Source organism: Juglans regia, chromosome 4 (assembly GCF_001411555.2).
Source record: "Juglans regia cultivar Chandler chromosome 4, Walnut 2.0, whole genome shotgun sequence".
Lineage (NCBI taxonomy): Eukaryota > Viridiplantae > Streptophyta > Magnoliopsida > Fagales > Juglandaceae > Juglans > Juglans regia.
In genome coordinates, this window is record NC_049904.1 from 3,277,394 (window position 1) to 3,349,482 (window position 72,089).

The 72,089-nt window shown below is 35.4% G+C and overlaps 2 protein-coding genes and 1 pseudogene across 2 annotated transcripts; 1 reads left to right on the forward strand and 2 right to left on the reverse strand.

The window, feature by feature from the left end:
* Positions 1 to 607: 607 nt before the first annotated feature.
* LOC109006805 (uncharacterized protein At5g02240-like) lies at positions 608 to 3,628 on the forward strand. The gene is made up of 6 exons (XM_018986200.2): positions 608 to 1,025; positions 1,137 to 1,408; positions 1,662 to 1,698; positions 1,969 to 2,128; positions 3,051 to 3,174; positions 3,329 to 3,628. The coding sequence occupies exons 1-6, from the start codon at positions 728 to 730 to the stop codon at positions 3,446 to 3,448; spliced, it is 1,011 nt and encodes a 336-aa protein (XP_018841745.1). The 5' UTR covers positions 608 to 727; the 3' UTR covers positions 3,449 to 3,628.
* A 440-nt stretch (positions 3,629 to 4,068) lies between these two features.
* Positions 4,069 to 24,804, reverse strand: LOC109006746 (annotated as a pseudogene).
* Positions 24,805 to 34,479: 9,675 nt separating this feature from the next.
* Positions 34,480 to 41,419, reverse strand: LOC109006804 (oxysterol-binding protein-related protein 3A). Its single transcript, XM_018986199.2, has 10 exons — positions 41,082 to 41,419; positions 40,219 to 40,312; positions 39,804 to 39,920; positions 39,635 to 39,707; positions 39,423 to 39,541; positions 39,127 to 39,248; positions 38,497 to 38,673; positions 37,854 to 37,998; positions 36,035 to 36,213; positions 34,480 to 34,945 (listed from the first exon to the last, which is right to left on the reverse strand). The coding sequence occupies exons 1-10, from the start codon at positions 41,177 to 41,179 to the stop codon at positions 34,696 to 34,698; spliced, it is 1,374 nt and encodes a 457-aa protein (XP_018841744.2). The 5' UTR covers positions 41,180 to 41,419; the 3' UTR covers positions 34,480 to 34,695.
* Between the last annotated feature and the right edge of the window lie 30,670 nt (positions 41,420 to 72,089).

Consider the following 72,089-nt stretch of genomic DNA (forward strand, 5'->3'; position numbering starts at 1 on the left):
ACGCAATGTTTTATGCTTACACAAAACATACCGTTTTATTACTTTCATACATATCATCTAACACACTAAACGCACCGTATTATTAAAACTAAACACCACATTTTGACTCCACAGTCAACTAAGTCGACCGTTGGCCTGAATCTACAGTTGTTTTTTCGACGTTCATGACACAATTGAGACTTATACATAAAACTACTTCAAATTCCAAAATTGTCGGTTTACCTTAGAACCAAAGAACTAAATAACATTTATTTGAGTTTTGATTATGATTCATGAATCGTACGCGGAAGGAGACAGATCGACTGACGGAGTTCAGCATCGGTCCTAGCTAGCAAAATCTTCCAACAGATCCAATCTCCTACTGGGCCATTAATAAATTTAGCAGAATACAGCCCACATCGTCAAGCCCACCATGAGAGGCCTATCTTCCAATAGATCCTTGCCCAAATTACCCAACTTGCAAATCCAGATACAAGCCCAACTGATCAAAGCCAACTCGGAATGTTGGTCAGCCCATAAGGAAGAAGAGCAACACTTTGTTCAGTGGGACAGAGCGTGACGTCACGTACCTTTTTCATGAACAGTAAATACTGAACACAGCGTAGATAAGGTAGTAGACCAGTAGTAGGATAAGATACTTCGAACAGAAGGAACCCCGTTTACACACAAAGCTCGGTGAGGGAAGTACACTTTAAAGCCTCCGACTATCTCACCGTCGGCCGCATGGATGGCAGTCAATCCTACTAGTCTTTTCTCAATGGCCATCGCTACACGGGTCCCACTGGGCTTCCCCACAACCACCGCAACTCCATTCTCGTTAAGGTCCCGTTCATGTCATAATAAACACAGTTCACTATCACTGCGGGTTCCAGAAACTTCGAGGCCGCTCTCCCTTCTTAATTTCAATGCTTCTGGTTACCCATTTCTTCAGAGAAGAGGAACTAGAGGAGTTGGAGTGGTATCGGCAGCAATGGCGGATTCGGTTCCAAGCACGGTCCTGGTCACCGGGGCTGGTGGCAGAACAGGTGCCCCTTCCATTTATTTCTCTATTCTTCTATGGTTTTCTGTTTGCTTTTCTGAAGGAAGAGTATCGAAGTGAAATGGTTTTTCTTTTATTGGTAATTTGGCTCTTGCAGGACAAATAGTTTATAAGAAATTGAAGGAGAGGTCGGGGCAGTATGTTGCCAGAGGTCTAGTTCGAACAGAGGAGAGCAAGGGAAAAATAGGTGGAGCAGATGATGTTTTTGTTGGGGATATAAGGGATGGCAGCACCATAGTTCCTGCAATCCAAGGTATTTATGCACTCGTAATCCTCACAAGCGCTGTGCCCAAGATGAAACCTGGGTTTGATCCAACCAAAGGTGAACGTCCTGAATTCTATTTTGAAGATGGAGCTTATCCTGAACAGGTAATTACTTCTGCATTTTATTTCCTGATCTTTGGACAGCTTTATGTTTTTATACAACTTTCCTTCTGCTTAGAATATCCATTTTCTGATTAAATAAAACAAAAGTGGCAATCTTGGACCATATCAGACAGTCTACATACTCTCTAACCCTTTATTTAAAAAAAAATTAAAGTTATATGTAAGTCATGTTAGGAGATTATATGACTAAACTTCACCATTTACATGAAGCTTTTTTTGGAATTTTGCTTCTTAGGTTGATTGGATTGGGCAGAAAAATCAAATAGATGCTGGTGAGCATTTCTTTTCAAGTAATGCTAGGTATAGTCGTGGAGTTTTCAAGCATCGTACAGTTGTTTTGAAAAAGAGTGTGATCCATTATTAAAAATTAAATTTTTTTTCATGTGAGTTTCTTATTTATTCACTTTGTTCAAAGTGATTGCGCGGCGCTTGTACACTCACAACTGTAATTATCATTTCTCTTTATTTTTCCCCTTTTCGCTTAGATAAATTATGTTTGGTGCACTTTTTGTTTCACTTGAGTTATATGATCCATGTGACAGCTAAGGCTGCGGGAGTGAAGCAAATTGTGTTGGTTGGGTCCATGGGTGGAACAGATTTAAATAATCCATTGAACAGCTTGGGTAACGGCAATATATTGGTATGGAAGAGGAAGGCTGAGCAGTATTTGGCCGACTCTGGTATTCCATACACTATTATAAGGTAGGACCATTTCCTATGGCATATATGAGAAAAGTACCCTTGATCCCTTTCAACCAACAGACATTTTAGACTTTACATATCAAACTATCAAAGTTGATACATTACATTCTTCACTTACCGTTGACTATCGAATAAGATCTTCTATTGATATCTGATAATCAAGATTGTGTCATGTCACCTATTTTGCTCTGCCTTAACGGTTAAACTTGGGTGGGGAAACGGTTCCCCCTCCTATCCAACCTTACAGAGAGTAGGGAAGGGTGGAGAGGTCCTCCATTCCATGCAATGGTGTTAGTTAGTTTATTTATTTTCTGGCTTTTTATATATTTTTATTTTTTTGTAGTTTCATTTTTTTTAATTTTTATTTATGTTCTTGTTTTTTATTTTTATTTTTTGAACTTTTATAGTTCCATCCCATACAATGTTTTGTTTTATATGTAAATATTTTGGCTTTAATTTTTCTTTTACTTATTTGTTGTTTGATTTGTTTTTCTGTTTTTCTATTTTTCCTTGTTTCTTTTTGTTTTCCTAGTATTTTTGGCCTTTTTAAAACTAAACTATTTTTATCTTTTTATCCACATGTCAGCATGTCTTGGTAATTTCTTGAGCTGCTAGTGATTCGACTCGAATTGGGACAGTTGACAGAGAGAGAATTTTTGTTTATTTAAACCTGAAACCAAGGAATCAAAAGAAACTTTTAAAAATCGAATGTCTATTTTTAAATCGAGGACTGGTTATTATTAATTTTTTTAAATGTATTTAAGTTTTAAGCTTCAAACTTGATCTTTGAACTTTACTTGAATAAACAAGATAGTCTTCCACGATATATTTAACAGAGTAATTCTGAAAGATTTGTCACTATGTAACTGTGCTCTTGTCTCTTGTGAATTAACATTGACAACCTTTTATATGGTTGGGTTAGGGCTGGAGGCCTGCAAGATAAAGAAGGGGGTATCCGAGAATTACTTATTGGAAAGGATGATGAACTTCTTAAGACTGAAACTAGAACCATTTCCAGGGCAGATGTGGCAGAAGTGTGCATTCAGGTATTCTGTTTTACTTGAGTTGTGCTTCTGCAAATTTGTGGGTTCTTTGATTCTTCCCAGTCTTTGTTACCTGCAAAGCTGCATTTGATTCTTCCTACTCTTTATTACCTTAGTATTTAGTAGATTTCTGTGTTTGTTTCTTTGTTTCCAACAGGCATTACAGTTTGAGGAAGCCAAATTTAAGGCTTTTGATTTGTCCTCAAAGCCTGAGGGTGTTGGGACACCGACCAAAGATTTTAAGGCTCTCTTTTCCCAAATCGCTACTCGTTTCTGAGTTTCTACGGCCATTGTGTTTGGTCTATGAGAATATTTCCCACATTCGGAGTTTTATTTCAAAACATAGTTATGTAATTCAAAAATAATTCAAATTGCCCCAGTTGGCGTCCTTGTTACTACTCTTTTCTTCCACTACACATCATTTGTTCACCAATTAAATAAAATAATTTAAAAGTAATATCCTTTTCAGCTATTTGACAAGATTTATGAGAAACATACGTGTCTGTGTTCAAGTTGTAGAAGGAAGGTAGGTTAGGGACAACAAACCTCTCCTGGGTACAGTTGCCAGGCCTCACGGCGCATGGTGTACGTATAGTTGGCTCCACACCCCCAGCCCCTTCCTCGGTCCGTGTGGCTTTCCTCCCCCTGTGTGGCATCTCTGTCAATGCCTCCACGCGGCGTTCCTCACCACTAAGTGGTGTTGTTCTCCTCGCCAGCCCCATCTCGTGTGGTGTCGCATGTACCACGCCTTTCTCCACCCTCAAGGGAGAAGCTCCTCGCCATCTTCACATAGGAGGCTCCTCACCACCCTATTCCTCGGCCATCAGCACATGGCATGAGGCATGCAACCCCACCTTGCTCGGCTATGGTCCATTCCTCGGCCACCCATGACATGCATTACCTTGCCCGCCCAGTGCACTGCACCCCCTCGGTGATCAAGCTCCTTGCCCACCCAGTAGACTTCATCACCATGGAAGGCAAGTTCATTGCCCACCTAGTGGACTCCACGGCCACGCAAAGCAGAGCATCCTTGCGCATTGGTCGGTGGTCCCATCCACTGCACTGCACCAAGGCAATAGCCCTCACACTCACATCATGACAATACATGGTGGGTGCACCGCCATGCACCTGAGGCTCACAAAGAGCAAGTCTTGACTCCACCACATATTGCATAGGACATGCAACGTGCACCTGGCCACAACCAGCGGCCCACAAGCTCTCAAAACCTCACGAAGATTACAGTCAACCATGTAACGTGCACCACTGGCCATCAACGCGCACCACCAACTACCAAGCTCAGTCTCTCGCCGCCCTACATAGTGCATACGGAGGATGCATGTTGCATGTTGTCGTGCATCCTGGAAGGCCACCTATACTCACTTGTTTGGTTTTTTGTGGAAACCCCCAGTGTCGCAGCAGTGCGATCGAGCTTTGCCTCCTACCGCAACAGCACGGTCGAGCTTCGTCTCCTGCCAAAGCAGCTAAGTTGATAATTCGCGCTCACACTGGCAAACAGTAGAGGAACACCTCTCCTAAGTGTCCACTCTCTCCTCACCTCAATGCAATCGAGCACATCTCCTGCCAAAGCAACTTAAGTCGATGCTCCGCGCTCGCATTGGTGAACAATGGAGGAAACGGCTCTCCTAAGTGTCCCATATCTCCTCGCCTCAATGTGGTCGAGCACATCTCCTGCCAAAGCAGCTAAGTCGATGCTCCGTGCTCGCTCGATGAACAAAAGAGAGGACATCTCTTCTAAATGTCTCATCTCTCCTTGCAACGCAGTGCAGTCGAGCACATCTCCCGCTTGTTTAGTTAAGTCAATGCTCTACGCTCGCACTTGTAGAACAAATGAAAGAACACCTCTCCTAAGTGTCTCATCTCTCCTCGCCACCCAATGCGGTCGAGCATATCTCCTACCTGGATCTCCGCGCTTGCATTGACGAACAAAGGAGGGAACACATCTTCTATGTGTCCCATCGATCCTCACCATCTCTCCAGGGTCGAGTCATCTTCCGTGTAGTGTCTTCTCAAGCAAACGCCTTACACTTATGCCACAAGTGCCGCCAGTGGGTTACCTCTGGTAATGAGCCTCCAAGCTCCACAACAGCCTTGAGTGAGTTTTCTTTAGGATCGAGTCGACAGGTTCGGCATCTGCCTGAGATGGACTCAGGGAGACAACGGGCTCTCTGACCACTTGGTGCAGGTACTACAAACAAACTTTAACATCAAAACCAAAACGATTTAAAAACTCACTCTTTGCTAACGATAAACGTTCAGATGGTTGCATCCTCAAAGGCCTTTACTACAAAATTCACAAGTCTTCTCAAGCTCCATGCTCACACTTAGCGCGGTCGAGTATATTTGTTGTCTAGCTCTCTAAGCCAAGCTCTGCTCTCGCACCTAGCGCAGTCAAGTACATCTCCCGCCTAACTCTCTAAGCTAAACTCCACATTCACACCTAGTGCGATCGAGTACATCTCCCGCCTATCTCTCTAAGTCAAGCTCCACGCTCGCACTTTGTGCAGTGGAATACATCTCTCGTCTAGCTCTCTAAGCTAAGCTCCGCGCTCACACCCTGCCCAATCGAGTACATCTCCTGTCTAACTCTCTAAGCTGAGCTCCATGATTAATCGCACCTAGCGCGGTCGAGTACATATCATGTCTATCTCTCTAAGCTGAGCTCCACGATTGCACCTAGCATGGTTGAGTACATCTCTGGCCTAGCTTTCTATGCCGAGCTCCATGCTCGCACCTAGTACGGTCGAGTACATCTCCCACCTATTTCTCAAAACTGAGCTTTGCGCTGGCACTTAGTGCGGTCGAATACATCTCCCACCTATCCGATCTCCATAACATAGCTATTAGCCAGAGGTTGGTGTTGCTTTCTGAAACTAGGAGAACGAATCTGTGAGAAAATAATTATGATCGTTAGAATGCCACAACAAAATCTTCATTTTTCTCCATTTCCTTGCAAGTTAAAAACTAAGCCGAAAAGCTTCGTTTCACCCTATTCAGTATTCCCTCTAAGAACCTAGCGCGGTCGAGTACATCTCTCGCCTAAGTCGAGTTCCACGCTCAGAATTCTTCACTGCTTAACGCAAACAAACAGAAATCTGTGAGACTAGTTCTCAACACTTATTTTTCTATATTGTTTCACAGACTCTCTCTATTGCTGCTTGACTTGAAGATTCTCACGACCTTGTTGAAAAAATCAACCTTAAAAATTGTGGGCATATTGGAAGGGATAAACGTAGCGGGCCTAGATATACAAGACCCAACCCACCAAAGGGTCATCATTAGGAGACAAGTGGGAAATGGAGGAAGGGGACAAGACAAGAAGAAAAGCAGTGTGTCAGAGAAAAAGAGAGAATAGACAAGAAGATAAAAAAATGGACAAAGTGACATAAAGTCGGATTCTTCACCTACCACTGACAGAGTTTCAATAAAAGGAATCAAATGGACTAAATAAAGGGGGGACTTTGTGTTAAGACAAAGGGAGCTTCTTCTTCAACCTCATCCATGGCGAGACACCCTTTTTTATCTTCTCTATTAGAGGGGTTCTAATCCCATTTGTATGCTGATATACAAGAAACAATGAAAGACTATAAAATATTCTCATTATAGTGGATTTGCACCCCGAATGATCCATGGATGTAATTTCTGTGCCAAATCACGTAAATTTGTGTCTCATTCTCTATTTATATTTATTGCATTTATGTTCTATTCAATGTTATGGATGTGCATATGGACAACGTACCGCCACTCCAAACCACCATCGCGAGTTTCAAACCACTTCGTCGAGACCTAGAACTTCGTGGATCGAGAATGACTCTTTTTTACAATCTAATATGTGGAAAGATTTACATCCTTAATAGAATAGTATAATAGGTGTTGGAAATAAAAATGAGAGAAATACATATTTATGTAATTTGGCACTTGGACCCTCATGCTCTCGAGTACCATGTATTATAGAGAAGAAGAGGAAGAAAGTAGAAGATGTCCTTCTACACTATCAAGTGAACTCTCCAAATGTGTAAAAAAAAATGCCCTCCTTTTGTTGTATCACCTGCCTTTTGTCCACTTGCTATTTTTACTTTATGCCCATGCCTTTGTCAACTTTGGTCAATTCTCGTATTTGTGTCGGATCAAATTTATGTCTTCTCCGTGAAAAGTATTGTCTCTTTATCTCTTCTCTCTTTGTATAGGTGGCTTTTTATTCTCTTGTGGACTATATTTATAGCCTATTAATATGAATATTTTTATATTCAAGAATTATCTTGAGATTCTCATGGTCAACTTGTCATACAAGATGGTCTTGATAATCTTAAAAAAAGTTAAATTATGATTGTTGTCTTTGCTCTCGGTTGTTGTACGATGCCAGGGAGGTCTCCGAGGATGCGCCTCGAGGAGAATCACCCTCCATGGATGTGGAGATACATAACTCATGGTAGATGAGGGTATCTGTGGAATGCAAAAATGTATAGACCATGGATTTTTTTTTTTTTTTTTTGGAATGCAAAAATGTTTAACCAATGTTGCCGAGGAGCCGGGGGTCTTGATTGGTGATAATTTCGCACAAGTCTTATTTTATTTTTGTTTTTGTTAAAGCGACTCTTCTCCTTATGGTGATGAGATTCTTGGTGACTCAAGTGTAAGAGCATCCACATTTCATTTCTTATAAATTTTCGTAAATTTTGGTTAAAAGACATCATTTCTAAAATTCTCCTAAATTTTACTCATTTTTCAAAAAATTTATAAATCTCATTCCCTATCATTCCAGTATTCTATCAAAATAATATTTCTCAATTTTTTCTTTATTATTTGTTTCTCTCACTTTCATTTACAATCTTAACTACTCATTATTTTGTCTATTTCCTTATGTTTTGAACTATCACCTTCTAGCTAATATTTTAAACATAAATCTGATTTTTCTTTGCAGGTTTTGAAATTATTACGATTTTAAAAATAATACATTTTCTTTATAAAAATTTGTCTTTTCCAACAATATCTTATTTGTAACGGATAAATAAAATCAAGATTATGATTTTGTCCGAAATCTAATGATAATATTTGCTTTCTCTGCTTTCCTTCTCATTAGTTTTTCCAAGTCAACAACATCATTATCAACAATATGCTTTGTCTCGGTGTCATTTACTGAATCTACAAACATGTTAGCAGAGGTACGAGTCGAGGTCGAAGGAGTCATCGACCTTCACTTTAGACCTTCCTTTGAGAAACTTGCAATCCATTTTCATTGGTTTTTCAACATGTGCCAATAATGCTCAAACAAAAAGCTGTTTTTCTCTAGTGATTGGTACATAATCTTCGCTTCATCTAACTTGAAAAAATAGAACCAAACAGTAAATAATTAGCAAAGTCGAGCAAAAAATTAAATAAAATAGTAAGTACAAGAGATTGAAACTATTAGAACTTATACCTTGTCTTGTTCAATCATGCCATCTTGATTCAACCCTTCGACTTAGGTTTCGCACAATATTTATTTGTCATTTTTTGAATCGCCGATCACCGATATATTAAGGATCCAACGCTCAGGTCCGTTGTACTTTGTTTATACTAATTGACGTATAAACTAATTTTCTCCCAAATTTGGGCATGTTTTTTTATTGGTTCTTAAGATGACATCTACGCTAGTATTCAACCATGTGAAGACGAGTAATTTGTCTTCTTCTTGGATGAAGCTCGCACCCCTTGATAATTTTTTTTACGAAAATAACCTATAATTAGGGTGGAGGTGGAGACTCTTCCACCATCACTGGGGAGTGTTTAGTTTGACTCAAGTAGGGTCAGTGTTAGGGTCCTCATTGAAGGGGCTCATGAAGAACATATGTTCATGATCTTGTGAGTCTATCTCTAACAAATTATAAATACACAACAGTTGGTAGAAATATTAGAAACTCAAAAGCAATAGGGATAACATTTTGCAAACCAGCTCAGGAAAGGAATGGTAACTTATAGGAAGTGACAACATCCTCAATGGTTGCAACAATCTGTTGCAGTATTGATTGGTTATCCAGGTTACCTTGCCATGGAGGATGTGCCAATGTTCCATTGGCCTCACTCAACTTTGTTATCATCACAACTGAGGAGGATACAGAAGGAAAATGAACCAACAATAATAAACAAATCAAATAAACAAACAAATACAGCATGGATAAATCATAGAATAATAGCAAAAAAACCAAACAAATCCAACCAAAAAACCTAAACAGCCTGCCTAAATCATAGTAGAACAACAAAAATGTTAAACGAGATGAAATATCACAACAAAACATGTAAAATAACAAACTAATCCAACCAACAAAGAAAAACAACATGAAATTAGTACAAGAACAAGTTATGCTATTAAGGAAGGGGGGCTTTTAAAAATAATCAAGATTTGAGGATGAACCAGCATGGATAAATCACTGCATAACAACAAAAATAACAAACAAATCCAACCAACAAAACTGAACAACAAGCCTAAGTACAAGAACAAGTTATACCATTCAGCAATAAGGGCTTTTATGTATACAAGATTTGAGGATGTTATGCATGAATATATCATAGCACAAGAAGTAAGATAACAAACTAATGCACCCTAGAATGGTTTTTTTGCACATAACAACGACATCTATTAATATTTTTCCATGGGACTCATAATGGTTTTTTTGAGACATAGGAAAGGAGCATAAGCTCGAATGGCTACAAAACATTTAACCTCGATTGCCTTTGTGAAACTTTCACAATAAAGATAGCCAACCAGGTTACCTTGCCATATCAATCAAGCCCATTCACAACACTTGTACAAATTACACTTCCAAGATTCAATGAAAACCATCATCATAGCCTAATTACATTACACATACAGCCCCAACAACAACCCGTGCATATCAATACCAATCGCTACAAAGGACAAAGCTATAAGTCAACAACAAAGCAAATAAACCAATGAACAACAAGAACCATAGATCCAACAGCACTAAACATTAATTAACAAATCCCAAAAGAACGTAGCACAAACCCAAGGCAGAGAACACAACTGTCACTAAATCTATAAAGAAAATGAAAATAATGCAAATTTACCCATTCTATAAATCAAAGAAGTTGTCGAATAAAAAACCAACTGAGCTGATGGAACAAGGATGTTCGAAATGTCTAACAAAATCTCAGTTGTAGAAACCCTAGGGAAGCACAGACAGAGAACAGGCACGAGAATCATGTTGGTTTTTTTTTTTTTTTTTTTAAGCACAAGAACCAACAATGGAACACTAAGATGCTCAAGATGGTGAGCCCAAGGACAAATTTGAGATAGCATTTATCTCAAATCATTTCCATGAGATGCTCGAGAGTGTCGGTGTGAGTGTGACTTTGTGCGTGTCAATGGCACTACTTACCTATCGTAGTGAAATTAGAGGGGTTTTCGTCGATAGCAAGTATGGCACGAGAGAGTCAATAGCTACTACGGCGTAGTAGAGGGTTGAACGCGGGAATTACAAAGCACCAAGAACCACAAACAATGACTTTGGGGATGTACAGTAGCTCCCCCTATTTGGGGATCCAATGGAAGGGTGGAATGGACGTCTTCCTTACATGTTTTCTTATAATTTGGAGAAAAGTGAGGTATACAGATCGGATGCGAGTGCTCAAAACCCCCACCTAACGGAGTAATGGGTGATTTTCCCCCAATTTGATACCAAGAATGACAAAACGGAAGAAATTGAAAAATTTTGTAGCAGTCAAAAGTTTGGGTGCATTTCCTCCTGCTCAAATCTATGATTCCTTCGTTCCGATACCAATTGTAATATTATGAGCTATTAATCCACTTAAAACTAATTGGTGTTTGAAGACATGCTCAAGCTTTTTTAAGACATTCCACATTGCATCCTGTAAACTTGTCTTTAAAACAATCGAATGAAGTTGTATTGTGACCTTAGGTTCAGGGTTAAATCCTGGTCTGTATGCGCAACAAAACAAGCTAGACTTCAGGAAATATTGATTTGTAAAAATACAGCTCCTTTCAGATAGACATGGACGCAAACAGTATACCATTCCTGCTGATCAACAATTCTACATACAATAGAGAATGACAACATTTAAAAAACCTACGACACAATTGCAGCAAGATGTCACCAACTTTCAACATCCTAGAGAGCGAGAGTGGATTTGGTGACTTCTCTTCAGCACGCTGCCATTTTTTTAACAAATCATGTACAGATCACCAATCCCTTTGCAAGAAGACATAATCAATCATTTACATGGCAATGAAGAATAACAAGAGATCTAACTCAAACCCTTTTCTGCCTAATCCTTGTGTTTCCCAAGAAGGCAAGCCCTCGGACAGCTGTTTTAACCTGTTGCCTTGTCTAATGCTGCGGACCAGTAGGCATGGGCAGCTAGGACCCTGTCTAAAAGCTCCTACGGAACAGGTTCTCCCCTCCTCTACTGAGGGGAGATTCTTGCTGTGCGCACCAATGTCTTCCATTTATCCTGCATTGTTATACCCTCATATTGTAAAGACAACAATATGCAATAAATCCGCTGATGTACAACATATAGTCAATCTAGACCAACCTAACTCTAAGCCATTTCAATCCTAAACTATATCCAGAGGGTACAATGATATAATTAAAACCTTGTAGGTAGCTCAGCAACAGTGCAACTGCTCAACTCAATGAAGCCTTGACTATAGCAGAGAATTTGACAAAAACTAAATAGATTGTGGGAAACAACCCGAAAATAAATAGGAAGTAGCAGGTGGGCAACAGGGGGTGGGTTGGGGAAGTTCAGGGGATAGCACCATCAAATATTTAGACACGGTCACACTCTTTAAACATCTACAAAAAAGAAATACCAGACAACAAGAAGTGGTGCAACGATCAATCGAGGCACTCATCTGCAAGTCTAGGAACCTCAAATCACTGACCTTCAAATCAACATAAGTGCGATGCTTTTCACTGTCAAAAGCACGCAATTTAACATCACGCCACCTGCAACCCAAGTCAACTGGTTATACTCCATACAAAGGCATTCAAATTCTGGACTAAAGCAACTAGGTAATCATCAAACGTACCTTCCAATTCCAAGTTTTTCAACTGCCTGAACCAGTGCTTCTACTTCTGAAGCAGAGAACGGTCTCCTGATTCACCTCTGTACAAATTCAGGATTTGATTTCCTACAAAAGGGAACCACAGCCAATGCCTCCATACCGATCGATGGAACTGCAACCATTGACTGGGTCTCTGGCATGTCAGTGGCAGTTGAATTATCAGCAAGAGAGGGAACTATTTTCAGGATATCTACCCAAATTCAACAACAGAGGATTTTGGGAGACAAGATATACCAGGTTGTAGTGACAACAGTGCAGAATGCCTGAGAATAGAATTTACTAATACAATTAGACAAGATAAATTTGTTAATTCACAAACTTGGAACACATAAAAGATAGCTCAAGAGCACAGAAACTAAAAGTTGGTACATACCTGGATAAGTCCTGAGGTGTGCAACCAGGTAGCCAAGATTGGTCTTCCGTGCATGCAGGTGGGGTGATTTGTGCATGCTTGGGCTCCAATATAAAACCCAAACTATGACACTTTCGATCTTGAGATATCCCAGTCTGAAGTAGGGTTTTGTTGTCATCTTTGACCTTCTTTCCCTGAAGCAGGATGCCAACATGCAGTCCGTTTCCAAGTATAGTAGTCACTGCCTCCATAACTGTCCTCTAAGAAAGAAAAAACAAATACCAGATACCACAGACAATCAAATAGGTGATGAGACTTAATTGGAACTTTTTCTCCTTCCCAAGTGTTACACAAAATGCCACTTGCAATAAAGTACGATAAAAATGTAAAAGAAATCAAAGCACCAGTTGTTCAACTATTGGAAGTTATTATTGTTATTTAGATGATGCAAGTATCATCTGATCTTCATCCCGGTATGCGACATTGTTAATACACGAGCAACCTGAGCTCAACAAAACATCCATAGCCAGCTTGTTTACCACAATCAGGCACTAAAAAAAAAAAGAGCAACATGTCTATCCACAACTACAAGGTAATAATCCTCCAATGCTGACTACAAAATTTATAAAAAACATATCCTGAATCTACCATTCCCCAAATGAGTACCTTGACACCTAGCGAAGTGTAAGCACTTATTAAATGTGTGACCATATCCTGAAGTTTGCATGCATCTTTGAAATAATAATAACAATAATAACAATAATAATGATAATAACGATAGTATAGAAGTACTGAGGCATATAAGTAATCACAAAGAAATCAGGCAACATTCCAAACCTTCAGTGAACCAACGGTTGCAGTTGCAGGAATCTCAATGAAGAGTTCTAGGACCTTGAAAGATTTTATGCTAAGCTTCACTGAATAACAAAAATAAATGCATAAGAGCCTCTCAACTGGAAGCAGATCTTCCAGTTCATTACATGACAGGCTTTCCTACCATTACTGCATGTAAGAGCTAGGACCATTCAGCCAAAACTGAATATAACCCGAAAGCCTAAAGCATAAATACAAACAGAAAATCACAAAAAGGAAAATTTGCATGGATGCTTTGTTTCACCTGTGGAGTGATTATCTCCTCCATCAGATGTGCATGGTGTGAAGAATTTCCTCTTCTTGAAAGGATAGATATTCTGTGATCTTTCATCCATATGAAGATTTGTCCCATTGCAGTACATTGGCTTCATTTGCCCATCTGAAGAAATCAACCCAGAAGTGAAAGGTACCACTAACTAGACATGAAACTACAAGTCAGTTCACTGTACTAAGACATGCACAAAAATGGAATGCGTCTTCAACCTTGCATACAACGAAAAAAAAACCTATTATTAATTGTATCATACGTGGGACAAACTGTATAATAAGACCTAATTTACATTCATAATAACGATGCACAATCCACTAGGCTAAAACATAATGCAAATAACAAATTCTAAAATTACCCCCTATCTTTCAATTTTTTAGCTTCTATCCAGTGTCTAGAAGCAGAGAGTTTCTTTGTTCTTCTCTCTCAAATACCTGTTGTTGGCGTATAGGACTTCGATATGGTGCTGTGTTGAGTGCACAGAACTGCGTTTTCGTCATCATCTCTACTAATTACTTTCACATTATCATAATGCTTAGGACAAGGAACATGATTTTGCAGTCCAACAAAGACGTCTTTACATCACTTTCTGAACCAAGCAGGGCATGAGGTTCCCTGTCCAGTTCGATCAAATCCTCTGAACTGCCTGTAATGGGAATAATTCCATCTTTTTCGCTTATACTTGTATATGATTTATCTCCTAATTTCCCTTCAAGCACACCTCCAACGTTATCTTTGAAGAATTCCCCAAAACAAGGTGAGTCACCAATTACACTGTTTGAGCAAGATCCACAATTATTTCTGCTGTTAACAGTAGCCAGCTTCTCAGCAAAAACTATCATCTCTGATTGGTCATAGGCACCTGATGTAGAACCAACCTCAAGAATAAGTTCGTTCCGACAATGGCAAAATTCATTCAATTTGTAGCTTTTATGGTGTCCCTGCAAACCAGGCAAGAAGGCAAAGAATTTCTCTTCACAATTTCCCCGCTGACAGGAGTCTTCCTTCAATGATCTACCTTCAGCCTCTCTCTCTCTCTATTACAGTTAGCATAAACAATGTGATGCAAATCCTGTACACAAGTAGCATTGGTTGGGACCGAGCTTTCACTCCCCTGCGATAAATTGCCGACTACACTAGATAAAATTCCAAATCCTCGTATCTGATTATCCTCACATTTCTTTCTGATTCGTCCCCTTCCCTAAAACCAGGGATTAAAAAGGTTTATACAATCAGGAACCAAGCAAAAATAGGCCAATAGAGAACCTTGGAATGGTAGCATTTGTTTACCCTAGATGATCTTGAAGCTCGAGGAACCACAGGAATCTGGTAGCCAGTGAAACCATAGTCTAACCTCCTCATTAAATAAAAATGGCCAGCTTTCTAAGGTTGCAGAAAGCCAGAATAAGATCCTGTCAAACCATCAGAGCAATGATATGATTTCTTTTACCGTATTAAAGATGATCAAGTTTTTTATATCGAATATGTCTTGCGAGCCAGATAACTCATGAGGTTCAAAACATACTACTTGAGAAAGGGCATTACGAACCATTAAAGTTAAAAAAATCACAATAAAATGCCACAATCTTGGGCACGATACATAATGCAAAATCATCTTGCCCGTGTGAAAGTTGTTCTACATCCAGATTTCATTTGAAATCCTCACTAGCCAATGGATTAGAAAAAATCATTTAAACTTCGCACATCCGAGTCCCAGAATAAATTAACATTTGCAACAAAAAAAAAAAGTAGTAGATTTTAAAATTTGTCTAAACTATCACCATCTATGGATGACGATCCAAGCAAGGTCGAAACAAATAGCCAGAGACATTGCATCATAGAATAGGAGGGAGGACCCAACAAAAACTTAATATCGCACTTGAATATCAAACAAAAGAAAAAAGATCTCTTAAGCTAAAAAAGAGTAACCGTCCATTTGAAGCAGACAAAAAAACTTACATTTAAATGGGTATTTAAGTAACCCTCATTTCATTCACCCCCTGGTTGGGGACAATTTACGCTCACCTGAGCCTAAGATATATACACCCTTCAGTCTCTGTAAATCCGAATAGAAATAAAAATCATAATAAATATTTTAAAAATGAAGAAGAAGAAGAAGAAGAAGAAACAGAAAAGCAAAAAGCAAAACAAAACAAAAAAACTTGAACTTTGAAGTTCGAACCCTGACAGAATCCTTAGAACCTTCAATGACACAAAAAACTACCGGAAATGAACAATCTCAGAGAAGCATTTAAAGCATGATTCTTTCATTAAAAAATGCCCAAAAATACAAGGATTTTAACAATTTCAGAAAACAAACCAGAGGGAACTAAAACAGTAACAAAAACTAATACCAAGTGACAAGTCCCCAAAGAAAATGGAAAATTGGTAAAATTTAAAGAAGAAATTGTAAGAATAACAAGAAAACGATCTGGGTCCTATCTTGATGAAGGAATTCAAGACAGATCATAAAAGTTTTCCATGTGAACGAAACTTCTATGCCTGAAAAACAGAACTACATTTCCACCAACAGGAAAAGCAATAATTTTTTTCCTGTCTGAAACACCGTTCGGTGATACTATAATATCATTCTCACCGATTAGTCTGGGTTATGTCTGATCATCCAAAAAAAACCCTAGAAAACCAACGAACCTCTGTGCTTAAGCCTTAAACACCCCCCCAGCGATTTATAAACTTTGACTCTCGTAACTGCAAGTAACTGTACTAACCGGTAACTTGGTGTACATTTTACCGGCCACACTTTGGATCTGTTCGTTCGTGTAATGGGTGATCCACTACTGTTCATTTGAGTTGCCATGTCCACCACGTGGAAGCCTTTCCACTCATGTGGGTCCATTTTATCTCGTTAACATAAATACTAGCAACTGGGTAGAATTTAAAGTTTCAAATTGGGAAGACTTTTTGGGCAATGAGAATAGCACAATCAATTATTAGTGTGAAACTTTATTACGAATTTGACTGGCTGAAAATAAAAGAATCTAGGATTTACCAATTTGAAGGTTTTAAAGGAAGCAAGAAGCATTTTTCCTATTGTATTGTTTCCATTTTTTTAATTAGAAAAATGTAAGAATTTTGCATTGATCTTGAATCTCTTGGGGGTAGTTACTGGTGTACAATTAAAATTATATATATTTATGAAAAAAAAAAAAAGTTAGGATGCGTAGAATCCGGGGAGACAAACATCATTAGAATGCTTAGTCATTAAAAGTAACATCAAGTAATGCAAGCTAACTTTTATGTAATATTCTCCTCCAACTTTTCACTAGGAATTACTGAATTAGGTTGGTGAATTTGAAAATCCTTATGGCTCGCCCTTTTCAAGTCATTTTCATTTGTTTGAAAATTGAAAGCAATTGTACAAAGAAAAATGATTTACACACAATATATTTTACAACACTTTACACAATTATCACTATAAAAAATACAGATTTTGAGGATTTTTGTGACAAAAAGCAGACATTTTGTGGGAAAAGCTCTATTCCCACAAAATTTTGTCGTGGGAAGCTCGTGGGATAAAATTCGCCGGAAAAAGTGTTATATCCCACGAAAGGTTTAAGTCGTGGCCAATAAATACATTTTCCCACGATACATCTCGAGGCAAAATCCAAATGGCTCACCGCAATTAGCATGTTCAAATTCAATCCATTCCATGGAAAAATGGGTTTTTTTCGTGGGTATTAGTATTACCCACGAGATTATGTGGTGGGAAAAACCAATCTCCCACCAGCTTGGTTGGTCAGTAAAAGTATGACCAAACTTATCCCCACAGAGGCTTCCGTAGGAAATACCGTATTTTCCATGATTACATCCTGTAGGGAATAGTTTTTCATAAAATTGAAATAGTTTTTCCCACAAACTAGTTGATCCGTCGGTAATAATTAATTACCATGAATTTATTAGGAAATAATTTACTGCATTTCCTACCTATTTATCCTTTTACCATAGACACTTTCGTGGGTATGACACTTTCGTGGGTTGAATTTAGCTACAATTTTTTTACGTACAAACAATAGCTTGTGAGAATTTTTTTTTTTTTTTTTTTACTATTATTGTGCATAAACAATAGCCTAGATTTGTGACATTTCTCACAAATTTTTAGCCAATCAATATTTTTTTCATATTCTTATATCAATGCAATCAAGCTTTGCATTTTCACTGAAGATCACCTATATATATATATATATATATACACACACACGATAAAATCTATTTTGCAAACAATATTCTAGACAATAATAATCTATGCAAATACTCAAATTATGCGATCACCTAAGTATCAAATTCACCTAGTTATGTAACATACTGCAATAAACACTCACAGGACTAACATAATTAGATATCAATATGTATTAACAAATTCCAATAAGGACCATTGTTCAGTTAAGGCCTTGTAAATACATGATTAAGTTTGTCATGGGTGGGAATGACATGAGGGTCATCAGTATGCATATATGATACTACAACTTTACTCCAAATTAAACACAACTGAAGATTGAATTTGTGATGTACTTCAGCAACTTTTGATTTGTCTAAATGACCACCAAATATCCTATTCATCCACACATAAGAGGGCTGATAAAGTCCTGAAAATAAAGCATAAAGATGTTAGCCCATGAAAGCAAGGTGTGCCTCAGTAATAATAGGCTTACATACTGTTATTGTTGCTTAAAATGTTTGTATCCACATATTTCATGGCATAAATCTATAACTTATACTACTGGTCATTTACAGCCATAGACAAACTCACGATGAGGGGGTCAAGATCTTCCAGCAAACTTAAAATAAAATAACAAGTATATGGCTGAAAGGTTTTGAAGTAATATTTAATACTATGTCAACCGAATCTGCATGGTGTTGAAGAAAAATTATCTTTTAGGCCCTGAAAAGTGTTGGGTAGCTCAAGCCCTATATAAAATAATGAGAAATATCTTTGTACAATAGAGTCCACTACCAAAAAATATCGCTCAATATCAATATTCTCATTTGTAGCTTTTCAGACCATGTGTTTAAACAAGATAATATACTATCAAGTCAAAGTTCTCATAAGTCCAACCATCACTCCATTATGTTTTAAGGCATAAATAAACATGGACCACAATGTGCACCTTAACAGATCCTTTAGATTTGATGCAAAACCAATCCTTAACAAACACTTGGTTGTTTACACTTTATATATAGTATGTGGCATCAAAGTTAGAGGATAGCTATGCCAGTTACATAACCAACATCAATCTGTTTTATTAATTTCTCAGTTCAAGTGGTGGTATACATCAGTCATTACTCACCTATTTATATTATAAACAAACTATTTTTACAATCACTTATATGCATTACCGCCCAACTATATGAACTATAAACCGCAACTGGGGAAAGTTTAGCTCAAAGTAACATTGAGAATACCGATAACTTACTCCTATCCAATTATATTTTTCACTTCTGTTGGTGGTTGCCAATTTTCTCCATCTGGTACGACATTGTGTAGTTCTATCAAGTTATTTTTATCCATGTTGGAACCCTTGTTGAAAACAGCTACCTACATGCATCCTAGTATATCCCTGCACCAAAAAAATCTGTAAGTTTGACCCAACTGGACTCAGCTAAAGAATTAAATCAACTTTCACAAATCAGGTGAGGAATTGTATAGGAGAAGATAACTCACATCATTACAAACACCATTACCTGCACTATACCAGCACCAAAGTATTGTAAAAGACTTCCATGGTGATACCAAGTTATATATTCCCAACACAAAATATATGCTATACAACCACCTGCCACTTTTCCCTCAATATAACACCCCCTACACTTCCCACAGGGAACATCAAAATTTATGTACATTTGACACACTGTCATGTGCATGGGGGGAATACAAAACACAGAAGCCCCACACTCCAAAAAGCTTTCCAAGTCTAGAGATGCCTAAGCATCTCCCTGAGTCTCTTCTTGAGACTCCCTACTTGACTCCAACTGTGATGCTATCATGTTCAGTTGTTTGTCATGCGCAAAAAATTATTCTTTCAAAGCAGTCATATCAGCCAAAAGTGATTCTAGTTTAGTCTTATAAATGTCTGAATAAGTCTTGTTTCTTTCATTTTCCTCCGCCAATTGCACAAATGCCTTATTTTTTTATTTTTATTTTTTTGTAGCGAAGGAGATGGCTCTGGAATCATAGAGTGTCTCATCCCTTGTGCATATCTAGATTTGAATCCTAAGACCTCTTTGAAAACTGACGCAGTAGCAACATCGACATCAACATCCTCCTCAGACTCCATCTCATTCAACCTCTCTACCATAAGATTCTGAATATCATCAAGCCAAAAATTGAACATCTTTTGTTAGTCATGCATAGTCCATTAAAATTTGGGCTGAAACTAAAAAAGATAAATTTTTTTAAAACAAACACACATAATTATGTTTACTTCCTGCATTTATGAATTTTCCCTTCTGCCTAAACCAATGTGTTTCTTTATAAAAAGCAATCATATTCGGTGCCTCCTCACTCTTCACAGAAATATGTGTAAAATGTAACTATCAAACTCCACTTTGATTAAAACCAACCATATAATATTGCACACTACATGTCTTACCTTCTCTTCCATAATTCTAACAAATGATTTTCTCTCATCGGTATGTTTCACATTTTGTCTTTTCCTATTAGTAGTATTTCTTTGAGACTGCTCCTGAAACATTGGGAAACAAGATAAATAGAGTCATGCACCAACACTTTTGGGCATAGAACACTTATACAGCAAATAATGATTGGATATGGGATGCTATAACAGTAAAAAAATCTGGTTCAGAAAATCTGGATAGCAGCTTTGAAGCATAGTCTAACACGCCAACCAAATCATAACTTCCAAAGATTAAAACAAAGAGAAGTGGTAATTAGTAATACTAATTACGTGTCTCTTACTTCAGGGAGGTTGATGACAACCCCTTTTGTCATCTCGTTAGACTCAAGTCAAATGGTCATGTAAACTGACATAGTAATCATTTTGGTATACTTGAATAATCCAAGTCAAACTACAAAACACTCCAAGTACCTTGTGGGGCCTTATGCCTTGTTGCTTATTAGCTTCTACAAACATTTGGGAACAAATATACCATGTAAACATAACCATGTCTTGGTTCTTATGTACTATGAGGCGGTATTAAATCAACTTACATATTTAAACAACAAGGAGTTGATATTTTTTATTAACTCAATATGCTCCTGTGCATGGTTGTTCCACGCCATTAATAGAACATCAAAGTTATCATCAAAGACATATCAATTAAATAAAAGCCCTCACCATGGCATGACCATGATAATTCCAAAATCAATACTAGTCACAAGTACCATGAATGGCCCGTTGGCCCACCTTTCACATAACCATTCCCAAACAGGTTTCTCTACCAAGGGAATCCCACCGAATAGTGCCTCCTCATGCGATGCATATTTGAGGTAGTACTTGTGTAGTTCGTAGTGGTATGCATTGTATTTATCGGCGAGAGCCATTATCACAGCTTCACGGTGGCTTTCTTTCGTCCAGTCTAACACAAAATCTGCCTGCAAAACCAAAATCTGAATCACATATGGTTTATCACAATAAAAAATAAAATTATGTAGTGAATAAAGTTCAAAATATGGGTATATTCCCCTACTCTAACACGATTGATGAGCTTGTGCTTCTCCTTGTCTACATCACTCCAATTTGCATGCCACATTTCTGCAGGTACTTTCATTATCTAGCTCACTCGACTACTGAAGATAGCGGCATTATCGCACGATGGACCCCTTTGCCCATCATTTATAATTAAAGGAATCTTACCCAACTTACGTAACTTTTCAAATGTTGTCCCCTTCGCAAGCCCTTGGCCTCTTTTTTTATAGGTGTAACTATAATAAGAAGTTAGTAATTAAGTTATGGATATGCACAAGAAGAATACTATCCCCTAACCATTAAATTGACAAGCTGAAAACAATATAACATCATGTATTTAATTACCACACCTGTGATAATATCTCCCTGATTTCCATCATTTTGTACATCGTTCGACTCTTGTTGGCCCACTTCAGGTACTGCTTGAGGTGACTCATCAACTTGGGGATCCTCGGCCTCATCTATTAGGCTCCTTGTTGGAGGTAGTGCAGCTGGAGCTTCATCAATAGGGCTTGATATTATCAGTGGACATCGAGGTCAGAGTGGATGTCGGGGTCGGAGTAGTCCTCTCCGTCCTCGAGTTATAGATGTCACCATTGCTGTAATATCAAAAACTTATCAAGTTAATAATCAAACAAAACAACCTTAGTACAAATAAACCATAGTATGCCTTACACAACAACTTATTGATCAAGTGGCTGGAACGTCACACGATGCAACTTATTGATCTATGTAATGAAACGGTAAGAGGAATATGATATGATACTCCCTTAGGTTAGATTTTTAAGATGAATATGATTCAACACTTTATATGAAATGTACAAATATTAAAATAACAAGGGAATAACAGCACATATATTTGAAAAAATCAGAATCCAAACAAAAGTATTAGAAAATCTGGTATAATCAAATTTAATGATATAATAAAATAAAACCCTTGCATTGGGAGTAAAGTTAGCTGGTGAACATTGTTATGAAAGTGAGATAGCTGAGATATTTATTCCAAACAAGGTACAAATTATGGTTTTGACGTTGAACATCACATGAGCCTTCTTCAAGCTGAAGCAAACAAACAAGCTGAAAATATCTGGGCTACTACTGTCTCCAACAACAACAATATTCTAAATATGTCGCTGACTGTCAAACCCACAACAATAGTCCCTAAGTTTTTGTTACCCAGAGGTAAACATTCACATGTTTTCACACTCATCACATTCCTCATGAAAGTATTGATTTTTATGAGGTTAAAACACACATAAATACCATGGATTAAACGCTCTAAAATATGCAAGGAAATAAGATGAGACTGAGTAAAAAAAAAAACCTACCTTTTCCTTCCTTTGAAACTGCCTCTGCTCACAGTGGATGAAGAACAAATTAGATGCTCCACTTCAACTCCAGAAAGGGTTGGGTTGAGTGTACAATCCCCTGTTGTTCTCTAACACTTTCATCAACCCTCTGGAATATCTAAAGTAAGTTGCTACTGATGTAACAACTGTACCATCAGAGATCCAGCCACTTTACAATTCCCCATTCTTGAAATCCCGCATTTTACTTCTATGGGGACTTATACGTGTGACTTGTAGATTCATGTGGAGATGTTTCTAAGATTGTTTGGAGATATTTGGTTCTAGTGGTTCATGGATTTATAATTGCAGCGATTTTTTATAAAACTTTTTTAGTTCTAAAACCTGTTATAAATGCACGAAAATTGTTATTCTTATATTTTAAACTTTTTCTTGTGAGTGTTGTACCATATAATATTGTTGGCCCACTAAATAAAAGTATGTTGCTATATATATATATATATAATAGATTGCATGTGAATAGATTTGGTCTTTATAATTGTGGGAGTTTTTCGTTCAGAGATGTACAAGCTGAAGGGGACCCACTTTGACTACTTACTGCTTATAATATTGCCAGTGCATATCATGATTGTTTGGGCATAATTACAAGGCAAAAGAGGAAGAATACTAGTAAATTCAACACTGTAACCAAGAGCTACTAATGTAACCATCGTACAATCAGATATCCTGCCAGTTCACATTTCCCTATTCTTAAAATCCCGCCTTTTATTTATATGGGGACTTGTCCGTGTGGCTTGTGGATTCATGTGGAGATATTTCTAAGATTATTTGGATAGATTTGGTTCTAGTGGTTTTATGGACTTATAATTGCACCAAATTTTTTTTGAAACTTTTTATCTTCTAAAACCTTATGGTCATGGATTTTTTTGGACATATATTTAAGTTATAAATGCACAGAAATTATTATTCTTATATTTTAAACTTTTTCTGATTCATGTTGTACCATATAATATTTGCACTAAAAAAAAGCATGTATATATATATATATAATAGATTCCATGTGAATAGATTTAGTCTTTATAATTGTAGGAGTTTTTCATTCAGAGATATACAAGTTGAGGAGGATCCACTTTGATTACTGCTTATGATATTATCAGTGCATATCATCATTGTTTGGGCATGATAATAAGGCAAAAGAAGAACAAAACTAGTAGATTCAACACTTTGAGGTTGTCACAAGTAATTTTATCATAACTCAATCATCACTTTAATTTTGGCAGATTTCTCACATTCATAGAGGCTGTAAAATGCAATTTTATCACGACCCAATCATCACTTTAATTTTGGCAGATTTCTCACATCCATTGAAAAATCACAAGTAATTTTATCATGACCCAATCATCACTATATACTCCCCCAGCTAGCCAAATCTACTCACCAATTGTGATCTTTTTTCTAATGTTATATATTGGATAAATCATTAGAAATTCTAAGCATGCTGGACAACATGAACAAAAATATAATCCACAGGCGCATGTAAAAAAATATATGCGGGTGAATGCAGTTTTGGTGTCAGTTTTATGAAGCTTGTGGAAACACTAATATCTATGCCACATGATTGTAATATTACACCATAATGGGGAAGCACTAGACATGACAATAGTCAACATTGATGCAGTGGCTCATTCAGATTCGTCCAATCCGTCAAAGCAACTAACACGAGCTTTCTGCAAATATAATTAATTTGCACCAAGTCAGAGAGCTATATAAACCATGACTAAACATTAATTAATGGAAATGCATGTAGGAATATACATTTCTATTAAGAAAATAGTATGTCTATTTGTCAAATCCACATTTCCAGTTTGCATGTATGGTCGATGCAAGATGGCAGCTATATTTTTTTAACTAAATAGCTTTGTGGATGAGATAAACATTATATATAATTAGAGAACTCATAATGAACATATATGAACAGATATACCATCGTCATCATCTGCATAATCATCAAAATGACGTGTTGCTTCACTATCATCGTCCTCCCCATCATCTACGTTCTCCATCCTCAAATCTTCGTTATACTCTAGGTCATCACCTCATCGTCACTTTCTCTGGACGGCACCTCCCATGCAATGGTTGACATATCAACAGTCGAGTGCTCTTCATCGACTCGGGTCAGTGGATTGACCATGGCTGGGTTAGTTTCATCAACTAAACCATAGTTGCTAAGATAAGTGTCATCATCGTCTTCTACAGCAACATCAGAGAATTCATCATCATCATCCTCATGTTCCTCTGAGGTCTTATAGCGAATGTTGTAAACATTCCTATTTGCTATCTTGTGTACGGCTTGCCAACTTCCCCCCAAACTCGAGTCCTTTATGTAAAACACTTGCAATGCTTGGCATGCTAAGGTGAAATGCTCATTTTTGTACCATTGCCTAGAAGTATTCACACTCGTGAAGTGATTCCCAACATGTATCCCCCTTCTTGTGTTTCCAATTTCCCACCAATGACATTTAAACAAGTATATCTTACGCCAACCCATGTAACGTAATTTTATAATATCTTCCAACACACTGTAAAAGTCAACAGGCAAACCTTGATCGTCACCATGAACAACAAGCCCGTTATTTTGGGTGCGGCGATGCCTTTCAAGCACTTTTGTGTGAAACTGAATTTCATTCATTATACAGCAGAAATATAATGTGATTACTAGATCTGGACCACATGCTAATGCATATAAGTCATCGGTCATCTCAAGGGGAGTCATTACATGCAACTCGGCAATCTAACATGGATATTTCACAAAAGATAACACAATTACTAATTATAATAAAAATAGAAGGATATCCATGTATAGGAAGTGCAATATACAAACTTACAATTGTTAAGCACATATCACTCAGCCTTGGCCAACAGTGTGTTGGGCATTTTTTCTAAGATTGTTCCCCCCAACAGGCGAACCTTTTGGGAGAAAACAAATACACTTTGCTGTGGGGAGACATGTTGAACATCACTGTTGTGTTCCTCTTGGTTGTGCCTTGTCTTGATATCATTAAGGTATATAGTACAAAATATTAGGCACTCGACATGAACAAATACCTCAGCAATTGAGCCTTCTGGTCTTGCTCTATCGCGGACGTACCTCTTGAACTTACCCATATACCTCTCGAAAGGGTACATCCACTTGTACATCACAAGGCCAGCTAGTAATGCCTCTTCTGGTAGGTGAATAGCAAGGTGCATCATAATATCGAAAAATGCAGGTGGAAATATCATTTCCAATTTACAAATAATTATGGGGTTATTAGCTTGAAGTCGTTCCAATGTTGCTTTCTGCAGTATTCACGAACATAATTCTTTGCAAAACAAGCTTAACTCGAACAAAACTTGACGCACATCAGGTTGCAAGTACCTACCAATCACAACCGGCAACAACGTTTGCATAAAGATATGACAATCATGGCTCTTCATTCCCATGATTTTCCCTTCGTTAATGTTGGTACACCGGACAATATTTGAGGCAAAACCATCGGAGAATTTGACTTCTGCAACCACGCACAAAAACTCCTTCGCTCAGTTACATTTAACATGAAAAGCTGCAAGACTCATAGATGTATGAGTCTATGAGTGTCCTTACTTTTAATAGTGTCCTTACTTTTACTTTTAATATTCATCAAAGTTCGAAGCACATTATTACAAATGTTTTTCTCAATATACATGACGTCCAAGTTATGTCTCAATCCCAAGTCTAACCAGTAAGGAAGCTCAAATAATATACTTTTTTTCGTCCAGTTAAGTTCAGTGGGTGTACGTTTCCTCTTCTTTGCAGATTTATCCAGCTGCACATTTGAGACCTCATGTAATTGATCAAGCAATGCCTCTCCAGTGATGATTTCTGGTTGGAGACGATGGTCTTCCTTACCATTAAAAGTATTTTTTTTTTCCATCTCCAACTATGATTTGAAGCCAACCACTGACGATGACCAATATAATAATGTTTACGGCTATAAACCAGCCACAACGAATATGTTTCAGGCTTACATGTAGGGCATGCCATCTTACCATTTGTGCTCTAACCTGAAAGATTGGTATATACGGGGAAGTCATTGATAGTCCAAAATAACACTGAATGCAATGAAAATATTTGTCTTTTGTGTGCATCATATGTACGAATTCCCTTATGCCATAATTCCTTCAACTCATCGATTGGTTGACGCATGAACACATCAATATCATTTCCCGGTGCCTTAGGTCCAGGGATTAACAACGACATCATCAAATATGGATCTTTCATGCATAACCAAGGGGGCAAGTTGTAAGGGACAAGTAGCACTGGCCAAATGTTGAGGGTTTACTCATGTTATTGAATGGGTTGAACCCATCACTCACTAGACCAAGTCAAACATTATGTGGATCTGCGGCAAACCAACCATGTTTGTTGTCAAAGTCTTTCCATACCCTAGAATTAATCGGATGTCTCATGCAACTTGGATCGTCAACACGATCTTTTAGCTTGCGTAGTCTTTTTTGACATAAACAACATTTACAACCGTGGCTTCAAAAGGAAATATCAGAGGACTTTTTGGGGGATCTTTTGTGGGTATGTTGTACTTGATACCCACCTTGATGCATTACATTTAGAGCACTCATCTTTTTCAGCATTTTCCTTCCAAAACAAGGCACAATCATTTGGTCATACATGTATCTTCATGTAAGTAAAGCCCAACCCACGCTGTAAGCGGCGATCCTCGTTATATAAGGTTGGGAACAATGTATCGAGAAATGCAGCTTGCAAAATCTTTATAACCATGTAGAACGACTTCACAGTCCAACCACCAATTGTCTTTATGTGTAGCAACTTGACTATGAATGACAGCTTTGAGAACTTATTACATGTTGGATAAAGTGGACGTTTTGCATCGTTAAGCAACTCTTCAAAGTTAAGGTTGATTGGAGCATTAGATGTGTGACATGGTGACCAGCGTTTGCATTAGCAGATAGTGTACCGGAATTTTCCATAAAGGACCCCACACGGATGTCATTTAACATCTCGTCGACATCATCAATGTAGTCATTGTAGTTATTGGCACCGTCACCTTCTTCATCTGAAAATGTCGCGTCGAGCAAAGTTTCCTCCTCACCATGGAAAATTCATTTCATATAAGTAGTATATATTCCTACGATGAACAAATGATCCTTAACCATAGTAGAAGGATGGAAACTTCTATTTCGGCACCTCCTAAATGGACACCTAATGTAGTCTCTACCAGGTGCATGCGCCTTTGCCATCTCTATGAATTTTTTAATGCTTCTGCGTATTTCTTGTCTTGCAATCTATCTTCAATATGCATCCAAGCCTTATCCATCTGGTAATTGTTCAAATTAGTAAGGGTTAAATTAATGGTTTTTCATGAAATTAAGTGAAAAGTTGTTTCAGAATTGTGTCCACCAAATAACTATCTCTTGATGATATGCCCAACTCAGTAGTTGTAGCTTCTGGCGAAGTTAGTCGATGGTTCATGAATTATGATGTAAACATGGAGTATTTGAGATGGCCTTGCACATTTGTCTTTTGCAAGTGTTTTCCTTAAGTGATAACTATTATGGGTACAATTTAATAGAAGTTTGTGAACCAAAACAACAACATATGACACAGAGAAATAAGGTTAAACTACAAATTTTATACACAATGATGAGGACATGGTGGATGACAAATCTGAAGGGAAACAACAAATTCAGTAGTTGTCTTGTTCAGAGATGAAATGTGGCAGCTCCATCCTTCCTATGGTATTGATTTGGAATACTAAAGTTTTAAGATGGAAAATCCAATTGAGAAAGGGCTGCAATAGAACAAGAAATATAATGATATTGATGAAAAATTGACACAGTAATTTGGTTGAGATGGCTAAATCGTTGGGTAATCATTTCAAAATTGGCGGGTGTACGAAATATTTACTATCTAACCCATAGGGAAAAAAGTATGATTTTCAATAGAGGGAAATAACAATCTACACAAGCAATTCAAACTGGACAACCATCTGTCATTATAATACGTTTGGAGCATAATTTTCACAAAAAAAATTATTTATTAAGTATTTCGTAGCTACAAAGCACTACACCACTATATAAATATATATATATATATATATATATATATCTCACAATAATCTTAGCTCGACTTATAAGTTAGCATTTAATTAGATTTTCACTTAAAAACAAACAATGATTAATTAATCATTTGAAAGTTATTTGAATGATTTCGATTTCCTATTTCCTTTTTTTAAAAAAAAAATCCTCAAGCATATTTCTCATCTTGGTTGAAATTTCTTATTATTGATTGATTGAACTTAAAATCCATTTACAGTTGCAATCCACTTACTCTTTATGGATAGAGGTAAATAAATTTTGAAAAAATAAATTCGGGTCTATAAGTCAAGGTTCTTCTTTGATCCTTAATTATCAATGAGAGAATATGCTAGTCAAAGCACTGATTAGGGGCATTGAATATGTATAAAAAGCTCTTGCTTTCTGTTGATAAAGTGTGGTGCTTATTGCATTTTATGTATCAATTGAGTAATGATTCCTTGCTTTGTATACTTGATTTCTCAAATATGAGGTGGCTTATTGTGGGGAAATTCGGATTATGAGAATCTAGTGGGGAGATTCTGTTGGGCCCTAAGAAAAGTTTAGTATGAGATTTTTTGTTTTGAGCTAATTGTTCCATTTTTTACCAACCAACTTGTTTTGGAAGAAATTTGTAATTTTTATTTGGTATTATGAAAGTTTGAATATGCCAAGAAAACCAATGAAGGAAGGAAATATGAAAGTTTGAATCTTATTTTTCATGTTGTTTCCTTTATCAACTTATGGAACAACCAGCTGATATTTGCCAATCAGATTTAGTAAGTGCAGTTGGAATTTTGGATGGAGGTGCTTAATTCAACTTATGTATAATTTTCTTTTCCTTTCTTGTCCTTATTGTTTCTATCCCAGCAATCAAAGTGAGTGTTTTCCTTTTTGTAAAAATTTCAAATTTGTCTTTGAAAGTAATAATTGAGAAGACCTTTAAACCAAAAGTTATTTGCAAAATAAGTTTTTGTTTATTACAATCAAGGTTTGATGCTGAAATCTTGTGAGATGCTGAAGATCTTACTAACAACCACAAAGTTGCAGTAAGTGCAAATCATAGAGGAAGAGTCACACATGCCTTGAGCGATGATGCTCTTGCCAATGCATCATTTTTGTAGCAATTCCCCTACTTTGGGGCTTGAGAATTTTGATGAGTGGACAACTAATTTAAGGAAGCTCAATATGGGATCAGCTTTTGCTCAAGGGGCTTTTGGGAAACTGTACAGAGGTACTTATAATGGTAGGATGTTGCTATCAAGATTTTGGAGAGGCCAGAGAATGATCCAAAAAAGGCACAACTGATGGAGCAACAATTTCAGCAGGAAGTTATGATGCTGGCCACATTGAAATTATATAGTTTTGTTCCCCAAGTGAGATTCTGCAATTTTTTTGCTTTCTTTTGATCGGGAGGTTCTTAATTTTTTAATGGCTGTGATTCTTACGTTTTTTATAGGTCCTTTTGAAGACAATATTTAATGCATGCTAAACTGATATAAGTAGATGTTTTGAACTAGACCATGAAAAATGAAATAAAAAAATCACCCAAACTTTGGGATGAAATCTTTACAATTCTAACTATAGATTAAACTGTCATGGGTGTTAGCCATGGCTAGATTAAAAATCACCCAAGCTTTCTCATTTAAGTATCAGTTGAGCACTATGTCTTTTGGCACTATGACATTTGCAAAATGGTCATGGGTGTTAGCTATGGTTAAATACTTATATTTAGATAAAGGTCTTCTTTAAATTGAGTTTTTTTTAAAAAAAATAATTTCCTCTAAACCATGCAGTCTATCAAATTGTAATGTATACAGATTCACAAATTACACAGATTACACATTACACAACAGAATCAACACAAATTTCACATATTCACATTACACAGATTCACAAATTAAACAATCATATCATCACAAATTACATAGAGAGAAGAGGAAGGGAGAAGAGAGAGAGGCTCATCGTGTCGACCTAGTGCGTCTACTAGACTGTGGCAGGCAGAGGTTGTTAGGGAATGACAACAAATTGGGTGAGGTCACGATGGGAGGCGGACTGGTGCCAGGTGACTAGGTGAGGTCTCGCGGGGGGGAGAGGCTCGTAGTCGAAGGATGAGAGAGGTGAGTTCGCGGCTCACAATCACCGGGTGTGAGGGATGGGGGAAGAAAGGGAAAAGAGGAAAACGCGGGTATTAATGTTATCAAGTTTTGCGACGACTTTTAGTCACCGCAACATAAGTTAATTTTGCCGTGAAAACGAAATAACCCATAAAGGAATAATTAATTCAGGTATTATTATTTGCGGAGACAAGATTTCGCCGCAAAAACTTGATAACTTCGTCGCAATAAAATAATTACCCATGCACAGACAAAATTTCTGACCAAACTTATTGCGGTGATAAAAATTTGCCGCAATAAATTTTTTTTGGCTATAAAAACTTCTTTTCCCCACAAAGTTTTACTTCCCGACAATATGTCATGGGAAAATGCTTGTTTTATTTTCCATGCATGCCTTTCGTGTGATTCGATAATTATTTGCCACGGCCATATGTCTTGAAAAAAAAATTCATGGCAAAAGGTCATAATTATTGTAGTGTATATGTTTTAAATGAGGGGTATTATTTGCAAAACATCTTATAAAAATAACATCATTTTACAAAAATACCCTCATTTTATAACATTGTTGTGCAATGTGTTGTGCAATGTGTTGTGTGTATATCATTACTCTTATTTTTTATTTAAAAGTTTGAAAAATTTATAATGATTAGCTTGTAAAAATTGTAATGATTAGTTTAAAAGTGTTTGTATTTTAATGATGTTTGGAAAGGAAATGAGATGAGATGTAAATTGTTTCCAAACATCACCTGGTTTGGATAGTGAATTGAGATGAGATTCGTTTGTTTTCGCAGATGAGATGAGATTAATTGAGATTAAAGTTAAATTTTGAATAAAATATTGTTAGAATATATTTTTTTAATATTATTTATATTTTGTGATTTGTAAAAAGTTGAATTGATTATTTTATTTTATGTGAAAATTTGAAAAAATCGTAATGACTAAATGAAATGAGTTAAGAGGAGTTATGAAAACAAACGAGGCTTAAATGAGATGAAAGTTAAATAAAATATTATTTCTATTTTGATATTTGAAAAAGTTGAATTGTTTATTATATTTTATTTGAATGTTTGGAAAAATTGTAAAATCAGATAAAATGAAATGAGTTGAGATGGTTTCAGTAGTCGAACCATGCTTTAATTTTTAAACTATACCGTTCTAAGAGCATTTTCAATGGATTATGTTAAAATCCATATATCCGTAAAATTTAAAGAATTTTGTTCAAAATGCACAACCAATGGATTCTTTATTTCATTTCTACTTTCCAGTTTGCTAATGTGTTACCGTTACTGATATAGGTGTCAAATCGTGTTAACGTTGTGTTCGTGTTGTGTCAATGTATGTATATTATATTATATGAGTCAACCCGAACATAACTCGTTAAGCTTATCATTAGGGGTGTAACTGGTCCAGTTCGGTCCAGTTTTAGACATATTTTAGAATTAAACCAATATACACCGGTTTTGAGATTTGAAGAACCAATACCGTACCGATTATACCTTTAAACTGATACTTCTAGTTTTATCAATTTCGGTCTGATTTTTTCGGTATATTTTATATATAGTATATATAATATTCTATATATATTATGGTATATAATAATATAGTGATAATATTGTAGTATGTTATAATATATATTATAATTGTATTATAGACTATACTGATAATATATAGTTATTTATATAAGATTTTAAATTTTAATGTTATTTTAATTAGTAATTTAGTGTATAATATAAGATTATTTTATATATAATTATATATATTAGATATCAAAATTATATATAATAAAAAAAACCATATAAAAAATATTTTATATAATATAAAAAATTAAAAATATATATTTATATGAATGGGTCCGATCCAGTGTTAGAAAAAAGAAAACTGAAACCAAACTGATTTCGACCGGTTTTGAAAAACATGGAACCGGTACCGAAATGAACTCACCGGTTTGGTCTAGTTTACCCGTTGATTGGTTTTTTTTTTCACCCCTACTTTTTGTGTCAAAATCTCAAACTCTAACACGACTCATTAACATAACAGGTTGACACGACACGACCCATTAGTGAATACTACGAAATAGGTTAACATGACCTGACCCGTTTCAACCCGTTTATGTAAATAGGTTGAACAGATTGAAATTAACTCGTTTGACCTGATTAAGTTTATCATAACTTTATATAAATGTTAAAATCATAATATCTATAAAAAAAAATATAAAACTAACTACAAGTCCAAAATTACAATCCAAACAATAAAAATATCGAAATTAAAGTCCCAACAATTTTCTTTTAGGTATAAGGATATAATTGTAACTTTAATTTTCTTAATGGGTCAAAACGGGTTGATCCGTTAACAACCCGTTAAGCAATCGTGTCTTAACGGATCAACCCGTTTTGATCTGAATCCGTTAAGAGTAAACTCAAACCCACTATTATTATGTCGTATTTGTGTGAGATTAACGAGTTGTGTCACATATTATCACCCCTACTGTTACATGTGTTTTGTGATTATCGACTGCAGCTTGGTGGGGTTAGCCTAACAATTCTCCAGCCGTAATTTAATATTCACATAACACATTTTATAATATATTTCACAATATATATTATAAAAGAATAATATTTCTATAAAATTATTTTAATTTTATAAAATAATTTACAAAAATACCCCTTCTTTCAAAATATTGTTCTGTAAGAGCATTCTCATTGGATTAGCTAAAAACTAAATCCAATGAGAATTTAGCTATTAGATCAATAAATTGTTCACATTGAATTAGCTATATTCCAAATATTTGGAATATAGCTACAGTAATATCCAAACTAATTTCTAAATTTGGAACACACTATTCATTCATCAAATCCTTTTTATATTATTTCTTTCTCTCTCCTTTTAATATTAATTATTTCTCTCTCTATTTTAAATAACAATTGAAAAAATATAATTAAAATACAATTACAAATTAATATATAATATTATGAATAGTAAAATATGATAAAATAAAATAAATTCATAATTAAAAAAATTAAAAAATTAAAAAATTATTAATTACTCATTACTATATAATGAATAAATGGATAATCCAATTTGGAGATTTGATGTGAATAGTCAAAGTTAAATTCATCGTATATTATTTTATTGTCATATAATGAAAAAATAGCTATTCCAATGTGGAGATTTATATAAATGGAATAGTTAAAAGTTAAATTCATCTTATATTCATAAAAAATGTACTTTAATTTAACTATTTCAATGAGAGTGCTCCAACATATTATAAACAAGTAAACATTCAAAAGTATGTCGCCTCATTTCGAGGTTCCTTCAAGAATATTCAAGTTGATTCGGTACTGTCCTAAGGTTGACAAAAGGGACAGCCAGAGACACGACAAAAACAAAGGAATTCGGTATTATTTTCGTGGTGAGAGGAAGATGCGACCGACCCACCAGAAAGTGTCATTTCGTACCCAGTAATCCCGTATACTGGAAATAATGTCAGAACATGGCAAACAAAAGAGCAGAGCAATCACTGAATCATTTAGGAAATCTAATGCTTGAACAAACTAAAACTGCGTATCAAATTTAATGAGTACGAAGATAACATTAGCAGTTGCTAAACACACCTAATAATACTTTTGATATATATATAGCCCATAGAGAAAAATAAAGACAAAAAAAAAAGAAAAGAAAAGAAAAAAGAATACATATGATGTACACCAATCATTCTGAGGCCAAATTTTCGTATTGCCAGGGGTTGAACTCTGTTGGTGTAATGTTGGTCTCTTGGACGCCATCTGAGCTATCATCGACAGCAGCCCGGTGTTCAGTATATTTGCCATTGTAGCTGTACACTTCCAAGTCACCCCAAGGTGTAGGAGTGACTTCATTAGTAAAGTCAAACCATCTTGGAGTGAACTGATGGCCATTAGCCTCTCGGTTTCTCTTTTCACTCCTCTGCCTCTCCTCCAGCCTGTAACAAAAACAAAAAATAACAGCCAGATCAAATTAAACAGTGGCGACATTTGGACACACATGAGATACAAAATTCTCAAAATTTCTCATAACTTTATTTCCAAATATCAATCAAACACAAAATACTTTTTAATTTCAAATTTTCAACTTTTTCATCTAATCATTACTTAAGCATTATGCAAATACAAAAACTAATATAACTTTTACAAACTTCAAAACAAAACACAAAAATTAATAGTACCTTGATAAACTTCAAAACAAAAATAATATAAAAAAGATAAGTGCTACAGCTATAAAAAAATCTCACAAAAGTAAACCCACACTGAAATGCATTCATATGATACGAAATATACTTTAAAATAAAAGTAATTTTATAATCTAACATACCACATTAAATCACGTCAGTTTATGGGTTCACTTTTGTGAAATTTCTTTGTCGTTAAAATATTTCTCTAAATTATATTCAAACAAATATTTCTCTAAAATATTTTTATTCAACTTTTTTTTTATTATTTCCATATTCCAATAAAACATCTTAACTCAAATCATTTCACTATTATTTACAGAATTTTGAAATACTTCAAGTGTCCAAACAAGCCAATTTCCCCACTCAGCTAGAATAAATACACAATCCTTTTACCAATCAAAGTTTCAGCCCAAGGATTGAGAATTCTCTTATTTTAAATGTGAACACCGGTCACTTGGAGACCCCGTTGTTTCCCTGGATAAAATAAATTTTTCGACAAAAAGAAAAAAAAAATTCACACTACAATGGGTGCAGTTAGCATGGTAATTCTTGCCATCCTGTCCCTAATGGTAATAGTAGCTGTGGAAATGTGCATGACCGCCAATCACTTACCTCAGAGTACCAATGTAATGGAGAATGCTGACACCATGCATGTATTGTGCAGAACTTAAAACAGAGGTACCATGATTAGTGAATGGCGACAGAGTCCACAATTGTCATTAGTATTCATCCTAAATTACTTAGCCGATGTATGAGAGTTTTAGGGTGCATGTGCTTCTGAGTGCGTGCATCAAACACACAACACAGAGAGAGAGAGAGAGAAGAGAGAGAGAATCTGACTTGCTCTTTTCAAAACCAGCTTGGGATAGGTCACCCTTCTCAAGTGCATATCTATCAGGACGCAGACGAGAATCTGATGCCAATAGCTTCTTGGGAGCAGTGTCAAAGCTGTTTAGCTTGTGTGCAAAATGTGTATACTGGAATCTGTCTTTTTCTGGAGCATCGGCAACTCTCCATACCTGCACAATGGAGCAATAGAATAACTCCAATAAGGTTTATTCACAATATTTGCCTTCTACTTCAACCACAAGAGCTGAAAAGTACCCTTAAAAAATAAACTGCCAAGATTTAGGGAGATATATATATTTATATGAAAAATTATCTCATAGGTCTATAGCAGCATTGCAAAAACCATCACCTCACCACCAAGGCAGTCCTTTAAATTGCATATATGTCATAAGAGTGAATATTTCGTGACCTATAATCATAATTGATTAATTTTCTGCAAAAATTAAGTTCATAGATGATTCTACACTATGAGACTCAATAATTGATTCCAAGACTCCGGCTGATGAAAGCAAAGAAAGTCTTTCCAGGTCCTCTTAAGACTTCAAATCTAAAGAAAATATAGTGATTACTTGTTGGGTTATTCTTAAACACGATGTACTCAGGTGCGTTTGGGAACACAAGTATTCTCAAGTATTCGAAGACATTCTCAGATATTTCCTTCCCAAACATCAATAAAAAAAAACATTTTTCAATTTCAAATCTTCTACTTCTTTATCTAAAATAATCATTAGAACTTTTCCAAACTTCCAAACAAAACATAAAAAAAAAATTCAAATTTCAAAACAAAAATAATATGGAAACAATTTTTTTACTTTATAATATTTTTATTCAACTTTTTCTCCCTCATTTCCCAAAACCCAATAAATCATCTTAACCTAAAGCATTTTACTATTATTTACAAATATTCTGAGATATTCTAAGTATCCAAATGGGCCCAAAAACAGCACAATCCTCTCCACAAGGAAGCAAATATATAGTGATTCTCAACTATGAAGATATTTCAGCACAGGGCAATCTGCTCCCCTGTGGAAAACATTATTTGCTTTTCCTTGTAATCTATACTTTTTTGAGCATCAACAAAATGAAGCTCATCAACAGGAGGTTGCATTAATAAGTTTATCACCCAACTAACACCAATACAATTAACAAGTATCACAATCGACAGAGTCTCAAACCCACAAGAACAGATCTGCATGTCAGACAGACTGAGAACTATGTCTGATTCTAATTTAAAGCTATTGTTTCGTTTCTTAAACTATATTCGTCTGTGTTCCTGTAAGTGTCTGTAACAAGCAAGTCTCTAAAAGCATTGAACTTTTAGCAGCACGCAAATCAAATTACTTGCATATATACAACTTCAACAAATAGGTGGCAAGAACATCTTAGCCACCAACGATTTTAAACATGTTGAAGCCACAGCCCAGCCTGATGACCAAGGTAGTACTGAAAGAGTGTGTACAACCACAGAATTTGCTGAAGTTAACGGGAGCATGCTGCTAAATTTATTTACAAGGATGTCAATGAAACCAGTCAAAATAGGTTTTTTTTAATTGGCACTTGTCCAAAACAAAGTCCCGACTAATCCCAATAGTGCGCATCCCTTTGGAAGAAGTTTCCCCCAAATGCACATCAGGTAATTCAAGGGAAAACTCCCCCAGTCCGATGGCCCCGATAAATTGTTTGCACCACCAAAAGGTTCAAACCATAAACCTTGGGGGAGCATACCACTAAGACCAAGGCTCTTACCACTTAAGCCAACCCCTAAGGGTTCAAAATAGTACAAACAGAAAACAATATTTGAAGAGCTGACCTCTTTCAGTTCGGTTCCAGGAAGTGGCTCCCCTTCCAGGTCACAAGGTTGAAAACTCATTGACTCATTCCACTTTCCAGTCATCAAGATCTTGGGTTCCTCAGCAGCATTATATACATACCCATCCACTTCGTAGCGACCAGCTCTGCGGGCACAATTGCCAATGTCATATTAAGAATGAAAAAGCAAGGAAAGCCTACATTGAGTGATGAACCACACATGCATTCCCAATCAAAGGATTTATAACAAATATATCCAATATTCTATAACGCTCAATCCATCCTGTGTGTATTAAGTATATCCACGCATGATTTTCAGAGAGACTCTTAGCACATACACAAGATATAAATATTGCTCGCCGGTGCATATAGCATTTCTTAAGACAGATAACTGGAATGAGGATGACAAGCGTACAATAGCGACAAACGCAGGAAAGAACTCATGCCTCTAGTAAGGAAAATGTTGACATAAGACTGGTATGTAGCATAGAAAACCATATAAAGGTGGCATGCTATTACTGCCACCTTGCTTGTACGAAAAATGCCCCACATAAGATGGTAGTATCTATCCAAATTAACAAACATGTACACTACATGTATGCCAGCAGGAGAAATCACAACTACTTGAAAGGAAATAGTAATACCCAAACCAGCCACATGGTTGAAAATACAGCACAACTTTGTCTCCGGTGGTAAAATTTGTCAAGATCATCTCCCCTGGTGAGTCAACCCATGTTCTGCCAAAGATTAAATTGTTCACTTTTGTTGGAGGCGGCACCAGACCCAGAACGACACCATCTCTTTTGAGTGTCACTCGTGTCCTGCATCCAAACATGTACTAAAAGTTAGCAAACCGTTGACATAATGCTAGCTTGCTAATAAGAGTAACAGAAAATGTGGCCACTATGAACAGATTCACCCAACCGAATTGTAAAAAGTATTATCAGACATTGCCAATTCTATGAACAGATTCACCTAACCGAATTGTAAAAAGTAAAATCAGACATTTCCAATTGGCAGTCAAATGGAACATGTTTTTAGTTCCTGGCCAAGTGAGAATTAGGACAATAACTCTGCTCAAACACAAAGTACTCAAGGGGTCATTTATACACCAGCTTTCTTATTAGTATAATAAGTGAAAAAAATAAGGAACCACGAATTTGTGGTAGCAACATCAAGAATTTTGTAATAATGAATTCAACAAATTTCATAGGATCTTAGAACCTTTTAACAATATCATGGAGATATAGACAAACAAAGAAAAATATGATTACCTTCCAAGAGGATAGACATCGAGTGAATTCCCTAAAAATTTGGTTTTCACCTTTGAAGTTATGTCATAAATAAAATGTTCATTCTCAGCATGTCCAGCACTCATTGGAGGGTGATGACAAACCTGAAAGGAAAAATAATTTGAGAAGGATATTAAAACTAGGTGGAGCAGAAAATGTGGCTCTAACTTGCAGTTAATATCCACTCATCAAGAATAGATTAAAAAAACTACCACTTCCATAAAAATCAGCATCACAAAAAAAAAAAAAAAAAATGATTAGATGATCCAAAAACTTACCTGTTCTGCTATAAATGTAATGCCACCATGATTAACCATTTCATAAGTCTCCCCAAGGATGGGATTAAATGGCTTCCAAGTTCGCTGGAGTGCATAGTAGACAGATATAAACCAAGATGCTGCAAACAGCCAATCATAAGTCCCAGATCACACACCACACACGGACATACAAACATGCACTAGCAGAGAGACAGCTGCAAAAGAATGCTTACTTGCATACACCAATCGCATGTAGGGATCCTCGCATTCATCTGCCAGATCTAGCAGATAGGAGTATTCCATAAGCTGTAAAAAACATTTGATAATATTTTAGTTTCCTCAACAACATCAAATATAGCAAGAGCTTCCCAGCAATGCAGTTAAAGTGCAACCAACACAAACCTCTGCCATCTTCTGCAGCATTGACATTGGCTCAAATATAAGTACGGGAAGTGTCACCAATGATGTGACATCAGAGCCTACATGGTTTTGCATCATTCTCCAGTGGCCATCCCGATCCTGGAAGAACAAGAACGAAGTTAGAAATGGGTATTCACATATACCTAAACAATATGAAAAACACAAATAATTTTAATGCATCTTGACTAGCCACACATACTCGACATCAAATTCTGGAAAGCAACCCAGATACACGCATAAGAACCAATCTACTGGGGTAATGGCTTTTCTATTTGCTATTGAATATATACAATATGATAAGAACATAGGGAAGCAAGTAGTGTACTTCTTGTTTCCATCTAAATTTGCTATTGAATATATACAATATGATAAGAACATAGTGAAGCAAGTAGTGTACCTCTTGTTTCCATCTACCTCTTTTTGCTTCTTCTTCAGCATCTTCGGTGCCTCCTTCCGGATTAACAACTTCCAGCCCTTCATAACCCAGTATCCTGTATAATACAAAGCCAATAGATTGTCAAACAATTGGATTCTTCAACACGTGGAACTAGTGCAGTCAATATACATGGTGAACGCACAGTCAAGATTGGCAAACCATAAAATACATCCTTTCACCATGTTAAGCAGAAACTTATAAAAACTCGGATTGCAGAATATGCACAGGTGAGAAAGATTGGGCGTTACATGATAGAATACAACAGGAAACAAGCTACACAAAGTGTGTGATTCCTAAATAAACAGACATTCCTGCATATGATATAAAATTATATAAGTAATCAACAACCCAAACAACGCCACAACAACTGTAACGGAGACCATCAATAAATCTACGAAATATACAAGACAACCATTTCAGCTTCAGTTTTGAGGTGGAAGACGTGTGGCACAGAAACACAAATGATCAAAGAGATTTTCAAACTAGTAAGGAATACTGCTTCTTTGGGAGGCTCTAACCTTAAACTCTAGCAGTATAGTTATCATCATGGCAACGAATATGAAAGGACTAACACAGTAATTGAAGGAAACCATTAAGATCAACAACGAAAATAAGTATATAATGGAGTTAAGCTTTATCCAATATCGGGATCGTAGAAATTTAATAAAATAGGAAATGAATAATTAACGGTAATAATTTATCCCAGGATCATCCGAGAAATGAAAGAGGAAAAAAAAAATCGATTTCTGTACCTAGATCGGGATAAAAGAATTCAAAAGAAAAGAAAATAGTAGCGGAAGATCCAAACAAAGCGATGGCTATACCCGTTGACTGATTTGGTCATGGCGCTACCGAAATTCGTCAAACTGGTAGCGATGGAAGCGAAAAACCCACCGCCTTGCTTCGGATCCGTAGAATCCATTTCTGAAACCCTTGCTGAAGTGCTTTACGGGTGCTATGAGAGAGAGAGAGAGAGAGAGAGAGAGGAGGGGGCGGAGAGTTCAATTCAGAGAGGAGGCTGGACCTTCGGATTGGGATTGGTTTATAGAGAAGCGGCAACGACTGTCGTTGGCGGTTCTTTCGTTTGAACTTTGAAGTCAAATTTGAAGAACTTTCCGTAAACTCGGCGTGGAATGATAAATCATAGGCCCACGCGTTTCGTGAAAGATCGTTATATTTTGCTACCGTTTATATAAGGATCCAGATAGGCGGCTCTCCGCTGTACAGCTCAACAACGAATACCTTTGGCTGCTTTTTTTTTTTTTTTTTCCCTTAATTATTCACAAGAATCACAACCGTATCTAAACTTATTTATTTCGATTATTTTCTTGAATACCTACAATCTCCATTTTGCCCATAATGAAATGATTAATTAATTAATAATTTTTATTTAATTATTAATTAATAAATATGAGTTATTTTATTCATACTCTACTCATTATTATTTGAATTAGACAGCGTTTAAATAGTAAGATAATCTCAAATATTTTATAAATAATAATAAAACAGTTATAAAAAATAATAATATAATATTAAATAATAATGCAATATTCTTCGCTACTCAAACTAGCACTTAATTATTAAAGTTGTAGACATGTTATTACTTGATTATTCGCGTGAGATCAGTGGCGGCTTATTTGGGCGGCAAAAGAATGTTCGGCCAGCGTTGAATAGAGCATATGACAACTCAAAAAGGCAGCTATAACATGGCCTAATTTGATTGTTCGGCCAAGGTATTCTAAGCTCTATATATAAATAATTTGTATGTTTAGATTATTTTTTATGTATATTATGCAACGAAACAGAGCATGAACTTGATTGCACTAACTCTTAAAAAATTAATTTGTTCCACTATGACTCTTATTTAATTATTTAATGAGCTAATGCGGTTAATCCTATGTTATTTTTAAATATTACAGTTGGACTTTAAGATGTTAATGATACTAATGTTAGACTGTGGATTATGTCGGTACTGTGTGGACTGTGTTAGTATTTATTTGTGCACTGTATTGCTCAATATTAATGTTCATTTTAGATATATTGGATTGTGGACTGTGTTGATGATACTAATGTTGAATTGCGAACTGTGTTGGTATCGTGTGGACTGTGTTGGTATTTATTTGTGAACTGTGTTGCTCAATATAACTAATTCATTTTATATATGTTGGACTATAGACTGTGTTGAGGATACTAATTTTTATTAATAAATAAATATTTATTTGTTAATGTTTATTCAATACTAATGATAGAATTATTTATTTATTTTATTTATTTATAAAGTGTATTTATAAAATATAAAAAAAATTTGTCAAATCTTATTAAAAAATATAATATAATATTTTTATTTTTATTTTAAAATAACTAATTGAATATAAATTCACGTAACTAAAAATTGATGATATAGTTAAAAATTAAAATTCTAGTTAAATTTTAGATTTGACAAAGGCTTACCTCTTAGCCGCGTTAACACAAAGGACAGAGTACGTGGGCTATAACGTGGTACCCACGTGGCACGTGGGATTGTTGTCAGATAGTCCCGCCCAACTAAACTCTGACACCTTCATATTGACGTTGCCTTAATAGTCTCAGTTGATCGTTACATCTGTCTTTAGTGTTTTTTATAGTCATACGTAAAGAGACTCCAAATTTTGCGAATGAGTAAAGATACTCTCACCTTTCCCTAGCTCCCGCTGCATTATTTATTTAGTAATTAAATAAATATTTTTAAATGATATTGTATTTTTTTATTTTTTAAAAAATATTAAAAAATAATTGTAAATGAAAAACACAACAACTATGCTAATGAGGAAAATGCTACATGCCCCGCTGGGGGCTCCAGCTGGGCATGTAGCATTTATTTATTTATTTATTTTTTAGTTTTTTTATATAAATATTTTTAATAATTTTAAATATTTTAAAAAATAAAAGAAAAATTATAATATTATTAAAAAATATTTTCTTAATTACGAAATAGAGTAAAAAATAATATTTATTCTACTTCATGATTAAGGAAGTATTTTTTAATAATTTTTTTTTACTTTCTGATTAATGAAGTATTTTTTAATGATATTTTAAATTTATTTTATTTTTTAAAAGTGTAAAAAAATCTATATAAAAAATAAATTAAAAAAATACACATAGAAAAATACATGTTAAGCCCAACGGGAGTCCTGGTGGGAGCTGTAGCATGTCTATTTTAAATATTTAAAAAAAATCATAATATTATTAAAAAATACTTTCTTAATTATGAAGTAAAATAAAGTATTTTTATAATATATATATTTTTTACTTTCTGATTAAAAAAGTATTTTTTTAATAATATTTTAAATTTATTTTATTTTTAAAAAATATTAAAAAATTTATATAAAAAATTATTTAAATAAAATACATATAAAATAATACTACGTTGGTGGCTGTAGCATCACCCTACTAATAATAGCTGCAGCGAGAAGCTTGGGAAGGTGGCTGTAGAGTAGGGGTGTCAAATCGTGTTAACGGGTCGTGTTCGTGTCGTGTCAAGGTATGTACAGTACACTTAACGGGTCAACACGAACACGACCCGTTAAGGATTTCGTGTCAAAATTCTAAACCCGAACACGACACGATAAGATAACGGGTTGACATGACACGACCCGTTATGACCCGTTAATGAATAAGAAATAAATTGACACGACATAACACGACACGACCCGTTCCGTTTCAACCCGTTTACGTTAATGGGTTGGACATACACAATACGACATGACACGACACGACCCATTTGACTTAATTGATTTTATATAAATATTTAAATATAAATAATATCTATAAAAAATAAAAAACTAACTACAAATCTAAAATTACAATCCAAACAAATATGATCCACACAATTTGTAATAATATTCATTATTAAAATTACATTCCAAATGTAATAGACAAAACATACAATGTATATATATTAATATTACAATCTCAAATATAATAAAAAATTTAAAACACAGATCTAAACAAATTTAGAACTTGAAGAAGGAAGTAAAGCGTCATCCCTACCCTTTAGGTCTAAGGGTATAAAGGTAAATTTAATTTTCTTAACGGGTCATAACGGGTTATAACGGGTCATAACGGGTTGACCCGTTAGTGACCCGTTAAGCAATCGTGTCTTAACGGGTCAACCCGTTTTGACCCGAACCCGTTAAGGCTAAACCCTAACCCGCTTTTATCGTGTTGTGTTCGTGTTGGGTTAACGGATCGTGTCACATATTGCCACCCCTACTGTAAAGCCACCTATGTTCCGAGTCAGAAGAGTCGAAACAAAATGGAAATTGGGTGGGACCCAAGGGTCTAAACACCTGATGTTTAATTTCCCTTTTAAGTTTTTAGTATGTCCATCTCTGCATTCATTTTTTGTGTCACAACCAACCTCATCAATTTCAAGTAGTTAATATTTAATTCAGAGAACTCCAGGCACACAACAACGTAATATACCCACTAGTTCCAACATCATCTGCAGCATGCCCATGCACTCTTAAACTAGAAAATGGGGCAAGTTACAAAGATATTATATAAAAATAAACTCACAAAGTGACGTGACTTAATGTGATACGTCAGATTGTAAATTTACTTTTATCATAAAGTAGATCTAATGGATCACACGAAGTTAAATCAGTTTATGAGTTTACGTTTGCGTAATCTCTTTGTGTACGCAACACTTCTCTTCAGGAAATAGGTCCCTGGTTGATCCCTTTGTTTGTGATTGCCAACATGATCGTGTTTGTCATCACCATCTATGTCAACAATTGCCCTCAAGAACTCTTGTCTCTTGCATTGCTACCTTCATGGTGTTGGACTTGTGGAATCTGGTTTGTGAGCTAAGAAACTATCAAACAAAAAGTTCGCTCGACAGTTGCGCGATTGATCACTAGAGCGAATCTCTCTGCTCGAGGCTCGCGCGACAGGACACTCGAGCGAAGCTCAAGTAGAGAGTTCACTCGAGTCTCGCTTGACAGGCCGCTCGAGCTAGCATCAAATAGAAAATTCACTCAAGACACACTCGACACTTCACTCAAGCGAATAACCAAAAATATATTTTTCTAGGGCTTCCACCACATGACTATATATATAAATATATATATATATATATATATATGATATTATATATGTTTTTAAGTGACTTCTTCAGGTGTGTTGAATGACATAAACAAAGAGAAAATAGAGAGGCAGCCATTGTGTGTGAGAAAGAGAAAAGAGGAGGGAGAGACATTGTATTTGCTCCACAGTGTTCTTATTTTTCTCTGAATAAAATCTTTTTCAGCTCTGTAGACGTAGGCAAGTTGTCGAACCAGGTTGTGAGGAAGGGGCCCAGGCCCGAGGAGGTCAAGTTACGGAACCCCAGGCCCAAAGACGAAATCTTGTCGGGGGCTAAGAGCTCGGGCCAGAGGACCACGTGCCGAGCTCGTGACCACAAACTAACCTGGGAAAGACTTTCGGCATCGAGCTCGGATATGCCAAGGAGATCGTCTCGGGACTTGGCAATCTACCGAGCCCTACCATATGGCGCCAAGCAGGACGCCCTACTGCATGCGGACGGTTGTACGTGCCCGATCGTGGTCTCGTCAGACTCATGGCATACCGCATTCAATGCATGTGTCAGAAGGCCCGGCACGCAATGGCGTACACAAGGTATATAGGACGGCTCGGCCACGACCTGACACCTAACCCTAGTAGAAAGGTGGAGCTGGTCTGACCTAGCACGACCTCCCTTGGCCGCCTAAGCCGCAGACTGACACACTGTTGCAGCAGAGAATGAGTGGTAGCAGGTCTGACTCAGGTACGACCTGACACCCCACGATCACACTCGACAGTGAAGTCCGGATCAGGTATAAATAGCAGCCATCCCTTCTAAGGAGGGCTCTCTCTTGAATCCTTTTATTATTCTTTCTAATCTTCCGAGTTATTCTCATCACTAGAGGATTGTTCACTGACTTTGGCATCAAAGTGAACCCAGATGTCACCGGAGCCCTTCCTTCCTCTTAGTTGCAGGTGTCGTGAGCTTGGTTATCGCGGAAGTGCTCGGGCTGCGAAACACGTCATCGACACACGTAATATTTTATGTCATATGATTGTGTGATTGTTTATTTTCTCAATTGCTTGTTACTTGTCAACAAGTAACAATTGATATCAGAGCCCTAAGGTTGGGGTCCAAGGGAGAACGAAGGTAGGAGACAAAGTGAAGGCTGTGATCGAGAAGTTTAATGGTCACGAATTTTGGTTTCTGTAGATGCAAATTGAGGATTATTTTTACGGGAAGAGGCTCAATCTTCCTATATTGAGAAAGAAGCCGGATAGCATAGAGGATATTGATTGGAACTTGTTAGATTGACAGGTCCTAGGGGTTATTCGGCTAACCCTGTCAAGATCAGTTACACATAATGTTATTAATAAAAAGACTACAACGGATCTTATGGAGACCTTGTCATGCATGTAGGAAAAGTTGTTGGCCAATAACAAGGTGCACCTGATGAAAAAGTTGTTCAACCTCAAGATGGTAGAAGGTATGTTAGTTGTCCAACACTTGAATGACTTCAACACTATCACAAATCAATTTTCTTCGATCAAAATTGAGTATGATGATGAGATTCGGGCATCGATCATGTCAGCGTCATTGCCAAATGGTTGGGAGGCTATAAGAAGGCTTATGAGTAATTTCGCTGGTAAGATGAAGTTGAAGTATGACGACATATAAGATCTGATTCTTGTTGAGGAGGTGCGCTTAAGAGATTTTTGTAAGATCTTGGGTTTGAGTTCTGCCCTGAATATTGATAATCAGGACAAGGGACATGATGGATCAGGGTCCAATAATAGAAGTAAGAGCAAGTCAAGATCTGGACAGCAAATCACTTGCTTGAACTATGGCAAGAAAGACCACATCAAACGAGACTGCTGGAATCCAAAGAAGACTAAGGATGACGCTGTGAACGTGGTGACTAAAGAAATAGAGGATGCTATATTTCTTGCATTACACAATTCGAATGACAATTAGGTATTGGATTCAGGGGCTTTGTTCCATACTACTTCACACCGACAGATCATGCTTAACTATGTTGCTTGTGATTTTGGTAAGGTGCACATGGCCGATGGAGAAGCATTGGATGTAGTAGGAGTGGGAGATGTGCGCATCATACACACAAACATGAATGTGTGGACTTTGCAGAAAGTCAGACACACTTCCGAGTTGAAGAAAAACCTGATCTCTGTGGGATAGTTTGACGAAAATTGTCATTCGGTAGTCTTTTCTGGAGGTATGTGGAAGGTCACAAAACATGCGATGGTTTTGGATCGTGGTGAGAGAACATATACTTTGTATTTGACATCAGGATCTAGTGATGTGCAGAAAAATACAGAGTTGTGGCAAAGCAAGCTTGGTCTCATGGATTAGAAAGGGAAGACACTTCTGAATATGAGGATGGGGAAGTAAAAGGGAGTCAGCTTTGCAATTCCTCATAAATATGTAAGCCTAGGGAAGGTTTTTGAGACCACGATGCAGAGCAAAGGTGTGAGAGACAAGGATAGAGCGTCTGGTTATCTAGGGTCGTCTACAACTACAGTTGTTGCTCACAAGGCTCCCAGGACAACTAGACCTCCGCAATGGTATTCACCAATCTTAAGTTATATCCTACTGATTGAAGATGGTGAACCATGAAATTACAATAAAAACTTGCGAGATGGGAGGTTGAGCAAGTGAGCGTTAGCTACGAAGAAACTGATTGGACTTCCAAGGAGGAAGCAAGCACTGCACAAAAGGTGGGAACGTTGGCTGAAGATTGAACATGATGGCAATAGGAGAAGGGATCAGTCGCCCAAGTCAGAAAAAGGGGGCCTTAACTACAAGTTCTCTAATGTGTGTCAGGGTCGATACGAGACAATGTATTCCCAGTGCAGTGGAAGTTGTGAGTTGCCTTACTGATGCGTTGACTAAGGGAACTACATGTGAGGAACTGAAGTCGTGCACGACTTCAATTGGATTTTTGGCTTGAAGACTAGAGCTGTTAGCCGTAAAGTGCGAAGGGCATGCACTGGAAATAGTGATTAACGATTATGGTTGAACTAGTCTCCAAGTGAGAGAGTGTTAGGTTTGTGTAGCCTAGTTTGTGAGCTGAGAAACCGCTAGACATAAAATTTGTTCGAAAATCGTGTGATGAGTCTCTCAAGTGAAACTCAGTTAGAGAGTTCACTTGAGACTCTCATGACAGGACGCTCGAGTGAAGCTCAGGCAGAGAGTTTTCTCGATCTCACTCGACAGGCCACTTGAGCGAACATCCGACAAAAAGTTTGCTCGAGCCTCAAGCGAATAACCAAAAATAATATTTTTCTAGAATTTTTGCCGCATGACTATATATATATATATATTTGTGCGTGTGTGTTCGTTTAATTATGTTTGTTTTTAAGTGACTGCCTGAGGTGGGTTGAATTGCAAAAACAAAGAAAAAAAGAGAGAGGCAGCCCTTGTATGTGAGAAATAGAAAAGGTGAGGGAGATATATGTATTGCTCCACAATGTTCCTATTTTGCTCTGAATAAAATCTTCTATAACTCTGTAGACATAATCACGTTGCAAGTAAATCTTTGTGTCATATGATTGTTTATTTTCTCAATTGCCTGTTACTTATTTGTAGCATTGTTGGTGTGAACCTGGGGTGTTAATTTTCTCAAACACTTGGGTCACTTCTCTTTCCAGCCCTCCAAGGATTTCCCTGCTTCTTGTCTACATAAGTTCTTTTACTTTTTCTTGTCTATTTGCTAGACCAAATTGACTATGACTTTTAAGCTCTTTTATGAATTTATTTTAATTAGGTTAGCTACAAATATCCTATTTGGATATAAGAAGTGTTTCATCTCATTTCATCTCAACTGTTAAATTACTATCATTAAGCAACTATTGTGTGTTTATGGCTGGCTCTAGGCTAGAGAAGATGGGGGATCTAGATGTGAGTAAAGTGGTGCACAGCTAATCATGACTTGCAATTGGTTGCATGCAGGGGTTTTGCATTTATCAAACATGCCGAGCCTTTTGGTGATTAATCGGTTTTCTAATGAGACTATAAATTCAACCAATGGTATACTATTTTGCGAGAGCGCCAAGATATGTCTAGCGTAACTTCTAATCAACCAATGGGAACTAAAGTTTATCATGCAGGTTCTTAAGATATTGAAACATATAATAAAAGCACTGAGATAAACTAAACTTCTTTTCATGACAATTCTAGCACAACCCAAGTGGTTGTTGTGGCAATATGGGAAGAATCAAATTAAATGCACACTCAAAATGGCCTGAACTTCTTTCCGTGACAATTTCTTTTCTATTTCAAAAGACATTTTCCATTCTTTCAACATCTATGAAGAATAACAATATAAGTAGATAAATATAGGTTCCAAAGTTGAATGATCTTATCTTGGATTTTGACCTTCTAATTAATGCATGTAGCTACGAATCATATAGTTTAAAATGTTGTCATTCTTTCTAGCTGGCTGAATCATCATGGTTACATGAACCCTCAACTCTGATTGATCTATGAGTTTTGGAAAATGAATTGAAAAACCCATGTAGGGATATATGTGCTATCTTCATGTTTATATTCGAAGTGTGTATTTCGAAATGCTTTCCCGATGCTTGTCTGCTTGTATTACAGTGTGGATTGGGTTTCCATATGTCATCTTTGGGTTTCTATCAGTGCATATTAAGGGTCATATCTCTGAGTCTTCTAGTTACTGGGTAAGCCTATAAATTAGTTCATCAATAGTTTATAGTTCCTGCTTCTTTTAAAGCAGTACTGCACTAAGAAAAATAGATTAGAAAAATGAAAGAAGACAAAAGATCAAAACATGCTGAGCTTGTTTACCATAAAAGATTTGCTTGCAGCTAGAGAGACCAACAAAAGTGAAACTTCCATAGTTTACTTGTCCATCTTTTGAGCATTACTATCATAGTCTTGCTGAAAACAATGGAATGTTGTGCTAATGATAATTCTGTGACTTTTGCCTCTGGGTCTTTTCTCCTTCTTGGGAATATATTACTGCTAAATTGCTATTTATCAAAGGTTTATTGTTGGTGCAAATGACCCTTGTTTTCGGTGTCATTTTTTGAGTTGTGTCCCAACATCAAGATGGAGCCACAACATAGAGCCTGCATCTTGCTTGGTACCTATTTTTAAAAAAATATTTTTTCCTTTTTGTCTTTGTAAAAAATGTTCGAGTGAAATAAAGTTGAGGAAAATGTAGTAGAATTAATGGACCGATTTCTTCTTTCCTGAGTATGAGCCACACCATTTCTATTTCAAAACCAATTCTTGATGGGGCAAAACGGTTGGCTTATGTATTTGTATGGCCTGTCTGATTTATCTAAATATGACATGTTAATCGTATATTAACTCATAATAAATAAGGAAAAAGAAAAGTGGAAGTATGTAAAACACACATTTATGTACATATTTCATTACAAGAAAATTGCTTATCTGCGACCAGTTATTTCTAGTGAAATGACTATTTCTTGCTAAAATGAGTCTGTTTTCATCGCAAATAGTCATTTCATTGCAAAAAAATGTTCACAAATATAAATTTCAAGAGTTTGGCTAGCATTAAGTGACTAAGATGATAGACATCTTCTTCAGTTTGAATTTTGTGAATTGTTGAATATAAAATACTTTAAATTTATATGGAGTCTGTAATAAGGCTTGTTTGGATAAAGAAACGATCTTATCTCATCTCATTTTACCATTATAATTTTTTCAAATTTCAACATAAAATATAATAAAAAATTCAATTTTTTTACAATAATAATATTAAAAAAATAATATTCTAACAATATTTTATTCAACTCATAAACCATCTCATCTTATCTTACTATCCAAACGAGTCTAGTTTTAGATAAGTCAAAACAGGTAATTTCAAGTCTCAAGCTTCTTATCATATCCATTGAAGAGTTTTAATTTGAAATGGCTACAAGTCTGTGGAGATAACTTCTTGTTATCAGCAAACCGTTTACTTCAGATTCAATCTTTAACTTCGTATAACCTTAAAGCTTGCATCAAACTTCAAATGTCACAATATGTGCTGGCACTACATGGGAAGTGACTTTTCCCGACGATTATTTTCGATGGAAAAAGTCCTATAAATCGCCGCCCCCACATTTTTCCAGCGATTTACACCTCGTTACATGTTTGTCGGTATTATTCTTCCACTTCTGATCTACCCCAACGAAAGCCAAAAATCGCTACTAAAAGGTTCTCTTTACCGGCAATTTTATTTATTGCAAATAGTACAAAATATTTCCGCAGTTATGATCTACGATTCAGTTCATAATTATTGGGAAAGACTAATTTCGGCAATTTTTTACTGTCGCCAAAAGGACTAAAATCGCTGCAAATACACATTTTCAACGTTTTCAAAATATCGTTGCAACTGACTAATCGGTTTTGAAAACACAATTGCGGTGATTATAAAATCGCTATAAATGTATATTTCCTAGTGATTCTGGAATCACTACAATTGAGTTTTCGGTTTTGAATATCTAGATGCAGCGAATAGAAAATCGTTGCTTTTGATCCATTCTCAGTAATTTAAGAATCGCCGCAAAATTGTTTTTGGTTTTGTGAACTCAGTTGCAGCGATTCTTAAATCGCTGGGAAATATACATATCCAACGATTTTATAATCGCTGTAATTGAATTTTCGATTTTGAATATGCAATTGCGGTGATCTTAAAATCGCTGCTTTTGATCTATTACCAGCGATTTAAGAATTACTACAACTACTAATTCAGGTTTTTAAAGCGCTTTCCCATCGCATCTTTTTTGCCGATAGTGAATTAAAATCGCCAAAAAAAGCTAATTAATCAAGATTGTTGACCCAGTATTCTTACTGGGCCTCGTTTTTTATTATTCCTAAAGTCAACATATTAACAACTTTTCCTTCATTCATTCAAATTGAATATTGATTCACATGATCAACTAATTCATTAACAAATATCGCTGAGACCATTAAAACCAATTCAATAATTTCTTCAAGCATCAATTCATCCAAACTCATATGTATTTATACACTGGGGTGGTGCATTATACTCATATCAAGTACAAACTAAGCTACTAATTAAATACTAGATAAACATCACTGATATAACAGATTTGAGAACTCTACTATTGCTAAAAAAGCTGCAACCAAGTTCCACAACTCTATTTACGAAGGACTTTTCATCGGCATTGGCACTCACAGTTCTACATATCACCTTTGATCGAGAAAGGTAGCAAACACGTTACTGCAACTCCGCCCAAGCTTCAATGGCCATATCACCCCGCTGATAAAAAACTCTTCTCTTTTGCATGAGGTCAGAATATCAGTGTTGTCCGTTATCCGATGCCTAATGTAAAAGTGAAATGTATAACCATTACTAAAGTAGGTGAGTTACTTTACAAAGACATGAAGGTTTGTTTTTTATTTCGTTATGAAAGACAAAGGAAAAACTGGACATTGAAGCTAGCATTGAACAAGAATAGTTCAAGTTGAGATTTTCAACAATTATTTCTACTGTATGACAGTATAGTTTAGAAGAAAATCAAGAATTCTAGTTCCACCCATCAAATAAATTAAATATATGACATCAAGACAAGTCAATAGTAAATTTATTTTTATGAAATCTCTTCATATATGAATCTTATGTGCCCTAAAAAATATATAGAAAAGAGTTTTTTACCTACATGTAGATAACTCAACGAAGGTGTAAGTTTTTTTTTTACAAGTTATGAAGGACTTATTGAATGATAATTTGGTGTAAAAATTACTATATTTATACACTCTTCCATTTATACCACAATCTTGAAGTTATCTAAGGTAACAATAAATAGTCATGGCGTTTAAGCTTACAACTAATAAATACTTGAAAACTCATTATGAGCTTAAAATGGTAGAATATGTACACATAAGACAGTTGACATACCATGGTTGATGTCTAGATGAAAGGATTCTCTCATTCAATCAAGGAACTAAATGTTGAGCATGATTTTCTTTAGCTTCAATTTCATGTGCCTCGTCACTCATCTCTAATCAGATGCAGAAAAAGTGTCAGATGGAAAGCTTGATAGAATGTTAAATTAACGAAGCTGTGGATTCAAAAACTTGTTCTTAAATCAAGATGACAAATACGAGAATTAATTATTTCAGCAGCTGTTCAGTAGTATTGTGTGTGTGTGTGTGTGTGTTCAGCAGCTATTTAACATGCTAGTCAAAACTTCTAGATGCTTTATACCATAAAAGTAGCAGCATACCTAGAATGCAATTACAAGATGTGGAACAGTTGGATTTAACATCATAACTATGATTTCTTTGATATTTATAAGAACATTTACTTGTCCATTTGTTTATGCTAGAAGCATCAAAATGCTCATCTGCAGCCAAATAATCAACTTGAGACAAAATCTTCATAGCTTTTATATGTAGATGTCACGTATTACTAAGAAGCAATGCTGGGGAACTTATCAATCCAAATATGAAAGCGCTTCACATACCGAATTAATAGCAACACTAGTTGCCACAAATAGTTGAACATAGTGGGAAACCAAAGTATTTTTTTGTTGAACTTTCCATTCCAGATTAATATCACCAATTACAGGTTTCAATCCGTAGGATTTGGGCCATTTTAAGTTTCACAAGCTTACTGGGAAACATTTTTGTCTAGTTTCCAATTGTTATCCTTGCAATAATGAGAGATAAATTAAAGTGATTATATAATTGTTGATACTAATCACAATGAATCTCTTGAATCCAAATCAAGCTGTTGAGATAAGCAATGGCAACAGCTGATGAATATATAACTGATGGGAATATATAATTGTGCAAATATTCCCACCCTCACACTAAAAGGAAGAAAATATGGCCCTTAAATATAATATTGGAAATCATCACAACTTTGCACTTACTAGTTTTACAAATGAACAAAGAGAGAATATCAGTAAGGAACACCATTATGAAATACAAGAAAAAAATAGAGAAGAAATTATAATAAATATAAAACAACAAACATGATAATAGGAAAAGTAAACAATATCTTGACACCAGACCTCGTGCAGATACTCATATCAAGGACAAACAACAAATCTTTTAAAGTGCACCTTTGTCTTGCACTGTATTGCAAGCCACGTCCCATCACTCCCATCACGCATCATATTAGTTGTTCCACTCCCATCACGCATCATATTAGTTGTTCCGTAGCATATATACCTTAAACACATTATTATCCCACCTGCCACACAACTTGACCCATACAAGGGGGTCTACCAAGCTAGTCCCATTAGCCAAAGCTTCTTCGTGGCTTTCATATAATTGATAATCTTGTGCAAGTCGTGATGGAAGGAGTTGAAGTGCATACATAGTTGCTTTGTCACCATCATTTGGTGGTTTTTCGCATTCCCAGTTGAACACGAAATCACGCCACAATTATGTGCCATCCCATTATTTGGGCCACAATTATATCACATAAACTGCTTTCAAACAATCAGAATTAACTAACCAATGACTTACCCGAACACGGTTGATGAGCTCTTATTTCATGGCTTGTGGGACATCAGACCATCGCTTGTAACTCATGTCGCAGTATTGTTTAACAATCCATGATACTCGTGTTGTGAACATAGAAGCATGTTCACAACACGAAACAGTCTTGTTATCGTTTATCTTCAAAAGCACTTTCTCATACTTCCTCAACTTCTCAAACTCAGTGCATTTAGGGGCCCACGAGTTCATTTCCTCTATTCCTGCATTATTACGGCCTCTGTGGGGGCGTCCGCAACTATATTTCAAAGTTCACTAAATTAGTGTTTGTAGGTGTAATGTGGAATATTCACACTTAATAACACATATAAATAGGTCAACGCATTCAATATGTATTGGAAAAACACGCACCAGTTTGTGGTATACAGAGATCTTCCAATCTTGCGTGTTCTCTAGTAGGTGATTGTTCTCATGCTAGTGAGGGTTCTCGAATAGGTTCTAGTGGGGGAATTGGGTTGGCACATGGTGGGGGACTTGGGGGCTGCATGGAGTCATCCAAGGAGGATTGATTACACTCATCAGTGCTGTGATATGAAGAGATTTTCGCTCCGCGTGGTCGGATGTGGCGACTTGAGTACGGTATATGGCGCCTTGCACGAATACCTTGGAGTCTCCCTCCGCCTCTAGAACTAGGTCTCGATCGGTCACCTGCATGTATACGAGTTAATAACATTGTGATAAATGTCAGGTTCATTCCACATAATAATCTCAAAGTCACAGGCAGGTTCGTAAAAAAGATCATTTATCTACCGTTTTCAATTACTTGTGGGTAGACTAACCCTTACATTATGAGCATAACATAGATAGAGGAATAACTTAATTGTCAAATTATATACCTTGATAATTGATAGTGCTCCTCATGCCTCCAGATTGAAGATGAGATTGCGCTGACATGCCCACACAGCTTACTGCCTACTAGTTTAACACATTCATAAAAGGGTTAAAGGCTCTCAAAACTTAATTCATTCAAACTCAATATTAAAAAGTGTAGAAATAAATATCAATATTCAATAAGCCTACATTTCAAATGACAGCAACCAACTATCTCAAAACAAACCCACAACACAGATGCATAGAAAAGAACCACAACTCGGATGGACAGAAAATAACCACAACTTAGATGCACAAAACAGAACCATAGCTGTCATGTGCACTAAAATCCCACTGCACTAAAACAAAACAACATAACAGATTAAGTTTGTAGTGCAAGCTATCACAAAGGCTAGTAGAATGCAAAAAACACAAGTTGAAGGCCACTTCTCTTTCTTTTATATTTTCGATATAAGTTTTAGTAATTTGAAATATAAAATAGATGTTAAACATATGTAGAGGATCTGAAGGCATGTTTCTTATTGTACAAAAAACAAAGAAATGCACTAAACATATATATAAATATCGATGGGTGGAAGCTCATCTAATATTCTAATGGGATGCACTAACTTTAACAATATTTAGTAATATTATTCATCTCGATGGAATGTGGCAGCTTCTCACTGCATGGGAGTTTTAAGTGATCATCATAAAAGACAATCACTAATATATATTGGTTTTGTTTTCCTTGCCTTTAAGTCATTCGATAGACTTAATGTAGGCCGATGAAGTATACGAGGCCGATTATCAGCACAGACCCTTTGTCCCTACCACAAATAAAAAAACATAGTATACATAAAAAAATCTTGCAGCTTCAAAAAGAAAAACAAAAAAGAAGAATAAAAAGGAGAGCTTGAGAGAGTCAGAGAAGGATGATTCAAGTTAGGAAATCCATTAAAGACCATTTTAACTTACCAACCACCTGTTTCACACTTTTCCTATCAAACCCCTAGTACTCTTTCTCCCATATCAAGGTCAAGCTTTGAATATTAAAAAAAAAATATTTGTATGATGTTATATATATATATATATATATATAACATCATAAAATTATTGTTTTATGATGTTACAATCCCTCTAACCTTTAAATTAATTTTATGCTATATATAACATCAAGCAACTAATATATAAACTGAATTTAGCAGACTTTAGGAGGCACAAAAGATGAATGAAGGGGTGGATGCAAGAGAGTTGATGAACAGAGAAAATACAAAATGGATTGCACTAGATGAAGGCATCACAAAAGCTAATTTTGATGCTGTAATCGACAATGAAAACAATAATAGCAAGGAACGATAGGGGTGATATTTTGTTCACAGCATCTACAGGTAGACCTTTTGTTGGAGATAATTGCATGGCCGAATGTTATAATATTTGGAGGGCAATGGACTTATGTAGAGATGTAGATATTAGAGAGGTGATTTATGAAGGTGATGCAAGAAATGTTAAAGATGCTTGGAAAGTGGTATAATCTCCCACTATATATAAAGTTGATTGATTAGGATCATTAAATTGGATGTTTTTCATACCCGAGATTTCCATTCATATTCTCCGCCACGGAATTGCTATTATAAGAAGATTTTTATTTTTTAATAATGAATCTTGTGGTTTTCAATGAGATTATGCAAGACTTATACACTCTAATATAGTTAAGATATATTTAATATTGCTCCTAACTAAAATAACTAGAAATTAACTTTTATGATCTTATAAAATTAGAAAAATATGAAGTTAGTTGTCTAATAAATCTGAAACAGTTTTTAAAATCCATCAATTTGTCACTTATATGAGCTAGCCCTACCTGAAGTTGGCCAATATAAAACCTTTTAGGGGTTTAATATACGAAATTCATTCTAGCATAATATACTTGAGTTGGTTTTTCCCCTTTACCAATTAATATTTGTTCTTGTAGTTTGGTACATTTTCCTATAGGATTTTAGCTGTGAACTCGAATTTAGACAAATTTTGTCGATACTTCCCTGTGACAGTTCGATCTTAAGCTTACTCCTGATCTAAATCTATATATAAACACTAAACACAACAGTATTACACAAAGAAAACCATGCATTGTTTTCAAAATCGGCACTTAAACCGCGAAAGGCAGATACACAACATTTTGAAGCAAACAGAGGAACATTCACATCAGTTTTGCATAAACAGAAATTATTGACCAAAAAAAAAAACACAACTTTTTCAATGCAAACTATGCATGAAGGGAAAAACAAATAAATTGGCAACAAGAGATAACTGTACTATGGTGATATTCCCTGGAGCAGATGACGATTATACTGGACTGCAGCAAAATTTCAACTTGGGAAACGAAATGGAGGCATAGAACCTCAGTTGTAAGGGAAGGAAACGTAGGGTCACCGCGTCGTTACCAGCCGAAACGAAGGGAACTCGATTTTTCCATTTTGCAGGTCGCCAAAAATGGACAACCAACAACGAAAGGGAGAAGGGTTTGGGAAAATAGGATAGTGAAAACGAGGTTTGGCAGAAGACAGAGGAGGTGACACTGTGCACAAACAAAGGGAAGGGGCCAGATGCAGGTGGTCTGTAATCGAGAGTTCGTCAAAGTGCAGAAGCTGAGTGTTGGGGGGAAAATAAAATTACTCTTTGATATAAAAGAGATTTGGCGCGCCACACAATGTGTTGCGACGTAGTTTAGAGCGTCGCAAAGCTAATTTTTTTTCCTAGCAATTTTAATCGTCGCAAACATAGGTCTAAGCGTCGTAATAGTCCTGATTAATGGACCCAGCCTACGATTGGTTATATTTGATTTTAAAACCCACTGCGATTTGGAAATCAATGCAAAAGAATACCTTTCCCAAACATATTATTTGTAGCGATTTAAAAATCATCCGGATTGCCCAAATTTCTTGTAGTGGTGCCCGTGCGAGTTAGGATTAGTGCTCACAATATATGTTGGTGCGAATTTGAATTTTTTTTGGAATTTAAGTATTTTGAAAATATTTTACTATTATTTTTTATTTTTTTATTACTATATAATATTCTATCATTATTTTTATTATTATTATTTACAAAATATTTTAAAATATTTCATTACCTAAACACAATTATACTTTTAACAGAAATTTAAGCGACCTCGGTCCCTTTTAGCACCGTCGGCATGCAGACTGACACAGGAATTCGTGTCCGACCTTCCCAATAATGATCGCAATTTTTTAAACTTTTTACTTAATTACCTTCTAATTGGAAAGGAAAAGCCACAGTACGTAGACCTCACTGAATTTAATGCTCATGTGGATAACATTTAGGACTCTTTTGATAGGAAGATAGATAAGATAATTTTAGATAAATTAAATAAAATATTATTATTATTTTAAAATTTATAAATATTAAATTATTTATTATATTATATATAAAAATTTAAAAAAATTATAATAATAAAATAAAATTAGATCATTTTTGTATCTTAACAAGCTTGAAATATTTATTGCAGTGGAATCTGCATGTAAAAAGTGTCTGAAGTAAATTTATAAGATATCTCAATCCCTGAAGCATAAATTTGTTCGAAAGGTTCAAGATGGAGATGAATCAGGTGGTCAAGCATATTGGTTAATTAAACTTTTGTTAATGGAAAGAACCCTATTGGTTAATTCAAATTTTTATTAGTATTTTCGTTTCTCCCAAAGTAATTATTTTAAGCCGATTTTACAACCCACCATTCTTTGAATTTAATATTTTACTTTAAAATCCATATTGAGATTCGGGGGGAAAAAAAAACTAATAACACCAATAATTATTGAATCGAGTCCAACTATCCAAATATCAAAATACAAAAAAGAAAAAAAGATTTTGGTACAAAAATTTTTTGAAAAGAAAATTAACTAATAAATTGTCATAGTCTAAGAAAGTGTACAAGAACCCAATAACATAGTTAGAGCTGATATGTTTGTTGGGTCATGGCCAACCTTATGCTTAGATAATTATTTTCATTACTCGTTGGGCGCTTGTTGTTTTAAATGGATTTTAGTAGTAGTGAGTTATTGGGCTTGGGTCTTTTAGAGTAAATCTCATTTCAATGGTTATTTTAGTATGCTTTTAGTCTAGGCCCATATGTGGGTCAACCTTGTTGAAGTTTACATGCTATATGTAAGGAGCTAGGGGCTTTACGAAGATTATTTTGGAATGATATAGAAATTTCTTTTTTTTTTCTTCCATTTTCTCTTATTTCTCTCTCATTTTCTTGGATTAGCTCGCCTCGAAGAGAGCAAATCAGTGTTATCTTATTTTAATCCTTGAGGTGTGTTACAAATTGGTATCAGAGAGACACCAAACTCTGTGTTATCAATCATGGAATTAATTTTTCAATTACAACGAAGTTTTGAAATGTATCAGCAGCAGCTAGAAAGATTTGGAGATAAGATTGCTACCATGAAAAAAAAAAAACCAATGCAGCCATAGACGTAGCCATGGAAGATATTTCTATAGAATTTGAAAATATTATTTAGGAATCAACCAAGGTTGAAACAAGTTTTATGCCAACTACCACGGTTACAACTGCAAGCGAAAATGAGACAAAGGAACCCGTGGGATTCTCTTCAATCTCTATGTTTGCGGATTCTGATCACAATCAAGAAACTTCAGAAGGTTTTTTTTCTATGGCTCTGAATCTGGCTCGTTCAACTTCATTGAAATCAATTTTTGCTTCCAACCTTGCTATACCTTCCATAGTCACAACTAAAACGGATGAACTAAGGCACCAATATGGAACTTTTGATCCAGGTGGTGGGTTAAGAAAGCAAAGGAGGGTTTTTGAAGAAAATAAGGACCATGACCTGCAGCTTGAGCGCATCAATGTCTACTACAATGGGTCCTGTTGCGACCACCATGCTGAGGTCAACCAAATCCTGAGCCTAATCATCGGCACCTTTTACAGCAACAAGGAGATTTCCTTGGCGAACTTGTACACAATTCCTCTACGCTTTGGATAAGATCCAATTTGAGGGTCTCACGGACAAGAAGGAGATAGTTGTTCAACCAAAGCTCTTCATTAGGGTCATCCCCAACAAGGTCAACAAGACCCTCTCTATCATTCATAGAGGCATCGACATGAACAAAACATATTTGGGGACCAAAGATTTCATGGAGGTGTTGCAGGCCGGAGTGGATGTGAGCATGATTGGTCGATTTGGTGGAGTTCCTACCAGGAGCACGAAGCACAATGACTATAAGCAGTGCCTCTCGCAATACCTACCCCTTCAAAATATTGGTTTTGAAATGGATACGGATGAAAGAGAACCATTTCTTTACCAAGGCCAGCTTGAAGGTGCACAACTTGTTACTTACTACCTAATAATAAGGTTGGAAATGATTAATTTTATCACAATCTTGATTCTGGATCTGTTCAATTTTCATTTGGACAAAATAAGTAATCTGTATGATCATATAAGGTTGCTCTACTTGTTTGCACATTGCTCAGGCAGGTTACATCTGAACGTTTGGGCCCAAGAAAAATGGAATTTGGCCTTAGAATTCATGGTGAACCTGGTGCTGCTGTGGCCGACCTTAAGCCTGTGGATGTGGTGGTCTCTCATGTTCTTAATCAAATACTCTTACGGAAAAGTAACTATGTTCCCATTACACGAGGCAGTAGAGTGGTGCTCATGATTAATGGGTTAGTAGCCACCCTTATAATGGGATTAATGATTGCATCAAGCTGAAATTACAACTTGAACATTGGAGGCTGGAAGTTGGCAATAATAACAAGTGGAATAACATGGTGCATTCATTGCTTGCAGTTGGGTATTGTGAGGCTGCTCTTTGATGAAATGTCTATGAGTTTTTTGTCTCTTAGAATGTTAGGAGAACAGAATATGTGAAGCAAGGGGAGATGGAGGGCATTAAGAAATTCTTTAACGAGATTTCGAAGAAAGTTGTGGTGACTTGGAATGCAATGGAAAGTACGACCAATGCTGGTTATGGGGTAATTAGGCAAAACATTTTGTTTCTGAGGAATGTGTGGGCAAAGATTTTACATGGTCTCATCGAGGCCTATTGTCTTCACCCGATTAATTCTCATCTATCTTACTCCTTTGACTGTGTTTTAAAATTTTACTCCACCTGATGTCGTGGAGTCGTACAATTTTTTTATGTCTTTTGGTTCTACCCAACGTATGTGTTCATCAAGATTTTAAGCAATATATGGCATAATGACATTGCAAAGTTTAGTTTTGCTGCAATGGGGAGATCTAGACCTTTAAGAAAGGAACCTACAAGCCCAAGTGAGACATCAAGCGCACAAGATACAGTTCGTACAGAAAGACTAGCAAGCTTGGGAGGGGTTATGCTTGGAATAGGACAACGAGTTGTTGAAATTGTGAGTTGCATTATCATGCCTCACAATATTTTCTTGCACTCGGCTCTAGTGCAATCAAGGGAGATTGAACATAGCAAGAGACGAATTCAAGAAGCTCTTGAGGAACCTGTTGCAAGGAACTTCAAAAGCAATAACTTGATCCAAAAGTATAAGCAACGACTATCAATTCAACTCAAGGATGAGTACTTTTGTTGAAGTGTATGAGAACTTCATGCAAAACGAGCCTACATTTCATACCCTACCAATTGTTGCAGTAGCATTCAACAATCTTCTTTTTAGAGAGTCTAACGTACCAGATTACATGTTCTATAGTGACCATTATCCATCAGAGTTCCACAACTCAACAAGAACAAGGGGTGAAGTGCAAGACTTGTGCCTACTTTTCTAGTTGAGTGTAACATACACTCTAAACTTTTATGAGATTCTCCCAGTGTTGCTTGCTGAAAAGGCAACAGAAGTCGTATAAATTCCTTTCATATTCCAATTTACCCGCACCTTGTGGGCAATTTGCTTTGAAGGGGGAGGATTTGTCAAAGTCCAAGAAAGTGTACAAGGACCCAATAACATAGTTAGAGTAGATACATTTGTTGGGCCATGGGCAATCTTATGCTTAGATAGTCACTTTCATTACTCGGGCTCTCGTTGTTTTAAGTGGATTTTAGTGGTAGTGGGTTAATGGGCTTGGGCCATGTAAAGTATATCTCATTTCAATGGTTATTTTAGTATGCTTTTAGTCTGGGCCCATATGTGAGTCAACCTTGTTGAAGTCTGCATGCTATATGTAAGGAGCTAGAGACTTTGGAATGATATAGAAACTTCTTATTTCTTTTCCATTTTCTCTCTCATTTTCTTGGAGGAGCTCCCCTCGAAGAGAGCAAATCAATGTTATCTTACTTTAATCCTTGAGGTGTGTTACATAAATTCATAAAAAACTTAATAAAGTCCAAAATTACGCCTAAATCAATGAAAAAGATAGCTCTCCTGAACAACAAAAGTGGAGATGAAAAGCAGCTGGACTACCAGTGTCTTGCTAACTAGGAATCTAGGATTCACCCACCAAAAGTTTTAGGAAAATGATATATTGTCCAATGCATTTGACCGATGTCAATAATTTTCACTGATATCGGTCAAATACATCAGTCCCTATGAGGAGCAAAAGTATCCAAAATCAATGTTTTAAATATCATTCTGTACTGATCAGAAGGGCCAAAATTTCTCTTTCTGGAATAGTAACCGGCACGGTTTAAAGGAGTGTTCCGTTTTGGGTCAAATTCTGATCGTTCCGATCCATTCCGGCCAGAACACAAATTTTGGTCCAAAATAAATTAATATGATAATTTGGTAAATATTTGAAAATGAGAGGGGCAAACTTGTAAAATCGATGTCTCATTTTCTCCTCTATGCGACAAGCCGACATGTCACATTTTTTTTTACAGATTTTATCTACTCTAGTCTCTCAATCTCTCCCAAACGTCTTCAGTAGCCCAGCCTTCCAAATAAGTTTTTATATTGTTTTCTACTGCAACAGATTTTTTTTTCTTTTCCAAGAAAAAATATGTATATTAGATATTTTTAAGTAACCTTTTTCATATATATATATTTATATATATAATTTATCCATATAACGACTATATCGAAATAGTACATCAAAACGTACCAGTACCAAAATATTTCGTTCCAGTACCTCGACTGGAATGGTTACCGGAACGGAATTCAAAACTTTGCCTAAAACCCAACAATTCCAGTAGTACCCAATACACACGAACCTTTTGTTTCCACATGGCCAAGGACAATTTGTTTCTTAATATCACATAGATACTCCCCAAAAACCATACAAAGAGTTTATAAAGAGGTCAAGGTAGTAATATGTGACACAACCCCAATATGAATACGTCTTGAAATTAGCTGTTTTGGTTTGATGTTAATTGATTCGGGTCAAAATGGATTGACCCGTTAAGGTAAAATTTATAAATGGGTCAATAAATGGTTAACCCGCTTAACCTGAAATCAACCCATTAGATTTTATTTCAAAATTTCAATTTTATTATTATTATTAAGTTGTAATATTAATATTTCTCAGTATGTTTATGTTTTTATTATTGTGATTGTAATTTTAGACATTTTTTATTTTAATGTTTGTAATATTAGTTTTATTATATATTAAATTTTAAAAATATTAATATTTTTTTGTTAGCAAGGAGTCTTATTTTTTTAAGATATTATGGCTACTAATAAATATAGATTTTAACTTTTATGTAAAATTATGTTAGAAAAGTCAAATAGATTATGTGTGTTAGTTCTACATGAAATGAGTTTAAATGAGTTGTGTCATGTTGACTTATTTATAATTAATTATTAAACGTGTCAAAATGGATGACACGACACGGCTTATTATCTAAATGGGTTGGGTTAGGGTTCTATATGAAATGAGTTTAAATGAGTTGTGTCATGTAGACTTATTTATAATTAATTATTAAACGTGTCAAAATGGGTGACACGACACGGCTTATTATTTCAATGGGTTGGGTTCAAGTTTGAAAGTTTGACACGTTTAGTTTAACAGGTTGGGTTCGGATTAACTTATATAATCAAATATTCATGACTTAACACAACACGAACACAACCCGAAAATACGATTTGTCATCCCTATAAAGAGGCAATCATGTGCCTGATCTTCCAATTATGTAGTTGCATAATTCTTTTCCAACTTGGGCCACATTGGCCAATGATATGATTAACTGCTTCTGGCATTCGCAAGCGGGAGAAGGGAAATGTAACAAAAATCCATTTAACCATCACGAAGACAACCTCGTGAGTGTAGTGGTGGCTCATAAGAGACTAGTGGCCCAATCTGGCCACAATGGAGTTGACCTTGTGAGCCACCTCCATTAGTGGTCTTCTTGCAAGGGTAGCTTCTTGATTGCTCGATCTAGGCAACCTAGTAGTGGCTCACAATAGAACCAACTTGTGGTGTCTTGATCTAGTAACAAGACGGCAACCAATTGATGTCCACCTTTGAATCACCCAAACCAAGCCACCCAAAGATGGCTCAATCTCAACCACCTAGAGGTAGGGGTGTCAAATCGTGTTAACCGGTTGTGTTCGTGCCGTGTCAAGGTATGTACATTTACACTTAATGGGTTAATACAAACACGACCCGTTAAGGATTTCGTGTTAAAATTCTAAACCCAAACACGACACGGTAAAATAACAGGTTGACACGATAAAACCCGTTATGACCCATTAATTAATAAGAAATAAATTGACACGACACGACATGACATAACCTGTTCTGTTTCAATCCGTTTACATTAATGGGTTGAACAAACATGATACGACATGACCCGTTTGATCTGATTGATTTTATATAAATATATAAATATAAATAATATCTATAAAAAATAAAAAACTAATTATAAGTCTAAAATTACAATCCAAACAAATATGATCCACACAATTTGTAATAATATTCATTATTAAAATTACATCCCAAATATAATAAAAAGAACATACATCGTAAATATATTAATGTTACAATCTCAAATATAATAAAAAATTAAAAACACAGATCAAAATAAATTTAGAACTTGAAGAAGGAAGTGGAGCGTCCTCATTGCCCTTGTTCTCTAACTCCATTACATTTTCGGTTAACTCATCCAATTTAACTTTTTCTTATGTTTCTATTAAAAAATATATATAAATAAAGTTTTATATCACATAATATTATTGTATTGAAAGTACAAATAACAGAAAAGGAAACAACCTTATAAGACCAGAGGTCCAGAAGTTAAAATATGTAGTTCACAAGCAGCGGAAACAACTTGTAGTTCACAAGCAGCTTAAAAAAGACTTCGAAAAAAAATGAAAGGGAAGGTGTTGGAAAGTTCTTTTCTTGACATTAAATAACTAGCATGGTTTTCTAAAATATTTTTTACAGAAGCAAAGTGAGCACTCTGCTCCTTGATTGAATTCCCTTCCATATCTCAACAAGAACCTCACCTAAAAGCGTAATTAAAAAGTTACTATACCCTGTTTGAAATGCATCAATCATAGAAGCATATCATCATGTCTTGCTCATACCAGCTCACCAACAAGTTCATATAATGATCCATCAAGTGTTGCTTGCAGAAGGTTTAACAATCATTGTAAAAAATAAATCTTAAAGAAAAAGAATGAATAAAAGAGGAAAACAAAGGTTGAAAATAAAACTGAAATAAAATTGAATTAGATACTAGTCTCTACCTGTAATAAGCGTAAAGCACAGCACTAACGAACAACAGGGCCTTCAAGTTTAGCAATTACTTGCAACATTCAAGACAAAATGAATTGATAAAATGACAATGATAGGTGGAAACTTTCAGATATACATTTAGTAGATCCACTCACGGGATTCTTTTAGTACGTAAGATAATATCAAAAAAGCCAAAAGCCTCAAGAAAGTACACTGGGCACAAGATACTTTTATAGTTCCTTTAACCAGATTATGCAATGCATTACATTGGATTATATTTTTACATCTTATGCATAGCCTTCTAACCACAGCAGAAGTAAGATGTTTTAAAATACCTCTTAAAAGGCTTTCCTTTCCTTTCCAGTTGCTCACAAAAGTATCTTCCAGAGGTATCTAAAAAAAATATCAATAATAAATCAATTTCATAACAATCATTGTTAGAAGAGCTTCCCCACTCGACATATAACAATTTCAAATGAAAGAAATTACTTGGAACAAAAGAAATTTCAAAATTCCCATCAACAGAGACTCATAGCTCCTCTACACAATATATTACTAATATTAAAACGAAAGGCCTGCCTCAGAAACTAAATATCCAGTAAATCAACATAATAGCTCTCAATCGAACATAGCAACTAAAAATTGTGGAGAGGAGGTGCCAATTCAGGAGTATTTGCTGGATATCCACCATGCATTTTCTATCATTATATTCTTTCACGTAATGTAACACCTCTGAAAAAGCAAGATTTTGGGGAAACAAAATGCTACGCTTACAGTTTAATTGATAGATTCTTCAAATCCTAATGATTGATTATCATGCGTACTTTCATCATGTACCACTTAGGTAGAAGCATGTAAAAGACTAAGAAATAGATTGAACCAGTTGAGATTAAATAGCAGATAGAGAAACCCAACAGAAAATGAATCAAGAAAAAGTAAACCCAAAAAAAAACATAAGAAACGATTTCTGGGTTGAAGAGGGGTGGCATCACTGTGGAAGAGATTCTAATTTCTAAGAGGATTTGAGAAAAAAGAAAGGCCCAATGAAGTATCTTCAATATCTACTTGGATCAGTAAACTAGTAAACTCCAAAGCTCCACATCCCTCTTTCAAAATTTAAAATCTCATAAACTAAAAAAAGAAGAGAAGAGAAGAGAAAGAAATTCAATCACCTTTGGACTTTGTGTGGTGGAGTCGAGGGCGACAAGGTACTAGGTTGAAGTCGATGAGGGGTGGCGTGGAGGGGGCAACATGAGATGAGAACTAAGGAGAGAGGGAGTTGCTATGTGGCCATGGGTTGAAGACGAAGAGATGAGGGGGGCGCGGCGTTACTGTGAGGAAAACAAAAGTTAGAAAAAGAAAAGTTAGAAAATAGAGGGGGGGAGGCGTGGGTTAGGTAGTTTAGGATTTTTTGAATTTTAGGTCTAAGGGTATAAAAGTAAATTAAATTTTCTTAACGGGTCATAACGTTAGTAACCCGTTAAGCAATCGTGTTTTAACAGGTCAACCCATTTGACCCGAACTCGTTAAGCCTAAACCCTAACTCGTTTTTATCGTGTCGTATTCGTACTGGGTTAACGGGTCGTGTCACATATTACCACCCTTACCTAGAGGTGGCCTTCATGAGACTGACACAATGGTCAGATTGGGCAATGATATAGGAATGTCTCTCCCGCTAGCCACCACTAGGAGATTCGCTACATGTGGTCGTAGGGTATACCCCATGACTAAACTTTCATTTTTGTTGTTACATCTTTTGGTTTTTGTATTTTTAATTTGCATTTTTCTCATGTAGTCTACATTCATTTTTTTTCTTATCATTTGACTTATGTATTATGCACTACTATAATTATCGTTCTAACTTAGTTGTTGAACTCGCCATTTATTTATAAGATCTCGAAATTATAACTCATTTGGATAGTGAAAGTGTTTCATCTCATCTCATTTCATCTTATCATTACAATTTTCTCAAATTTCATCACAAAATATAATAAACAATTCAACTTTTTCAAATCCTAAAAAAATAATAATATTAAAAAATAATATCCTAACAAGATTTTATTCAACTTTTAACTTTCATCTAAAATCATCTTATCTCATCTCACTATCCAAACTATACCTAAATAATAGTAGTTTTTATTATGAGAATTTTATCATAAATCAATGGTTTGTAAAATTATACTTTATGTTTGTCAAGATCATTTAGATTTTTATTATTTTTTATATTGAGAAAAAGACTCAAATTACTGGCCTGCTAACCCTTGAAACTATAGTGTAAAAAATATAATAACAATCCACCAACTTTTTTGTCTATAGTCAAATTATAGCCATTTACCTAGCTAGCTGTTATATTTATATCGTAAATTGTGATATTAAATGTGTGAATTTTTTGAATGTAGGTTATTATTTATTTTTGCGAACCTCTATCACAAGAAGATGCATTTGTTCAGTGGTAAGAATGTATTGTTTCAAATTAAAAGGCAAAAGTACGAAACTCCACAAGTGCACTTTGATTTATTTTGTGAAATAAATGAAGTGTTGGATTTGGACAAACGCAATGCTTGGGTCGAACAAGCCTTGCACGTGGACCGAACAATCATAACCATTTGGTAGTTGCACTGACCACTTGGCTAGTCGTGCCTTTTTGTCTTTAAATGAAGCATTATATCTATGGGTGAAGAAAAAGGGGTAAACTAGACCAAACTGGACCGGTCCGGTTCTAAATAGGTTTGGTTTGGTATTGATCCCATTTTTTTCAAAATTGGTTGAAATCAATTTGGTTCTGGTTTTCTTTTTTCTAAAACCGGACCAGACCAGTTCATATAAATATATATATACTTTAATTTTTATATTACATAAAAGATTTTTTATATTATATATAATTTTTATATCAAATATATATAATTATATATAAAATAATCTTGTATCATATGCTAAATTACTAACTAAAATAACACTAAATTTTAAAATCCTATATAAATAACTATATATTATCGCTATATTATTTTATACTATAATATATATATATATATAATATATTATATGTACTATATATATAATATAGTACCGGACCGAAATCGGTAAAACTGAAAGTACTGGTTTAGGAGTATAATAGGTGCGGTATCGGTTTTTCAAATCTCAAAATCGGTGTATACCGGTTTGGTTCTAAAATATGTCTAAAACTGGACCGAACCGGACTGGTTGCACCCCTAATTATATCCTTTAAACTAATAACTACCTATTGAAAAGTCACAAGCTAAAAGTTAAAAGTTGTGATTTTTCACAAGGTGCTACTTTGTTCTCTATAAATAGAGGATGAGACACATGAATTTTATTATTCCTTTTATTTTCAGTTATTTATACAATTTTGTAGAAAAACTCTGAAAGAAAAACTTCAGAATTGTTATCAGCAATTGGTGACTTTTTTTTATCCTGAAGGTGAATTGCTTGTAACCTAGTAGCAAACTTTTTTGAGTGGGGGGAGTTATCACCTTAAAAATAGTGTTCTTCTACACACCTCGAAGTCACATTTATTTTTTCAAATTACCGTATCAGCTCAAATTTCTTCAACAATTTTAAAGTGATAACCGCAATTAGATCAAAATCTGATATGAAGACTTTTAAGATAATGAATCAAGACTTTGTCATACTAGATAGGTTTGATAGAACAGATTTTACTCTCTTGAAAGACAAGTTGATTTTCGTTCTTACTACATTCAAGATTTCGTATATTTTAAATTCGGACTTGCGAGTACTTCCGAAATCCAAATCCAACGACAATGAAAATATCAAGGCGTAACGCAAGAAATATGAAGAAAAGGAAGTGGTATGTAGGGGACACATTCTAAATACTCTTTTTGATCGTCTCTACGGCATGTTTATATAAATCAAGTCACCAAGAGAGATTTGGGAGGCATTGGGATTCAAGTATAGAACATAAAAGCAAGATACTTATAAATTCGTTATTATGAAATATTTTGAATTTACAATGAGTGATAATACTTCTATGATAAACCAATCCATGAATTGCAAGTTGTAGTGAATAAACCTTGAGACCTTAATGTTGAAGTTAATGAACCTCTACAAGTCAAGGCTATTATTGCCAAACTTCCTCCAAGTTAGAATAATTATAGAAAAAAACTTATGCACACAATATAAAATAAAATTTCACTATAGAGAAAATTCAAAAATATTTATGAATTGAAAAGGAAACTCGAGTTCATTATAAAAAATTATTTTCTCAAAATGGATCTAAAGTGAACTTTGTTGATGAGAAAAATAAGTTTCAATGTAATTTTAGAGAAAACAAGAAAAAATATAATGATTTTTCCAACAATGGTGATAAGTACAAGAAAATAAAAAATTGTTACAACTGCTGAAAGAATTGACACTTTAAGCGTGAACCCAGGTAGAAGAAGAAATACAAGAAAGAAAATGGAAATCCCAATAATACAAATCTGATTGACAATGAGATTTCAGAAATTGTAGTCATGGTCTCTGAAATGCACATTATCCTGATTATAGATTTAAATATGGCTACAACAACAGGGTCTTCTATTTGGTGGTATGATTCAGGCACTACCGTCTATGTTTGCAATCAGAAATCTCAATTCAAAAATTATGAAGAAGCAACAAATAGACATGTTGTACTAATGGAAAATCACAACTCTACAAAATTTGTGGAAAAAAGAATTGGGGAACTTCATTTCACTTCTGCGAATAAACTTATTCTTGTCAATGTTCTTCATGTCCCATAAATAAAGAAAAATATTGTATCTGCAAATTTGATTTGTAAGAAATGTGTAAAGACCGTAGTCAAGTTTGATAATGTAATTATTTCCAAGGGGGAAGAGTATGTTTGTAGGAAAAAAGGGTACTCTTTGATGACATGTATAAACTAAGTATTAATAAAAATAAGTTTTAGTTCTGCATATATTGTTGAGTCTTTTACATTGTGGCATAATCGTTTAGCACATTTGAATTTTAAATATTTAATGTTTATGTCTAAACATATTTTAATTCCTTATAATCATGATCATGATGCTAAATGTGAGATTTGCATTCAAGCAAAAATGACAAGGAGACATTTTCCTAAAATAGACATAAATATATAATTATTAGAACTTATGCATTCTGATATTTGTGAGTTAAATGTTGTTTTAGTTAGAGGCGACAATAGATATTTTATTACTTGTATTGATGACTTCTCAAGATATATATATGTATATTTAATGAAAGTAATGACGATGCCTTCAGTATACTCAAATCTTATAAGTCTGTTGTTAAAAATCAGAAGGAAAAGAAAATTTTATAGTGATAAAGGTGGTTAATACTTTTCTACTGAATTTTCTTTGAACTATGAAGAGAATGGCATTATATGCCAAACTAGTGCACCATATACCTCACAACAAAATGGTTTAGCAGAAAGAAAAAATATGACACTAGTTGATATGCTAAATGCTATGATTTTAAATGCAAAATTATCTTTTAATTTGTGGTGAGAAACATTGCTCACCATTTACATAAAAGAATATCTTCTATGAAATTTAAATTTTCACCATATGAATTGTTGAAAGGCCAGAAACCAAATCTGGAATACATAAGAGTATGAGACAGTTTAGCCTTTTATAGAATTCCAGACTCAAAAAGAACAAAACCAGGTTCAAGGGCAATCATGAATGTTTTTGTAAGATATGCTGAGAATCGAAAAACATATAGACTTTTGGATTTTGATTCTAATGTTATAGTAGAATTTATTGAAGATAAATTCTATAATGATTCTAAAATAGTGTCAAATCCTACTCAAACACCAGAAA

Bases quoted from the DNA above. Each gene is read 5' to 3' on its own strand.
- LOC109006805 (XM_018986200.2), top strand. From the start codon at position 728: ATGGCAGTCAATCCTACTAGTCTTTTCTCAATGGCCATCGCTACACGG. The intron at 1,026-1,136 runs GTGCCCCTTCCA...TGGCTCTTGCAG, and splicing joins CGGGGCTGGTGGCAGAACAG to GACAAATAGTTTATAAGAAA. The intron at 2,129-3,050 runs GTAGGACCATTT...TGGTTGGGTTAG, and splicing joins ATTCCATACACTATTATAAG to GGCTGGAGGCCTGCAAGATA.
- LOC109006804 (XM_018986199.2), bottom strand. From the start codon at position 41,179: ATGGATTCTACGGATCCGAAGCAAGGCGGTGGGTTTTTCGCTTCCATC. The intron at 39,708-39,803 runs GTTTGTGTTGGT...TGTTTTTTACAG, and splicing joins TGCTGCAGAAGATGGCAGAG to CTTATGGAATACTCCTATCT. The intron at 38,674-39,126 runs GTAATCATATTT...GTTTGGATGCAG, and splicing joins GATGTCTATCCTCTTGGAAG to GACACGAGTGACACTCAAAA.